Source organism: Glycine soja, chromosome 11 (genome assembly GCF_004193775.1).
Source record: "Glycine soja cultivar W05 chromosome 11, ASM419377v2, whole genome shotgun sequence".
Lineage (NCBI taxonomy): Eukaryota > Viridiplantae > Streptophyta > Magnoliopsida > Fabales > Fabaceae > Glycine > Glycine soja.
Genome location: NC_041012.1, coordinates 13,591,160 through 13,663,248, shown reverse-complemented (window position 1 = coordinate 13,663,248; position 72,089 = coordinate 13,591,160). Strand labels below are relative to the sequence as shown.

Here is a 72,089-nt window from a genome sequence, read left to right as displayed (position 1 = left end):
GAGGAAGCTTGCCTCAAAGAGGTCCAGGAAGGATAAGGCGGCCGAAGGAACTAGTTCCATTCCTGAGTATGACAGTCACCGCTTTAGGAGCGTTGTACATCAGCAGCGCTTCGAGGCCATCAAGGGATGGTCATTTCTCCGGGAGCGACGCGTCCAGCTCAGGGATGACGAGTATACTGATTTCCAGGAGGAGATAGGTCGCCGGCGGTGGGCATCACTGGTTACCCCCATGGCCAAGTTCGATCCAGAAGTAGTCCTTGAGTTTTATGCCAATGCTTGGCCAACAGAGGAGGGCGTGCGTGACATGAGGTCCTGGGTGAGGGGTCAGTGGATCCCGTTTGATGCAGATGCTATCGGCCAGCTCCTGGGATATCCGTTGGTGCTGGAAGAGGGCCAGGAGTGCGAGTATGGCCAGAGGAGGAACCGGTCTGATTGGTTCGATGAGGAGGCCATCGCCCAGTTGCTATGTATACCGGGGCAAGATTTTGCCCGGACTGCTGCCGGGAGACGGGTGCGGATCATGCGCACCAACATGACCACCCTGACTCAGATATGGATGACTTTGCTGCTCAGCAACATCTTGCCCACCGACCATAATTCCGACCTCCCCCTGCCGAAGTGTCAGCTAGTGTACGCCATCCTGACGCGGATGAGCATCCATGTGGCTCAGTTAATCGCTGATGCCATCTATATTTTTGCAGGTATGGCGCCTACCAGGCACCCTTTTGGATCCAGATAAGTCAAACCGGGCCCTGGGATTTCCCGCACTGATCACAGGACTCTGCCAGTCGTTTGGAGTCCCCGTTGCACCCACCAAGGTGATTCGGCTGCCCATCACCCGGGCTTTTATTGAGAAGTACTGCACCCAGAGACAGGCTCAGGGTGATGCTCCACAGGCCGTAGGCGCGCCACCACCACCTCATCAGGCTGGCCAGGCTGGGTCATTTGACATGGAGCAGTATTTACGGCATTTGGTTCGCCAGCAGGCGGCCAACCACCGGGCACATGTACAGACCCATGATTGTCTGTACCAGCTGAGCCTCAGCATGCAGAGCTAGGGCTTCGCTTCTTTTTCATGCCCTACTCCAGACCAGTTCAGGGCAGAGGTCGCATGGCCCGGGGATTGGCCCGAGGCCCAAGCAGGAGAGGCGCCCTCAGAAGCTCCCGGCGATGGAGAGGAGGCCCACGAGGACGAGGAGATGGCCGATTTGCTTGACTTCTTGGGAGGGAGTGGAGCTACATGACTGGGAGATCCCCAGATTCATGTTTTCTTTCATATTTCTTTTATCATTTTTTATGTTATGTTTTGACTTGAGAGGTTAATGTTTGTTTTTTTTGTTTCGATTGTCATTTGTACAACGCATACATTTTTGTTTGGATTGTTGCGTTAGTGTTTATATCATTACTATCAATGATGTTTGAAATTCTGGAACCGTGTAGAGTTCTTCGTTTAGGAACATCGTCCAAAAAAAAATAATAATAAAACAAACAAAAATCATGATAAAAATAAAAATAAATGTGAAAAAGAGAGCAAATAAGAAAAGAAGAGAGCAAGTAAGGGAAAAAGAGAGCAAGTAAGAAAAAGGAGAGGAAAAAGAAAAGAAAAATAAGTTGTTTAGCTAAAAAACCGACATGCTTTTGAAAAGAGATGACTTCCAACTTTTCTTTGAAAAAATCACTGATCATAACTAGTTTTTGAAAAAATGTGTATACACCTGAGGGGAGAATGCTATGAAAATTTTCTCGGACGCCCAAAGTGGACTCGGATGAATGTACAAATTGATAAAAGAACATATTTTGGAAACATTGGGTTGACTAAAAATAGAGGAAATGAATCCTGAGCCCTAGCATCACATGACCATAAAAATTTGACACTTGAGTGTCCGCATAGGTGCATGCATGACCAGTTTTGCATAAAATTTCCAAATCATCATTTTTGCATTTGTGTCATGGAAATAATGTGGGGCATCCCTTTTATCCTTGAACCAAACCAAACCCTGACATGTATCATGTCTAGCCATTCTACAAGTCTTGAGCCAAAATCTTGACTCACCATAATCCTTGACCCAGGGTGAGAATGTCAATCCTTACCCTCGGAAGCAAAAAAAGAAAAGAAGGAAAATTCCCAATCAAAGAGTGGGAGAAAGCAAAAAGAAAAGAAAGGAAATTCCTAATCAAAGAATGGGAGAAAAAAAAAAGATAGAAGAAGAAGGAAAGAAAGCTCCTGATCAAGGATCGAAAGAAAACATAAGAAATGTGCAGAAAGGTCTTTGGACCGGACAATATCTGAACAATACAGAATTGTCACCAAATGAACGAAAAGAAGGAAAGGAAACCATGACCTAAAGTGGTCTTCTCCCTTTAGTTGCCAACCAAAATCTTGTGTGCTAGCGACTTTTTCGCCCCGCACTAAACCAAAACAGAAAAGGAAAAAAGCCAAAAAAGGGCCAAAAAAAAAGAAGAGGTCAAAAGCCGAAAAACTCACCAAAAGAACCCATTCCCAAGGGAAGTCCTATTGATCCATGATCACGCATGTAATTTTTGATTCGATAGGAAATAATTTGCAAAGTCAAGTCATGACATATCTATGGTTTGGAATTAGGATGAAACACTTACCTGTGCGAGATTGATACACTTTGAGTGATTTTCTTCTATTTTTGTCAAACCCAGTGTTTCCTCTAAATGGTCATTTAGAAACGAAATGCTGACATCCAAAATCTCATTTATGGTTATGGGGGGGTTTCATCAGCAGACTCTCCTTCCCCGGTAAACACATTGTTTTTCACTCAAAAAAGCATATGCTGCTCTAATCAGTTGGAATATTTGTCTCTTTACTAAAGCATGTTTGCATTTTTGTGAAGAAAACACCGAGACTTTTTCAAGTCTCACAAGTTATCAAGAACTACGTAGGTCTGAGTTCCTCATTAGAGGATACGTAGGAGCAAGAGCCTCGCTTTTGTCGACCACACCGCTTTTTGTTACCATGACCCAAGAGCTAGTAGCCCGCAGAGACGCCTTACGGTTATCCGCACCTCGTCATTCAATGACCCCAAGTGTGATTGATGAGCAGAGGCCAATGTGGTCATCTGCGCCCTTTCCGGAGATGTCAGCATCTTCCGGTGGAGACTTTTTCAAGTCTCACAAGTTATCTAGAACTACGTAGGTCTGAGTTCCTCATTGGAGGATACGTAGGAGCAAGAGCCTTGCTTTTGTCGGCCGCCCCACAATCTCTGTCATACTGACCCTGAGGTCATGTGACATGCGGAGACAAATTATGGTCATTCCGCACACCTTTTTGCCATTCAGACACTGTCGTGTCCGATGGCACGCAGAGACAAATTATGGTCATTCTGCGCCCTTTTATCATCCAGAGGCGGCGGGCCCGATGACATGCGGAGACAAATTATGGTCATTCCGCGCACCTTTTTCCATTCAGACACAGTTGTGTCCGATGGCACGCAGAGACAAATTATGGTCATTCTGCGCCCTTTTGTCATCTAGAGGCGGCGGGCCCGATGACATGCGGAGACAAATTATGGTCATTCCGCACACCTTTTTTCCATTCAGACACAGTTGTGTCCGATGGCACGCAGAGACAAATTATGGTCATTTTGCGCCCTTCGTCAATCACGGCCGACAAGCCCGTTGACACGCGGAGATTTACATCATCTTCCGCGCTCACAAGATCTGTCATACTGACTTTTGAGTCACGCTGACGGGCGGAAATACCCGAGTGGTTATCCGTATAAACATTCTTTTGCTATCTGTAAGACAGAACGCTTGATAGCATGCAGAGACTGACATCGTCTTCTGCACCTTTTGTTCCCCCGGGAACAACAAGTCATTTGCATGCGGAGATTTTATGGTCACCCGCGACTCTCGTCAACCGAGAGGAACGAAATTAGTGTCTTATCTTTACTTTCCTTTTATCTCCAATAAAAGACAAGTAAAGAGGGGCAACTGCCATACCCTAATTTCGTCCGGGGACCTTTGCTTGATGACATGCAACTTTTGTTTGGTCCTTGTGAGGTGCTTGGCACCCATCATTAGGCAATTTGTGAAGTTCCGGGACATGCCGGAAATCAAAAGAAAATACTGATGCACTATCCGTAAGGTTCTGTGACACACCGGAAATCAAATGGAAGCATCGTTGCATAATTAGTGAGGTTCCATAACATTCCGTAAGTCAAAAGAGGGGATGATTATGTAATCCGCAAGGTTCCGTAACATTATGGAAATAAAACAAGTATCGTTACGAGATTCGTAAGTTTCCGTAACTTTACGAAAAAAGAATCACCAAAAAAGGTAAGGGGGGTGAACTTATCAAGATAGGGGTGTAAATAGCAATTCAAATCTAGGCCCTTTCGGAACATTTTGGAAGTTGGGTTGCTTAAGGAGGAAGCAACTGGGCGGCAAGCTCCTCCACGTTTTTGAAAAATGGTTTCCGGGACTTCCGCGGTTTCCGTAATACTTCCGTAAAATTTTCGAAAACCTTGGGTAAGCATATTCCACTTAACATTGGTGAAAGGGAAGAGAAAAAAGATGAAAATCAAATTTGAAAACACTTCCGTAAGGCTTCCGTAACTTTTCCGTAAACTACGAAAAGGGGGGTGAACTTAGTAATTCGGGTGTGCTTAGAAATCTTCTTCATTAAGTCTTTGGGCGGCAAGCACCTCCCTTTTTTTCTATAAATAGGGGAGGGGGGAGCTGTTTCAAAATGTTCAAGACCCCTTTGGCTATGCATTTCGGCTATTTTGGGCAAAAAACACGTTTTCGTGAAGAAAAATCAAGTCGAAGTGCTTCTGTAACGCTTCCGTAAGCGATTCTGTGGAAATTCTTCATCGTTCTTCGTCGTTCTTCATCGTTCTTCATCCGTTCTTCGTGCGTTCTTCGTTCTTCAACGGGTAAGTTTTCGAATCCGAGACTTTCAATTCATTTCTTGTTTTGTGTACTTTCACTTTAATTTCGTTTACTTTCAGTTTTCTTTTCTTCCCTTTTGACGTGCTTAAGCCATTTATTTAAGTCATTTCTCGCTTAATCTAAAAATAAAATAAATTTCCACCGATCGTTTGAATTGTATCATCCGTTAATTTCGTTTAAAATGAATTCCGACCGTTCGGTCGTGCCGTAACCACGTTGGAAATAAAAAAGAGGTAAAATAATAATATAATAATCAAAAAAATATTTTTTAGTAAAGTAAAGCGAAAAATCAATCGGACGTTTTCTCTTTGGGATTTCTCATTCTTAATCGAATTGACTAATAACTAAGGTGAAACTAAGGCTAAAATCAACTCGCCAAGTCAAGCTCGTCCACAAAAATAGGTTTTTGAAAGTTTATCACTTCAATTTCTTATTAAGTAAAATGGGTCATTTTTAAGGTCCAACGCCTTAAAATGACCACCTTTCAAGTAAAAAGAATCACTTGATTCACGCATAAGAAAGAACTACGTAGGTCTGATTTTCTCATCCCAATTGAGGAATACGTAGGAGCAAAGGGAAACACCCTTGTCGACCACAAAAAGAGAAAAAATATAAAAAGGGTATAAAGGATATAAGGACATAAAAGGGAACGTAAAAATCAAAGTCATGTTTGCACATTCGATTAAAGGTTGTCGTCCCTTGTGACGGACGTGTGGGGTGCTAATACCTTCCCCGCGCGTAAATACAACTCCCGAGCCTTTCACTTAAAAGTTCGTAGATCGCGTCTTTTCCGGTTTTTCCGACGTTTTCCTCAAATAAACGTTGGTGGCGACTCTGCGCGTATTCCTTTCGTGGAACACGCATCCCGCGAGTCACGCGTCGCCCTCCCGCCGAAGGGTAGGTTGCGACAACCTCCAAGGAGCCTTCTAACCATTAAGAGGTCACCTCCTTCATGGGGGTAGACTTCCTCACTAGACTCTTTACCCCTTACTTCATCTTCACTTCCACTAGAGGAAGGGAAAGAAGTAGTTTCCTCTTGACTACTATAAATGTCTTGACCCCTCATAATCATGGTTTTCTTTGTGGAGGCATTGAGAGGCAATGTGACCTCTCCCAAGACATTTGAAGCATTTAATGTTGCTAGTCCTTTCTTGGGAACCAGTCTTAGGGGTGTATTTCTCTATGGTATTACCCTTATCTTCCTTCGGTTTTGAAGGTGCAGCTCCAAAAATTCCTTGGGCTTGGTCCTTCCTTGGATAAGAGTGAAAGTTATAAGATTTTGAAGAAGGCTTTCTTTTTAGTTGTTGTTCCACTCTTATACAAAGTTGGACTAGTTCATCTAGGTCCCTATATGAAAGGAGTTCAACCTAGTCCCTTACTTCCATATTAAGCCCATTATGGAACCAAACTATGCTTGTTCTTTCCTCCTTCCTAAGTCCAACTCTTAAAAAGAGTAGTTCCATTTGTTGTCTATATTGTTCAACACTCATACTCCCTTGTTTAAGCCTTTGGAGCTTGTCCATAAGCTCCCTTTCAAAGTAGAAGGGAATGTGCCTCTTCCTAAAGGCACTCTTAAGATCATTCCAATACTCTACTAGAGGATCCCCATGAATCCTTTGTTCCCTAACAAGGGAAGTCCACCAATAGAGGGCATACTCTTGAAAGCTAAGGGTAGCCAATGAAACTTTTCTCTCTTCGCTAATATGATGGCAAGCAAAGAGTTGTTCAACCTTCGTTTCCCCATCTAAGTAGGCCTCAACATTATCTTTTCCATGGAAATATGGAAGACTAATGTTCATCTCTTGAGGCCTTCTATCCTTTTCTCTTCTTTGGGAGTGATGTTTAGCATGTGAACTATGATGCCATCTATAATAGTCGCTAAGTTCTTCACTTAAACTCTTGCAAGAGTCATGACTACTATAGGAGGCATGTTTTTCTCTTTTCATTTCTTTCATTATTTTTCTTCTTTCTTACTCTCTTATTTTTTCCCTTTCATCTTGACTTATTTCTTCCACTCCTTTTTTTCCTTTTTCTTTTCTCTCTTGTTTTTCTTTCCATAACTTGAGGGAACTCAACTCATCTAAGATTCTAGATAGAGGGTCCTTATGACTAGTACCCTCACCATTAACACTAATTGAATGATGACTCATGTTGGTTCCTAAGTTGTGGCTCTTTCTTGTTGGGGGTTTGAAAACAAAAGGTAAAAGAAACTATCGTTGAAACTAGCCAAAATAAACACTTAAGGAGGTGTAAAAGATAAGGTAAAAGCTAATTGGTAAAATGTAAACTATCTAGGCTGTTTGACAATGAAAGGTAAAGGAAATAAGCTATGAAAGTAAGCAATAAATGTAAACTAGGCGAATCCTAAGAGTGTTTGGATGACCACATTTAAGGTTCCCAACAAAACACTCACAATCCTAAGGGAAAATTGCCTAAAATTATTACACACAAAGGGAAGTAGGGTGACCTATTGGAGGCTCCCAACTTACTTCCAATGAAAGGCCTTTTTGTTACAAAATTTGAAAGCAATGAAAGTAAGTAAATTGTCAATTACAAAATTGCAAAAATGTCGTCAATTTTGGTGGTTTTGATCTCTTTGATGATTCACTCAATTTGAAGTGCTTCTTAGTCCAATAACTCTTAAGGTGGTTGGCCCCTTGCTTCTTGATCCAAATTCTTCAAGGGATGACACCAATCCTCCTTTCCAATTCCCCTATATGGCAACTCACAAACAAGGAAACAAAGAGACAAGCAATAACCAAAGACAAAAAAAATGAAATGAAAGCTAAACCAATGGAGTTTTAACAAGACAATTTTTCAAGGATTATTCAATAATTAAAGCAATGAAAAGGACATAGAAGCAAGCTAGGACTCAAAGAGAAACTTAGAATGGCTCGAAAGTAGAGTAAAAAAAATGAAAAAAAAGACTTAACAAACCTCTATCTTTGGCACTTGTTTTCACACTAATTTTCAACTGAAATTTAGGAACTAAGATTGGTATAAAATAGGCACCAATTATAGAATAAATTTTGAGCCAAAACAACAAGCACACTTCCCTTTCACTTTTTTTTTTCTGGATACTGATTTTTCTGCAACCTTGTGTGATTTTTAGTATTTTTTCCCTTTAGCATGGAATACTGATTGCCTTGGGCTTACTTTCAACCTTCCTATGTATGTTGAACTCACTAGGCTTGTTTACCACAGTTTTAGGAGTTCAATATTCACTTAGAATCAAAATTTCAGCCAGCATTTCATTCACCGAAACTCAAATTCACAATAGACACCATCATAAGGAAACCTAAAAGTTCAAGAAAAGGATCACAATCAAAGACTCTCTAAGAATTTTGCATGAACATGTTAAGGACTAATTAACATGCAAAGATTTGACTCAAATCAAATAATATGCTAAAAGAATTTCATACACTCATGAACAAATGAGTTAGACAAAGAAACAAGAAAAATAAAATTCAGCACAACATAAGAAATCTTATATGACAAGTTTCATGACTAGACATGACTTCTATGACAAAACTACAATAGGTGAACAAGTCACTCTAGATTTTTGAGGTTTTCTTCTACTTTAATTTTTTTGTAAGAATTTTATGGTTTAGGTTTCAGCCACAAAAAATAACAAGACAAAAACTCAAAGGAACCTAAACTCAACACAATTCATGGTTCAAGAACTAGAATAGGAAATTTGAACCATAGAAAATCAAATCTAGCTTCTATAGCAAGCTTAATCGGTGGAAACTCTAAAGAATCATTGTTAAAAACATTTAGCACAAGACATGTGAGGAGATACATGGAGAAAAATGAAGAAACAACAATGGAAGAGAAGGTAAAGCAAAAAATTAATGGAGGTTTAAGGAGCACCTACTTGAAGCTCTTGTGCTCTGATTACCACTTGATGGAAGCTTGCTTGTGGAGCTTCTATGGAGGCTGGATCTTTGAGATTCAATGAGGTCCTTCAATGGTGATTTTCTACCATGGAGATGCAATGGAAGGCAAAGGAGAAGAGGGGAGGGGAGGCACCATCCACTAGGGAATAAGCCATGGAAGAAGGAGCTTCACCACCAAGGATGTGCCTTTGATAAGAAGCTTGAAGAGGATGCTTTAATGGAGGAAAAGAAAGAGAGAAGGGGGGAGCACGAAATTGATGGAATAAAAGAGGGAGAGAAGTAGAACTTTAAAGTGTGTCTCATAAGACTTTCATTCATCAAAGTTACAACAAGTGTTACACATGCTTCTATTTATAGACTAGGTAGCTTCCTTGAGAAGCTTTCTTGAGAAAACTTCCTTGAGAAGCTTCTTTGAGAAAACTTCCTTGAGAAGCTAGAGCTTAGCTACACACACCCCTCTAATAACTAAGCTCACCTCCTTGAGAAGCTTCCTTGAGAAGATTCCTAAAGAAGCTAGAGCTTAGCTACACACACATCTCTAATAGCTAAGCTCACCCCCATTCCAAAAATACATGAAAATACAAGAAAAAGGTCCCTACTACAAAGACCTAGAACCTATACTACTAGAATGGGCAAAATACAAGGCCTAGAACTCGTGCATGAGCCTCAAGCGAACCTAGGGGCAGATCAGAAGTTCTTACCCGGTAGGCCGAGAACCCGAAAGGGCGACCTAGGAAAAAATTAGGGTAATAAAAAAAAATCAGGGGTGTGTTATTAAGGTTTTGTCCCAAAATCCAAACTACAAAAGGATCCAAGTAAAGATTTGAGATGACACATGGCCATGTTTCAACATCCCAAACACTAGTTTATCCTTTGCTACCCCCTCCGAGCCAAAGCATATTTGTTTTCTAAAAAACAACAATAAAAAACCGAAAAAGCAAAATAGAAACCCTAAGTGGGAACCACCGCTAAACCGGCGGGAAGAGCAATACAAAGAACACATGCATGAAGTTGGGTAACAATAAAAAAAAGAGAAAATAAAACCAACCAAAGGCGAGTGAAGAAAAAGAGAGACAAAAGACCTCCGAATTTTACAAGAAAGGCACAAAAGTGCAATGATAGATTAATGTACAAGACAAAAGGAGTAGAACCCAACTCAAAAGTTAAAATGAATAAAATACAAGCATTGCTCTTGAGGTTCTTACTCAATATAACCCTCAAACACTCTTTGAGCCTCTCTAATCATTTCCTTCATAGCCCTCTTACCCTTGACCGCATTACAAGCCCAATAAAGCCCATGTGGATCAAAGAATGACTAATTTTGCTTTTAAGTTGGGATTTTGGAATGAAACCTGCACACACTTGTGATTGCTAAAAAAAAATATATACATATAAAAAGAAAGAAAAACCCCTGAGGTTCGCACTTGCACATTTGAGAAGAAAACTCATTTGAACAGGAGCTCGTGGAAGATGCCCAAAGACAATTGTGATAGTAGGGTACATATGATGTTAGTCTCTCATGCAAACTCTTTGGGATTTCTTTCAAATCCAAGGGTAGCTTCATTATATAAATTCTTTCATGATCAGCCCATGTCATCAAGTTTCAGCAGGGTCGACAGACCCTTGGCATCATTTAAATCAAGAAAGTTTCACTTGGTCATATACCAAAGTCTAACAAGCCATTGCCATCCTTCAATGGTGCATGTGATTGGTCCTAAACCCTTATGTTTTTCTTGCTGTGCAGAATAATCGACGTTTTTAAAAAAGGGGAAAGGGGAAAAGCCCTAGGACCAATATTTTAGTTGATTGATTAAATGTCAAGTGGCTCCACTGCCGTCACCCAAAATTGTCAAGTGATCAAACAAAACCTACACTCTGAGGGAGTCCCCGAAGAGATTTGCAAAAAAAATAAATAGAATGAGGTTGCATGAATTATCACGCCTTTTAGAAAGAGACAGTCAATCTGTGTTTTCCACAAAAGGAAAAAAAGGAAAAAAAAATCAAATCAAAATAATAAAAAATAGGAAAAATGTCATGAGCATTACACAATTTTCATGGTTCAAAACCATCTTGCATTACTAGCATTTCAAGATGAAGGTTGCATGCATCTGCATCCCAAAAATCATGTTCGTAAGTGCATAGACTTCTCTATATATACCAATTTCCCAAATCTAATGCCCTATCTTTTGAGGACGAGAGGCCCTCTCAAAGAGTCAACCTCTTGCTTTCTCATAAGGTTGAGCCCCTTGGTACTAGTACCTATTGGCTTGTTTCACAGGACTCAAAGTCCTTGCTTTTATCATTCATAGGACTCAAATTCCTCGCCTTTATCTTTCATAGGACTCAAAGTCCTCGCTTTTATCTTTCATAGGACTCAAATTTCTCATCTTTTATCTTTTAGGGGACTCAAAGTTCTCGCAATTATCATTTCAAAGACTATCATAGTCTTTTGTCTTGTAGAGACAATCAAGGTCATCTGCTCCTTTACTTTTCAAAGACTATCAAAGTCTTTTGTCTTGCAGAGACTATCAATGTTATCCGCCTTTACTTTTCAAAGACTATCATAGTCTTTTGTCTTGCAGAGATAATTAAGGTCATCTGCTCCTTTACTTTTCAAAGACTATCAGAGTCTTTTGTCTTGTGGAGACTATCAATGTCATCCGTCTTTACTTTTCAAAGACTATCATAGTCTTTTGTCTTGCAGAGACAATCAAGGTCATCTGCTCCTTTAATTTTCAAAGACTATCAGAGTTCTTTGTCTTGCGAAGACTATCAATGTCATCCGCCTTTACTTTTCAAAGACTATCACAGTCTTTTATCTTGCAGAGACAATCAAGGTCATCTGCTCCTTTACATTTCAAAGACTTCAATGTCTTTCGTCAAGGCTATCACATTCTTCTTTACATTTCTAAAGACTTCAATGTCTTTTGTCAAGACGACAATGTCTTTATTTACATTTCAAAGACTTCAATGTCTTTCGTCAAGACTATCATAGTCTTCTTTACATTCTAAAGACTTCAATGTCTTTTGTCAAGACGACAATGTCTTCATTTACATTTCAAAAGACTTCAATGTCTTCAGTCATTTATGCTTTCAAAAGACGACAATGTCTTCATTTAAATTTCAAAAGACTTCAATGTCTTTAGTCATTTATGCTTTCAAAAGACAACAATGTCTTCATTTACATTTCAAAAGACTTCAATGTCTTCAGTCATTTATGCTCCCAAAAGACGACAATGTCTTCACTTATATTTCAAAAGACTTCAATGTCTTCAGTCATTTATGCTTCCAAAAGACGACAATGTCTTCACTTACATTTCAAAAGACTTCAATGTCTTCATTTGCATTTCAAAAGACTTCAATGTCTTCATTTACATTTCAAAGACTTCAACATCTTTTGTCTTTTATAGGACTTAACGTCCTTGTCTTTGTGCTTCGTAGGACTCAACGTCCTCTGCTTCTATGCTTTGAAAAAAGCATATGAAGAAAAAAGAAAAAAAAGAGAAGAACTTCAATGTCCTCATGTTTTCTCGGTTTGACTTCCTTGGTTGCCCTGTCGAATAACAAGATTGCTCGAACGAAATTAGTGTCCTTATCTTTACTTCCCTTTTATTTCCAATAAAAGATAAGTAAAGAAGGGCAACTGTCATACCCTAATTTCGTCTGGGGACTATCATTTGCTAACATTTTGATTCTTGCTAGCCAAATTGAGTCGCTTAACACCACTTGTCGTGCAATTCAAAAGGTTTTTTGATGTTTTGGAAAAGAATACGGAAAATACCCAAAAGGGAGGGCAAAAGGGTCATTTGGAGGCTTTTTTAGACCCCTGGCTCGCCCAGGCTAGCCTCTAGATCGTCTGGGCCACTAAAATAATGTCATGGTGAAGTAACAAGCTTGCCTGGGCGAGCTGTCATGACCCTAAATGCCTTGTTTTGCTATAAATATGATGTAGCTCCATTGGAGCTTGTAGGCCTAGGATCTTCTTCATCAATGGATTCCTTTGCTTCTCTAAAGATGAATGGCAGTGGAATGGAGAAGGAAGAGAGAGAGGAGACGCCACTTCAAGGAGAAAATGAGTCTAGAAGAAGCTTACCACCATAGGAGGCCATGGATAAGAGCTTGGAGGAAGAAGGAGATGAATGAAGGGAGAGCAAGAGAAGAGCACGAAATTTTGTGCACACACATGACCTCTATTTATAGCCTAAGTGTCACACAAAATTGGAGGGAGATTTGAATTTCACTTGAATTTGAAATTGAATTTGTGGAGCCAAACTTTGGAGCCAAAATTTCACTAATTATGAGTAGTGAATTTTAGTTATGGTTCAGCCCACTAATCCAAGATCAATTCCAAGATTCTCCACTAAGTGTGCTTAGGTGTCATGAGGCATGTAAAGCATGAAGGACATGCACAAAGTGTGACTATATGATGTGACAATGGGGTGTAGTAAGCAAATGCTCACCTCCCCCTCTAAAATTTAATTGGATTGGGCTTCTACCAATTCAATTAAATTTATTTCCCAACACACACATCAAATATTCACTTAGTGCATGTGAAATTACAAAACTAACCCTAATACAAAAACTAGTCTAGGTGCCCTAAAATACAAGGGCTGGAATATCCTATATTTCTAGGGTACCCTACCTACATTATGGAGCCCTAAATACAAGGACCAAATATAATGACATCCTAGTCTAATATGTACAAAGATAATTGGACCCAACCTTGGCCTATGGGCTTAGAAATCTACCTTGAGGTTCATGAGAATCCTAGGGCCTTCTTCAGCAGCTCTAGCGCAATCCTCTTGGAGCCTCTTGCTCATGGCTCTAGTGACTGGTCCCTTCCTAGGGAGGATTGCATCATCCCATCCCCCTTGAAGAGGATTTGACCTCAAAATTGTTAGTTCCTCCTTCTCAATATCAGCTCCACCTGCAAAAGGAATTAAATCAGAAATGTTAAAAGTGGTGCTGACTCCATACTCTTCTAGAAGGTCCAACCTATAGGCATTGTTATTGATCCTCTCCAAGACCTGAAAAGGTCCATCCCTTCTAGGGATATGCTTGGATTTCCTTTTAGTAGGGAATCTATCCTTCCTAAGATGGAGCCAAACCCAGTCACCGTCATTAAGAACTAGCTCTTTTCTTCCTCTATTGCCTTTAGTTGAATACATCTTTGTTTGGTTCTCTATTTGGTTCTTAACCCTCTCATGAAACTTCTTTACAAACTATGACCTAGATTCCCCTTCTTTATGTATAAAAGAAGTGTCCAGTGGGAGGGGAATGAGGTCTAACAGTGCTAGGAGATTAAACCCATAGACAACCTCAAAAGGGGACTGCTTAGTGGTTTTATGAACCCATCTGTTGTAGGAAAATTCTACATGAGGAAGATACTCATGCCAAGACTTGCGGTTGCCTTTCAGAAGAGCCCTTAAAAGGGTGGATAAAGACCTATTCACTACCTCTGTTTGCCCATCAGTTTGTGGATGACAAGTGGTAGAGAAAAGAAGTTTAGTTCCTAGCTTAGCCCATAAGGTTTTCCAGAAGTGGCTAAGGAAATTAGCATCTCTATCTGACACAATGGTCCTAGGAAAACCATGGAGTCTCATAACTTCCCTGAAAAAGAGTTTTGAGACGTGGGAAGCATCATCCACCTTATGGCATGGTATAAAGTGTGCCATCTTGCTAAACCTATCCACCACCATAAAGATAGAGTCTAGACCTCTTTGGTTTCTAGGAAGCCCAAGGACAAAGTCCATACTAATGTCTACCCAAGGTGTCGAGGGGATGGGTAAGGGTGTGTATAGCCCATGAGGCATCACCCTAGACTTGGCTCGTAAACAAGCCACAGACCTAGTGCAATGCTTATGGACATCTTTCTTCATATGGGGCCAATAAAACTTTTCTTTGAGTAAGACAAGGGTCTTGTCTATCCCAAAGTGGCCCATGAGCCCACCCTCATGGCTCTCTTTCACAAGTAATTTCCTAATGGATCCTTGGGCTATGCAAAGCTTTCCCTCTCTGAACAAATACTTCTCAGCCAAATAGAATCCATCTTGGGCCTTTTTCCCAAAACTCTCGTAAATGGGAGTGAAATGTTCATCTAAAGCATACAAGTCCCTAATATTATCAAATCCTAAAATTTGAGCTCCTAGGGAGCCAAACAATGTGTCTCCTAGAGAGGGCATCAACTACCACATTTGTTTTTCCCTTTTTATATTTGATAACATATGGAAATTGCTCTGGGTACTCTACCCATTTTGCATGCCTTTTGTTTAACTTGCTTTGCCCTCTAATGTACATAAGTGATTGATGATCACTATGAATGACAAATTCTTTGGAAACAAGGTAATGTTCCCAAGTTTGGAGGGCTCTTATTAAGGCATAAAGCTCTTTATCATAGGTGGGGTAGTTGAGGGTGGCACTATGAAGTTTTTGACTAAAATAAGCAATAGGGTGCCCACCATGTAACAATACAACTCCAACTCCCACTTGAGAGGCATCACATTCAAGCTCAAAAGTTTTAGAAAAGTCAGGAAGAGCTAGAACAGGTGCCTTAGTAAGCTTTTCTTTGAGCAAAGCAAAGGCTTGCTTTTGTTTTTCACCCCAGGTAAATGCCACATTCTTCTTCACCAGCTTATTGAGAGGTGATGCAATTGTAGAGAAATTAGGAACGAACCTTCTATAAAAGCTTGCTAACCGATGGAAGCTCCTAATATCTCCCACACTTTTTGGGGTGGGCCATTCTTGGATGGCCTTTATTTTCTCAGGGTCCACTTGGACCCCATTTCTACCAACTACAAACCCTAAGAAAACTATATTATCTACACAAAAAGTACACTTCTCTATATTTGAATAGAGGGTGTTTTTCCTAAGGGCTGAAAGAACTTGCTTGAGATGTCCTAAGTGATCATCTAGGCTCCTACTGTACACTAAAATATCATCAAAATAAACAACTACAAATCTACCTATGAAATCCCTTAAGACATGATGCATAAGCCTCATAAAGTTTCTTGGTGCATTAGTGAGGCCAAAAGGCATCACTAGCCATTCATACAAACCAAACTTGGTCCTGAAAGCGGTTTTCCACTCATCACCCTTTTTCATCCTGATTTGGTGATAACCACTTTTAAGATCAATTTTTGAAAAGATATTGGCACCATTCAACTCATCAAGCAAATCATCAAGTCTAGGAATGGGGTGCCTATACTTTACAATGATGTTGTTGATGGCCCTGCAATCTGTACACATTCTCCACGTACCATCCTTTTTGGGCACCCACAACATTGGCAATACACATGGGCTTATGCTCTTTAGGACCCAACCCTTCTCCAATAATTCTTTAACCTGAGACTCTATCTCCTTAGTCTCTTGAGGGTTAGTCCTATAGGCTGGCCTATTAGGAAGGCTTGCTCCTGGGACTAAATCTATTAGGTGTTCTATTCCCCTTAAAGGAGGTAGCCCAGGGGGTATCTCTTTGGGAAATATATCACCAAATTCATGTAAGAGTTCTTGGACCTTTGGAGGCAAGGTCTCAAATGTAGGAATTGTGGCAGTGTTAAGGAATGTTTCCCTTGATAGGAGAAGGTAGAAAGATTGTTTAAGAAGGAGTGCTCTTTTAATATCACCTTTTGTTGCAAAATGATTTTCCTTCTTGCCGCAACCTACCCTTCGGTGGAAGGGCGACGCGAGGCTCATGGGTGCGTCTTCCAAGGGAGAAAAATGTGAGGAGTCACCACCAACAATTATTTGAGGAAAACGTTGGAAAAACCAGAAAGGTGTGGTTTATGAATTTTAATTGTAAAAGGTTCGGGAGTTATTTTTACACACGGGGAAGGTATTAGCACCCCACGCGTCCCTCACAAGGGACAACAGCCTTTAATCAAGAGTGCAAATATGACTTCAAAATGTTTTATTTTCCCTTTTTTTAGGTCTTTTTGTGTTTTTATGCTTTTTATGTTTTTAATTTTGGTGTGGTCGGCAAGGGTGTTTCCCTCGCACCTAGGTATCCTCAATTGCGATGAGGAAATCAGACCTACGTAGTTCTTTCTAAAGCGGTAAAGTTATGAGTTTGATTTTATGCTTTTGAACGGTCTATGTTAACCGATAAAAGCAAAAGAGGACCGTTTAAGGCGTTGGACCTTAAAATGGTTTCAAGTGATTTTTGCGAACAAAGCTTGATTTGTGAGTTGATTTTAGCCTTAGTTTCACTTTGATTATTAGTTAATTCATTCAAGGAAACTTCCAAAGAAAAAAAAAACATCCAATTGATTTTTTTTATTATTTTATTCAAAGATATTTTGATTATTTTATTATTTATTTTGCCCCATTTTTGGTTTAACCGAGGTTACAACGTGAACGATCGGTTGGATTTTATTTTAACAGTGATTAAACAAGATTACAATGCAAATGATCGGTTGAAATTCATTTTATCATTTAGTAGGCGAGATAACGACTTAAATAAATGGTTAAAGCACGTTAAAAAGGGTACGAAAAATAAATGTAATGAAAGTAAAAGTACACAAAACAAGTAGAGACCACTAAGGGTGCATAGAATGAATTGAAAGACTCGATTTCGGGAACTTACCGGTTGAAGACCGAAGAACGACGAAGAACGAATGAAGAACGATGAAGAACGGTGAAGAATCTCCACGAAATCGCTTACGGAAACGTCTCAAAAGTGTTACGGAAGCACCTCGGCTTTGATTTTTTTAACGGAAACATTTTTTCACACTAATTTCGAGAAATTTCTCAATACCAGAAGGACTGAACATTTTTGCTCTGCCCTCTTTCCCCTATTTATAGGAGAAAAGAGGGAGGTGGTTGCCGCCCAGCTCGCCCAGGCGAGTAGGGTTGCTTCCACCTGAAGGCACCGCTTTCTTTTGGAATCCTCAGGAAGGCCCAAGTGGGTCTGGTTGCTATTTGCACCCCCTTTTCACTAAATACACCCCCTTTTGTGTTTTTTTATTGATTTATTTCTGAAACGTTGAGGAACTTTACGGATTACGTAACGACACTTATTTTCTTTTCGGAATGTTGCGAAACCTTACGGATTACGTAACAATGCTTGTTTACTTCCGAAATGTTGCGAAACTTTATAGATTACGCAATGATGCTCGTTTGGAGGGTTCTGAAGGGAGAAAACAAGGTTCAAGGACCGACCGCAAGTACTCCCGGATGAAATTAGGGTATGACACTTCTTAACAATCTTCTTGGAGGAATCCTTTTCCTCTGTTTCCTTCCCCTTGGCCTTTGAAGACAAGGCCTTACTATCCTTTTTTTTCTTCCTCATCCCTCTTATCTTTCATAGTTAGTTGATCTTTGACCACCTGTGAAGGTGTTTGAGGATGCAACACAAATTTAGCGCCAAGATGGGTGAAGGTAATCTCATTAGTTAGGCCATTGTAAATGATTTTCCTATCAAATTGCCACGGCTTTGCTAAAAGAATATGTCCTGCCTCCATGGGAACTATATCACAATTAACTTCATCCTTATATGTCCCAATGGAGAAAGGTACCTTCACTTGTTGGTTAACTATCATTTCCACTTGCTCATTGAGCCATTGAAGTTTATAAGGTTTTGGGTGGGGAATGATAGTGAGGTTCAACTTGGAAACTAATCTTGTGCTACAACAATTGCAACAAGATCCACTATCTACAATGAGAGAACAAGTTTTATCTAAAATTTTGCATCTTGTGTGAAAGATGTTCTCTCTTTGGGATTGAGATAGATCACAAGATTGACCTCCAAGGAGCCTTCTAACCATTAAGAGGTCACCTTCTTCATTGGGATACACTTCCTCACTAGACTCTTCACCCCTTACTTCATCTTCACTTCCACTAGAGGAAGGGCAAGAAGTAGTCTCCTCTTAACTACTATAAATGTCTTGACCCCTCATGATCATGGTTTTGTTTGTGGGGCATAGAGAGGCAATGTGACCTCTCCCAAGACATTTGAAGCATTTAATGGTTCTAGTCCTTTCTTGGGAACTAGTCTTAGGGGTGTATTTCTCTATGGTCTTACCCTTATCTTCCTTCGGTTTTGAAGGTGCAGCCCCCAAAATTCCTTGGGCTTGGTCCTTCCTTGGATAAGAGTGAGAGCCATAAGATTTTGAAGAAGGCTTTCTTTTAAGTTGTTGCTCCACTCTTATACAAAGTTGGACTAGCTCATCTAGGTCCCTATAGGGGAAGAGTTCAACCTTGTCCCTCACTTCCATATTAAGCCCACAAAGGAACCTAGCTATGCTTGTTCTTTCCTCCTCTCTAAGTCCAACTCTTAAAAAGAGTAGTTCCATTTGTTGTCAATATTCTTCAACACTCATACTCCCTTGTCTAAGCCTTTGGAGCTTGTCCATAAGCTCCCTTTCATAGTAGGAGGGAATGTGCCTCTTCTTAAGGGCACTCTTAAGATCATTCCAATACTCTATTGGAGGATCCCCGTGAATCCTTCGTTCCCTAACAAGGGAAGTCCACCAATAGAGCGCATACCCTTGAAAGCTAAGCGTAGCCAATGGAACTTTTCTCTCTTTGCTAATATGATGGCAAGCAAAGAGTTGTTCAACCTTGATTTCCCAATCTAAGTAGGCCTTAACATTATCTTTTCCATGGAAATATGCGAGGCTAATGTTAACCTCTTGAGGCCTTCTATCCTTTTCTTTTCTTTGGAAGTGATGTTTAGTATGTGAACTATGGCGCCCTCTATAATATTCGCTAAGTTCTTCATTTAATCTCTTGCAAGAGTCATGACTATGATAGGAGGCATGTTTTTTTCTTTTCATTTCTTTCATTATTTTTCTTCTTTCTTCCTCTCTTATTTTCTCTCTTTCATCTTGACTTATTTCTTCCACTCTTTTTTTTTTATCTTTTTCTTTTCTCTCTTGTTTTTCTTTCCACAACTTAAGGGATCTCAACTCATCTAATATCTTATACAAGGGGTCCTTAGGAGTAGAACCCTCACCATTAACACTAGATGAAGAATGAAGACTCATGTTGGTTCCTAAGTTATGGTTCTTTCTTGTTGGGGGTTTGAAAACAAAAGGTAAAAGAAACTATGGTTGAAACTAGCCAAAATAAACATTAAAAGAGGTGTGAAAGATAAGGTAAAAACTAATTGGTAAAAGGCAAGCTATCTAGGTGGTTTGACAATGGAAGGTAAAGGAAATAAGCTATGAAAGTAAGCAAGAAATGTAAACAAGGTGAATCCTAAGAGTGTTTGGATGACCACATTTGAGGTTCCCAACAAAACACTCACAATCCTAAGGGAAAATTGCCTAAAATTATTACACACAAATGGAAGTAGGGTGACCTATTGGAGGCTCCTAACTTACTTCCAATGAAAGGCCTTTTTGTTACAAAATTTGAAAGTAATGAAAGTAAGTAAATTGTCAATTACAAAATTACAACAAGGTCCTCAATTTTGGTGGTTGTTATCTCTTTGGTGATTCACTCAATTTGGAGTGCTTCTTAGTCCAATAGCTCTTAAGGTGGTTTTCCCCTTGCTTCGTGACTCAAATTCTTCAAGGGATGGCACCAATCCTTCTTTGCAATTCCCTATATGGCAACTCACCAACTAGGAAACAAAGAGAGAAGCAATAACCAAAGACCAAAAAAATGAAATGAAAGCTAAACCAATAGAGTTTTAACAAGACAAATTTTCAAGGATTATTCAACAATTAAAGCAAAGAAAAGCACAGAAAAGCAAGCTAGGACTCAAACATAAACCTAGAATGGCTCTAGAGTAGAGTAGAAAGACTAAAAAAAAAGACTCAAGAAACCTCTAGTTTTCGCATTTTTTTTTCACACTAATTTTCAATTGAAATTTCAGAACCAGGATTGGTATAAAATAGGCACCAATTATAGAACAAATTTTGAGCCAAAACAACATGCAAACTTTCCTTTCACTTTTTTTTTTCCTAGACACTGATTTTTCTGCCAACTTGTGTTATTTTTATTGTTTTTTCCTTTAATCCAAATCGCTTGGTTACTTTTTCATAATTTTGGTACAGATGTCTAGAAAATTCAGTAAAAATTTCATCTCAAAAAATGTAGTGACCAATTCCCAGTAATTTATACAACTTCGTATGTTCAAGCTGCCAGCACCATCAATTTCAACCTAGGAATCAAGAGTGGTGTTTATGTTGCTTAAGGCTTGGATAGTTACAATTTGTGTTTGCTTATGCTTAATTATCTTGAATAAAGCAATTCAAGAGAGCTTAAGACTTATTTGATTCACAAATCCAGCCACAACTCAGCACCACAACTCAACTTCATCATAGGCATCATGTAGGAAACTTAGAAAACAAAAAAAAAAGAGTTCAACAACAAGACTACTTCTAGGAATTGATTTAGAACATGTTATGAACTAAATAACATGCATGAATTAGACTCAAAATTCAAAAGATAGGCTAAGAATGACAAGAATACATGAACAAATGTATCTAGAATTCAATCAACAAAATCAAAATTCAACACAAACTTAGAACTTAATGTGACAATTATTATGACTAAACATGACTCTAAGACAACATGGATTAAGTGATTTACACTTAGATTATGAATGAAATATGATAGAACCTAAAATCAACACAAAAACATGATTTAAGAGTAGATCTATAAAATTTGAACCATAGAAATGCAAGAACAAGTGTAGATCTAAGATTTAATCAGTTAATTTTTTTGAATCTACTCTAAACAGCACCAAACCACAAGACAATGGAGGATATACATGGAGAATAAGATGTGTAGAAGCAAGCTTCATGATGAATCATGATTGATTCAAAGAGTTTTGATGATGACAAAAATGATGACAAAAAGCTCAAAAGTCAAGAACACTTCATGATAACAAAGATGATGATCTCAAAGAATCAAAGAATGAGTTCAAGATTGAATCAAGTACACTTCAAGGATCAAGAGGAAAGTTGAATTCAAGAATCAAGAATCAAGTTTCAAGATTCAAGTTTCAAGAATCAAGATCAAGATTCAAGAATCAAGAGAAGACTCGATGAAGATAAGTATTAAAAAGTTTTTTCAAAAACTGAGTAGCAGATGAATTTTTCTCAAAACCTTTTACTAAAGAGTTTTTACTCTCTGGTAATTGATTACCAGATTATTGTAATCGATTACCAGTAGCAAAATGGTTTTCAAAAAACTTTCAAACTGAATTTACAACGTTCCAATTAATTTCAAAATGTTGTAATCGATTACAAGTATTTGGTAATCGATTACCATTGTGTTTGAACGTTGAAATTCAAATTTAATTGTGAAGAGTCACATCCTTTCACAAAAAAGCTTTGTGTAATCGATTACACTAATTTGATAATCGATTACCAGTGATAGTTTCTTAAAAAAATCAAAAGATATAACTCTTCCAATAGTTTTCAAGTTTTTCTAAAAGTTATAACTTTTCCAAATGGTTTTTAAGTTTTTCTAAAGGTTATAACTCTTCTAATAGTCTCTTGACTAGACTTGAAGAGTCTATAAAAACAAGGCTTTGATTTGCATTTTAAAACATTCATTCTTTTGACAACAAACTTTTGCCAATTGATTTCTGAATCTCTTTGAACTCCTTCTTCTTCTTCCTTTGCCAAAAGCTTTCTAAAGTTTTCTGGTTTTCCAAACCTTGAAAACAAAACTTGTGCTATTCATCTTTTTCATTCCCTTCTCCCTTTGCCAAAAAGAATTCGCCAAGGACTAACCGCCTAAATTCTTTTTGTGTCTCTCTTCTCTCTTTTCCAAAAGAACGAAGGACGAACCGCCTGAATTCTTTTGTCTCCCTTCTCCCTTGTCAAAGAATTCAAAATGACAAAGTCTGAGAATTCTTTTGATTCTTTCCTTTCCCATATACAAAAGATTTCAAAGGACTAACCGCCTAAGAATTCTTTTGTATCCCCATTCACAAAGTTTCAAAGGTTTAACCGCCTGAGAACTTTGTCTTAACACATTGGAGGGTACATCCTTTGTGGTACAAGTAGAGGGTACATCTACTTGGGTTGTTGACTGAGAACAAGAGAGGGTACATCTCTTGTGGATCAGTTCTAGTGGAGGGTACATCCACTAGGTTGTTCAAAAAGAACAAGGGAGGGTACATCCCTTGTGAATCTTTGCTTGTAAAAGGATTTTTACAAGGTTGAAAAGAAATCTCAAGGATCGCAAGTCGCTTGGGGACTGGATGTAGGCACGGGTTGTTGCCGAACCAGTATAAAACTCTTGTGTGTTTGTCTCCTTCTTTCCTACTCTTTTAATTTCTGTTGTGCACTTTAATTCCCGCTTTTACTTTTGGTTAAGTTTCTTTTCTATCCTTCTTTTACTTAACAACATAGTAAAAGCCATAGAAGAGTAAATTTTTAATTAGTAAAGGTTTAGGAATAATTAATTCAACCCCCCTTCTTAATTATTCTGAGGCCACTGGATCCAACAAGATGAAGAACAAGGAATTACAGAGAATTCACCGAACAAAAAGATAGAGGATGCAAAAGAACCTCACCTAGATGAAGATGCTCTTGATACCACATGATGTAGCTCCATTGGATCTTATAGGCCTAGGATCTTCTTCATCAATGGATTCCTTTGCTTCTTGGAAGATGAATGGCAGTGGAATGGAGAAGGGAGAGAGGAGATGCCACTTCAAGGAGAAGATGAGTGTAGAAGAAGCTCACCACCATAGGAGGCCATGGATAAGAGCTTGGAAGAAGATGGAGATGAATAAAGGGAGAGGAAGAGAAGAGCATGAAATTTTGTGCATTAAAAGAGCTCTAAAATCTGAAGTTTAGTTTTCAAATGATCAAAGTTCCAAAAAATGCACACACATGACCTCTATTTATAGCCTAAGTGTCACACAAAATTGGGCGAGCTGTCATGACCCCAAATGCCTTGTTTTGCTATAAATAGGTGTGAAGAGGGGCTAAGAGAGAGGTTCTAAGGTCCAGAAGTCCAGAATTGAGAAGAAAGAAGAGAAAAGAAGAAGGAAGAAGAGAAAAAAAACTAAATCACCGTCGAATCGCGACTGCAATCGATTTCTACATCGTTCTTCGTTCGTTCTTCATTCTTCGTCCAGTTTGTTTTCGCTTTTAAGAATTTGAACATGATTCATGGACCCCTAGGGGTCCTCTTTATTTTTTTGTGCATCTTTATCTCCTTCTCTTATCATCGGTAATTGCTTTTTGATGTGCCATCATTTTCTTCTATTTTCTAAACCCTTTTTGCACCATTTTTATTACTGATTGGTCTTAATTGTCAATTAATTAGGCAGTTTTATTATTTGGGCTCATTTAGCTAATTTGATGTTTTTAATCTAATTTCAGGAATTAATGAAACATTGGGCTTAATCTGGATTTTGGTAGTGGACTTGAAGAGGGCAATTAAAGCAACGCTTACCTTAGTTAATTTCTAATTAGGAAATTTCGCAATTTTATTTTATGTGGTTCAGTGTTTATTTCGTTTTGGGTCAGAGTATTGTAATAGGGCCCAGTGATTTTGAGTGACTCTTTTTAAATAGCAGCCTTGGGATTCGTGCTGGGCTATTCTGTTATGCCATTCATTATTCAGAGCTTTGTTTAGGGTTTTACGTTTTTTCTGCTTGGATGCTACTGTTCACATAATGCAATTTTCCATTTCCTGCTTCTAATTACAATTTCGTTCTTGTTTCTTCTTCTACTTTCATTTACGTTTCTGTTTTCATTTTTGTTTCTATCTCATTTACGTTTCTGTTTATTTACGTTTCTGCTTCATGCTTCATTTACGTTTTCTGTTTGAATCTATGGAAGGCTAAATATTCTGGTGTTGTTTCCTTCTGAGGACGAAGCCCAACTCTCTTTGAGGTTTCGGTTATAATGTGGTTCCCTGGCAGTTTTCCCTTCACTAGTTAACCCAAATTCGTGAACATTAATCAGTGCATGTTTCGTGTTCGATTAATTGCCTCTGAGCCTAACTTGCATTCATGCTTAATGGACGAAGGGCTAACTGGTGTATGTGGTGCCTAATCACGTATTGATAATCCTAAGTTGATTTTCACTTGGTAAATTGAAATAGGGTTGGATTAAGTGGTTAACTGTTAGGGACGAATTCTCCATAACCCATGATAAGAGAATGGCTTCTGAATCAGAGGAAACAACCCATTTTTAATATTATTAGTTTCGTATTCCAGTTTACTTGTTCTGCTCCTTAAATCACAAAACAAACAAACCCCCCCAATCGTTATTGTTACTGCAAGTATATTATGAACATTTGGTTTATCATTGCTCGTTGGGAAACGACCTAGGATCACTTCCTAGTTACTGCATTTTCATGTTTATTTGATTTGGGTACGGCCTCGATCAAATTTGGCACCGTTGCCGGGGAGCAGTGTCCAAAGGTTCATAATAACTAGCTAGTATTGTGTGTTTAATTCTTTCGTGTTTTAAGTTTAATTGTTAGTATTGTGTTAGTATGTGTGTTAGTGTTGTTTAGTGTCCTAGTATTTTGTTTAGTGTGTGTTCTGTTTCAGCTTTCCTATTAAGCGTTTCTCCTGTTTCAGTTTTGGGTGTTTTGCTGTGAATAGTGTTTTGCAACGGACTTAGCGACCACTTTTGCTTGCGGCAAAACAGAGTAGTAGTAGAAATCAAGTAGAGATGGATTTTAGCGACCACCCATGCTGAATTATTTGAGATTTTTTGTTTTAGTAGCTAGGGTTGTTATTTTTGGCTGAAGTTTTTTGTGGTAACTTCTTTTAATATATATTTTGTGGGAAAAATAGCTAGAGCCTTTAGTTTGGTCAGATTTGAAAGTTCCAAAAAAGTAGCAAATTTTGTGTTTGTCGAAACTTCAAACGGCCATAACTTTTGCTCCGGTTATCAGAATCGCAATTATTATATATGTATTTGGGGTAGAAAAAAATTTCCTACACCATGGCAGCCGACCATAGGGGGCCGGCTGAGGTCTCCATCATCCAAAAATAGTGATTCTGTCAAAAAATTTTTATTTTTCAAGTTTTATTCACTTATTTTTCTTAACCTACCATTTTTAGCTTCCATAGTTAGACTTGGAATTTTTGCCTGAAATTTTTTGTGCTATCTTCTCATCATTTTATAAGGTTGCTCAGAAAATTTCAAGTCATTTGGATATCATTTGAGGGCAGCTGTAGTTCAAACCTGCACCTTTATTTACATGACAAGGCAACTAGTTGTGCATGCTGAATGTAGTGTATGACTAGAGGCAATCCATCTGACTTACAACCCTTTGATCCTGAGATAGATAGGACATTTCATAGATTAGTTAGGCATCATTTTATACCTTTTGATCATCCTGAGCATTCCATTACTAGTGAATTTGTGCATTCTGTTATTGGTGATTTTGAACATCTTGATTTTGAGCATTCTGATTTTGAACATTCTGAGAACATGGCACAACCTCCACCCCGTGAGAGGACTCTAAGGGAAATGGCTGCACCTAATTTCACCTACGAAAGCTTGTGCATCCAATACCCTGATGAGGATGTCCCATATGTTCTTAAAACTGGACTGATTCATTTGCTTCCAAAGTTTCATGGCCTTGTAGGTGAAGACCCGCACAAACATTTGAAGGAATTTCATATTGTTTGCTCCACCATGAAACCCCCAGATGTCCAAGAGGATCATATATTTCTGAAGGCTTTTCCTCATTCTTTAGAAGGAGTGGCAAAGGACTGGTTGTATTACCTTGCTCCACGGTCCATCACGAGCTGGGATGACCTTAAGAGAGTATTCTTAGAAAAAAAATTTCCCTGCCTCTAGGACCACAACCATCAGGAAGGATATCTCAGGTATTAGACAACTCAGTGGAGAGAGCCTGTATGAGTACTGGGAGAGATTTAAAAAACTATGTGCCAGTTGCCCTCACCATCAGATTTCAGAGCAGCTTCTCCCATATTTTTATGAAGGACTCAGTAATATGGAGAGAAGTATGATAGATGTTGCCAATGGTGTAGCCCTTGGAGACATGACTCCTGCCGAAGCTAGAAATTTAATAGAGAAGATGGCTTCCAACTCCCAGCAGTTTAGCGCTAGAAATGATGCTATGGTCATTAGAGGAGTGCATGAGGTAGCTACAAACTCAGCTGCATCATCTGAAACTAAGAAGCTTGAAGGCAAACTGGATGCATTGGTTAACTTGGTAACCCAGCAGGCCTTGAACCAGAAATCTGTACCTGTTGCAAGGGTCTGTGGTTTGTGCTCCTCTGCTGACCACCATACAGACCTTTGCCCTTCCATGCAGCAACCTGGAGCAATTGAGCAGCCCGAAGCTTATGTTGCAAACATTTACAATAGACCTCCTCAACCTCAGCAGCAAAATCAACCACAACAGAACAATTACAACCTCTCCAGCAACAGATACAACCCTGGATGGAGGAATCACCCTAATCTCAGATGGTCTAGCCCTCAGCAACAACAACAGCAGCCTGCTCCTTCCTTCCAAAATGCTGCTGGCCCAAGCAGACCATACATTCCTCCACCAATCCAACAACAACAACAGCCCCAGAAACAGCCAACAGTTGAGGCTCCTCCACAACCTTCCCTCAAAGAACTTGTGAGGCAAATGACTATGCAGAACATGCAGTTTCAACAAGAGACCAAAGCCTTCATTCAGAGCTTAACCAATCAGATGGGACAATTGGCTACACAATTGAATCAACAACAGTCCCAGAATTCTGACAAGCTGCCTTCCCAAGCTGTCCAAAATCCCAAAAATGTTAGTGCCATTTCATTGAGGTCGGGAAAGCAGTGTCAAGGACCTCAACCCGTAGCACCTTCCTCATCTGCAAATGAAAATGCCAAACTTCACTCTACTTCAGAAAAAGGTGATAACAAAAATTTACCTAACAATTTCTGTGCAGGTGAATCTTCCACTGGTAATTCTGATTTACAGAAGCAACACATCCCTCCTCTTCCATTCCCTCCAAGAGCAATTTCCAACAAAAAAAATGGAAGAGGCAGAGAAAGAGATCTTCGAAACATTCAGAAAAGTAGAGGTAAACATACCTCTGCTGGATGCAATAAAGAAAATTCCAAGATATGTCAAATTCTTGAAGGAGCTGTGCACTAATAAGAGGAAGCTTAAAGGAAGTGAACGAATTAGCATAGGCAGAAATGTCTCCGCATTGATTGGTAAATTTGTTCCCCAAATTCCTGAAAAATGTAAAGATCCAGGTACATTTAGCATACCTTGCATTATAGGGAATAGTAAGTTCGACAATGCCATGCTAGATTTAGGAGCTTCTGTTAGTGTTATGCCTCTGTCTATTTTTAATTCTCTATCTCTAGGTCCCTTGCAGTCAACTGATGTGGTAATTCATTTAGCTAATAGAAGTGTTGCCTATCCTGTTGGTTTCATAGAAGATGTCTTAGTTAGAGTTGGTGAACTGATTTTCCCTGTTGATTTTTATATTTTGAATATGGAGGATGGATTTTCTCAAGGATCAGTTCCTATCATTCTAGGCAGACCCTTTATGAAAACTGCTAGAACTAAGATAGATGTTTATGCAGGCACACTATCCATGGAGTTTGGTGATATAACTATTCATTTTAATATTATGGATGCTATGAAATACCCATATGAAGATCTTTCTGTATTTCGTGCTGAAATAATTGACCATGTTATTGATGAATACATGATTGATCTTTACTCTAATCTGCATGCTTCTCACTCTTCATGCATTGAGTCTGAAATTGTACTTTATCATATGTCTGAATTTGATGCTGAAAGTGATATTGATTGCATGTCTGGTGGTGGTGTTTTACCTCTTGAGATTGATTTTATAGAGTCAGATAGGACTAACCATGTTTCAGGAAGTACACATACCTCTGACTTTCTTTATGAGGTACAGGCTGAGAAACCATCTCCTTCTACCACTATCCAGCCGACCACACCTGAATTGAAGCCTCTGCCATCAAATTTAAAATACGCTTACTTGGATGATAGCAAAAGTTTTCCAGTGATTATATTTGCCTCCCTTGCTAATGAGCAAGAGGAGAAGTTGTTGTCTGCTCTCAAGAAGCATAAGAAGGCTATAGGCTGGACCCTGGCGGACATTCCTGGTATTAGCCCATCCACATGTATGCATCGAATAAATTTAGAGGATGGAGCTAAACCAGTAAGATAGCCACAGAGAAGACTCAACTCGATGATTCTTGATGTAGTGAAGAAGGAGATAACTAAGCTTTTGCAAGCTGGAATCATTTATCCTATCTCTGACAGCCAATGGGTGAGTCCCGTTCAGGTAGTCCCGAAGAAGACCGGCCTCACAGTGATAAAAAATGAGAAGGAGGAGCTGATTCCTACTCGGGTGCAGAACAGTTGGAGAGTCTGCATTGACTATAGGAGGCTAAACCAGGTTACCAAAAAGGACCATTTTCCCCTGCCATTCATTGACCAGATGCTTGAACGCCGGGCAGGTAAATCTCACTACTGTTTCCTTGATGGTTTTTCTGGTTATATGCAAATTACTATTGCTCCTGAGGATCAGGAAAAGACCACATTCACCTGCCCCTTCGGCACTTTTGCCTATAGGAGGATGCCTTTCGGCCTGTGCAATGCCCCTGGTACCTTCCAACGGTGCATGATTAGTATTTTCAGTGATTTCACAGAAAATTGCATAGAGGTGTTTATGGATGATTTCACTGTGTATGGATCCTCTTTTGATGGTTGTTTGGATAGTTTGGAAAATGTTTTGAATAGATGCATTGAAACTAACCTTGTTCTAAATTTTGAAAAATGTCATTTTATGGTTGAGCAAGGTATAGTTATAGGCCACATTATTTCCAATAAAGGTATTTAAGTAGATTCTGCAAAAATTTTCGTTATTTCACAATTGCCTTACCCGTCTTGTGTGCGAGAGGTGCGATCTTTTCTTGGTCATGCAGCATTCTACAGGCGCTTTATAAAGGATTTTAGCAAAGTAGCCCTTCCACTATCCAACTTTTTGCAAAAGGAGGTGGAGTTTGACTTTAATGACAGATGCAAAGAGGCTTTTGATCGCCTCAAAAGAGCACTGACTACCACCCCCATCATCCAGGCACCCGATTGGACAGCCCCTTTTGAGCTTATGTGTGATGCATCAAATTATGCATTGGGGGCTGTCCTTGCTCAGAAAATTGATAAATTGCTCAGGGTGATATACTATGCTTCTAGGACTTTAGATGCTGCCCAAGCGAATTATACTACTACTGAGAAGGAGCTTCTAGCCATAGTTTTTGCTCTTAAAAAATTTCGATCTTATTTGCTTGGTACCCACATTATTGTTTATACTGACCATGCAGCTCTAAAGTACTTGATGAAGAAGGCTGATTCTAAGCCTAGATTGATCCGATGGATGCTCTGGCTTTAAGAATTTGACTTGGAGATCCGTGATAGGAGCGGAGCACAAAATTTAGTTGCTGATCATTTGAGTCGGATCGAACGTGTATCGGATGCGAATTCACCCATTCGGGATGATTTCCCGGATGATCATTTGTATATACTGTATAGTATTTCTAACTCTCTTTCTACTCCCTGGTTTGCTAACATTGTCAATTATTTAGTTGCTTCTATTTTTCCTCCCTTAGCATCTAAAGCCCAAAAAGATAAAATTAAAAGTGATGCTAAGCATTTTATTTGGGATGACCCCCACTTGTGAAAATTGTGTAGTGATCAGGTCATTAGACGATGCATTCCAGATCATGAGACTGACTTAGTCCTGCAGTTCTGTCATTCTTCCGCACCGGCAGGTCATCTAGGTGTTCAAAGGACAGCTCACAACATGCTTGATTGTGGTTTTTATTGGCCCACCATCTTTAAAGATGCGTGGAAGATCTGCAGCACTTGTGAGCAGTGTCAGAGAGCAGGAAATACACTTACATGGCGACAACAAATGCCTCAGAAACCTATGCTATTCTATGAGGTGTTTGATGTCTGGGGTATAGATTTCATGGGCCCTTTTCCTGTCTCTTTTGGTTATGTTTACATTCTCCTTGCAGTTGACTGTGTTTCAAAATGGGTGGAAGCCAAGCCCACTAGAACTAATGATGCTAAAGTTGTTGCAGATTTTGTCAGGTCTAATCTGTTTTGCAGGTTTGGAGTACCTAAAGCAATTGTTAGTGATCAAGGAACCCATTTTTGCAACAGAACAATGCATGCCCTGCTTAAAAAGTATGGGGTGGTACACAGGGTATCCACACCATACCACCCCCAGACCAATGGACAGGTAGAAATTTCTAACAGGGAGATCAAGAGAATTTTAGAGAAGATTGTGCAGCCAAGCAGGAAAGATTGGAGTACCAGGCTTGATGATGATCGGACTTCCTACAAAGCACCCATAGGAATGTCTCCTTATCGGGCTGTCTTTGGAAAGGCATGTCATCTTCCAGTGGAAATTGAGCACAAAGCATATTGGGCAGTGAAGACTTGCAACTTCTCTATGGATCAAGCTGGTGAGGAAAGAAAGTTGCAACTGAGTGAGTTAGATGAAACCCGCCTAGAAGCCTACGAGAATGCCAAGTTCTACAAAGAAAAGACCAAGAAGTTCCATGATAGCATGATAGTTAAGAAGGACTTCATGGTTGGGCAAAAAGTGCTATTGTATAATTCTAGGCTTGGACTCATGAGTGGTAAGTTGAGGTCTAAGTGGATTGGTGCTTTTGTTGTTACTAATGTTTTTCCTTATTGATGCAAGCTCCATTGGAGCTTGTAGCCCTAGGATCTTCTTCATCAATGGATTCCTTTGCTTCTTGGAAGATGAATGGCAGCGGAATGGAGAAAGGGAAAGAGAGAGGAGACGCCACTTCAAGGAGAAGATGAGTCTAGAAGAAGCTCACCACCATAGGAGGCCATGGATAAGAGCTTGGAGGAAGAAGGAGATGAATGAAGGGAGAGGGAGAGAAGAGCACGAAATTTTGTGCTCTAAATGAGCTTTGAAATCTGAAGTTTAATATTCAAATCATCAAAGTTGAAAAAAATGCACACACATGACCTCTATTTATAGCCTAAGTGTCACACAAAATTGGAGGGAAATTCAAATTTCACTTGAATTTGAAATTGAATTTGTGGAGCCAAACTTTGGAGCCAAAATTTCACTAATTATGATTAGTGAATTTTAGTTATGGCTCAGCCCACTAATCCAAGATCAATTCCAAGATTCTCCACTAAGTGTGCTTAGGTGTCATGAGGCATGAAAAGCATGAAGGACATGCACAAAGTGTGACTATATGATGTGGCAATGGGGTGTAGTAAGCAAATGCTCACCTCCCCCTCTAAAATTTAATTGGATTGGGCTTCTACCAATTCAATTAAATTTATTTCCAACCACACACATCAAATATCCACTTAGTGCATGTAAAATTACAAAACTACCCCTAATACAAAAACTAGTCTAGGTGCCCTAAAATACAAGGGCTGAAAAATCCTATATTTCTAGGGTACCCTACCTACATTATGGAGCCCTAAATACAAGGCCCAAAAATAATGAAACCTTAATCTAATATTTACAAAGATAAGTGGGCTCGTACTTAGCCCATGGGCCCAAAATCTACCCTAAGGCTCATAAGAACCCTAGGGCCTTCTCTTGCATCTCTGGCCCAATCTACTTGGAGTTTTATATCCAATGCCCTTGCGGGGTAGGATTGCATCATGTGGGACTTAACATTTTTCATGATCAAGTGACCTACTCGGGAGCTGATTTTGATGGAAGGTGCTTTTGGTTTCAAAGATGTAAGGATGAATTTTAAATTTTCCAGCAAGCTTTCCAATGACTGAAACAATACATCAAACAGACAATTATAACTCAAGATATGACGTGATTTTTCTAGGGTTTTCGTCTTAAAACTAACACTAAACTTAGATAATTTTTGAAGCATTCTAATTATAAATAGTTGATTTAACACTCCTCTAACACCAAATATAATAGGTATAAGACTAACATAATTGTATAACAACAACAAGAATTTACAGAAAATATAACAATTTTATAAGAATTGAATTTATCTTCTTTATACAATAAATTATAATCTTTAGCTTGCCTTTTACATAAATCAACATGTTTAACACTTAAAAAATCAAAATAAATGTAATATTTACTACAATATAACAAATTTATAATAATAATAATAATAATAATAATAATAATAATAATAATAATAATATATCTATTTTTTAAAATAGGCTGACCTATTAGGTTAAAAGACTTTCTGAGTCACTACAAGAAAAATGACCTATGCTTATGAACACCTTTTTCCTAGAGACATGAATTAGTGTAGGTAAATCTCAAAAGTACTTCTACCTACAAATGACTAATGTAGGTAAAACTCAACCACTTGTACCAACCATTATTTGGTGTAGGTAAATTCATTAAAACTAAAAAAAAGACTTCTACCTACAACTACATTGTGTAGGTAAAACTCCAAAAAACTTGTGCCTATGGTTGATTAGTGTAGGTAAAACTCAAAAGGATTACTACCTACAAAAGCACAGTTTAGGAAAAATTCTAAAAAACTTATACCTACAACTACGAGATGTAGATAAAACTTCATAAAACTTGTGCCTATAATTGGTTGGTGTAGGTATACCCTCAAAAGTCTTATACCTATGATTGTTGGTATAGGTAAAACTCTTTAAGACTATTTGAATTTGAATACTAGTCTCTTGTTTTTTTTTTCTCAATATCAAAAAATAACCATTCAATTTAAATTAATTTTTAGTTAATAATTGTTCAAAATTTTAAAGATAAAATATATTAATTAATAATATTAAATTTTAATTTAGATTAACATTATTTTATGGATTAATTTAATTTATTATGAATTGTTTACTCAATAGAGGAGAAAATATTTACCAAATGATTAAAATGAAAAAATATGAAAAAAAACAATTTATTTGTGCTTTACAAAGCCTCTCTTCCATTACGCTTACTTGTTAAACCTCTCTACAATTGTGAATTGGCTGAACAATGGCATTAAGAGCTTTTCTACTCCAAGTTTTTTCCATAACTCTTTACTTTTATTGTGATTTGTTTTTTGATTTTGAAATTTCGTGTTCTTCTACTCATGGTTTCATTTTTTATTTACTCCATTGTGATTTGCTTCTCGATTTGAACTCTAGTGTTCTTTTACTCGCAACTTGTTTTCCACTCTCAAAATTTTCTTTTCAATTTGATGTCGTACAAACTTTTGTGTTCTTCTACTCGTAATTTTTTTTCCACTCTCGTTCTTTGCTGCTCCATCTTATGATCTCTCGGTCCAACCCTCATTTTCTCCATCTTGCAGGATTTCAATTCCGCATAGTCACGTGATTTTTAATTTCGTGCAGTCACGTGATTTTTGTAAGGTATATCAATTTGTTTTTTTTTTCTCTCAATTTTTTTATACTCACTTTCTCTTTCATACTCACTTGACTTGTTTCAACCCTTTTAGGTTAGTTGCTGCACATTTTTTAGTTGAGAGTTGAGACATTGAATTGATATTTTTTGTTACACGTCCTAATGGAATCGTTTTACTTTGCCTTTTGGTTCAAAATTGTTTTTATTTGGTTATGAATTTGCCTACTTCATGCATGTAATGCTAATAAATATTGTTGCTTCTCCTAGTTGGAATTCATTCTTATGGGCATGTGGATATGTTAGGTGAGAGTGTTTATGCTTGTAAATTTGTAGGTATAGATCTATTTTAGTGATTTTGACTTGTCATTTTTGTTGAATTGTCATTCAGAATGGTATTTGATTTTGGAGTGTCACTTGGTAATTGGTATAACTTCTCGGATTTTCTTTCACATATTTATTCCATTTTGTGGTTGCAACTTTGGGTTGATGACTGAGTAGTTAAAAACTGGTCATTGTTATGAAATGGTATTGGAATCGCGAAAATATGATTAGTGATGGAAGCTTGCTTGTGAAGCTTCTATGGAGGCTGGATCTTTGAGCTTCAATGGTGATTTTCCACCATGGAGATGCAGCGGAAGGCAGAGGAGAAGAGGAGAGGGGAGGCACCATCCACAAGGGAATAAGCCATGGAAGAAGGAGCTTCACCACCAAGAATGTGCCTTGGATAAGAAGCTTGAAGAGGATGCTTTAATGGAGGAAAAGAAAGAGAGAAAGGGGGAGCACGAAATTGAAGGAATAAAAGAGGGAGAGAAGTGGAACTTTGAAGTGTGTCTCATAAGACTTTCATTCATCAAAGTTACAACAAGTGTTACACATGCTTCTATTTATAGACTAGGTAGCTTCCTTGAGAAGCTTTCTTGAGAAAACATCCTTGAGAAGCTTCTTTGAGAAAACTTCCTTGAGAAGCTAAAGCTTAGCTACACACACCCCTCTAATAACTAAGCTCACCTTCTTGAGAAGCTTCCTTGAGAAGATTCCTAAAGAAGCTACAGCTTAGCTACACACACCCCCTATAATAGATAAGCTCACCCCCATGCCAAAATACATGAAAATATAAAAATAGTCCCTACTACAAAGACTACTCAAAATGCCCTGAAATACAAGGCTAAAACCCTATACTACTAGAATGGCCAAAATACAAGGCCCAAAAGAAGGAAAAACCTATTCTAATATTTACAAAGAAGAGAGGACCCAACCTTGGTCCAGGGGTTCATGAGAACCCCAAGGCCTTCTTTAGCAGCTCTAGCCCAATCCTCTTGGAGTCTTCTATCCAATACCCTTGGGGGGTAGGATTGCATCAATTAGTATGTATTTGGTCATGGATGACACTATAGTTAAGTGGGTTATGATAATACTCAAAGAAGTTTGATGATGATTAATTTGAATCAAATACTTACTCGAAATTCAGTTTCTTTTAGATTTTTCTAGAAAGTTTGGTCTTGTTCTGAAGGATCATGAGTGGCTAAAATTATGAATTAGAGTCTCTCAGCCTTATTTCTTATCATGAAAGATTGTTATATGCTCTTATCAGTTTCAAATAGGCAAAAAGTGTACCTCACAAGTTTCCAAATAAGTTTCTTTTTTCAAGTGCATGTGCGAGTAAGTTGACAGGGCAATTGCTAGTTGCTAGCCTACAACTTATAGATAAGTCAGTATAGTAGGCAGTGGAGCTGCAACTTTCAGGTTGTCTTGCTACCACTCTTGTTGTCTCTCTCGATTTTTTTATGCTCACTTTCTCTTTTGTAAGTTTCCAAGGCTTAACCATGTTGTTCCTTGTTGATTACTGATAATTAGAATGGAGTTTTCATACCTTTTGGGATTTCATTTTTTTTAGTTCAGAGTTTGATATTATCATTTTCTGCAAACATTCTTCAATCTTGCTAAAGTAATCTGATGCGATTTCAAAAGTGAGGACTCTTATGCTGAATTAACTTTGATTTGGCAAAAGTTGAGGATGCATGAAGTCGTTATTTTGTTATTTATTTGAGAAAGCGAATGGTGTTTTTCAATATAAAAAAATAATATCATCTCTGATCTCATTCTAAGAATTCTTAAGGTGTTCTTCATTGGCAGTGGCTTGCAAATTTGACAGGCACTTCAATTGCAGCTAGAAGTTCGAGGCATCTTCATGAAAAGCTAGTGGTATATTTGTTATATTTTATAACCTCTTGGCTACTATATCAGTATATCCTCATGTTCAGCAAACCTTGCAGGTTCATATTTCATACTTCATAGTTATGTTCTCTAAACAATGTTCCCTAATTTCAAATTGTCTTTCTATTTGAGACTTAACCTTGTGTACAAAATCAACATATAGAGTTTTCTCATGTACATGGCTTTCATAACTAGAATCATGTTAAGTGCAATCTCTTTGATATCAATGCCATGGTTAGATTTTACAAGAATATCCAAAATCTCTTTTTCTTCTGTAAAGCCAGACTGGGAATCCCTTAACTTTTTTCCCATAAGGAGTTCTACCTTGCTGCAGAATAAGAAAGGTGAAATAAAGATAACAACACCTGAAGTGAAATTATGACTAAAAAAGAAAGAAAAGAAGATAGAAACAAATTAATACCTCTTTTGAAGATACAATGTGATAAGCAACTGATTTAGCTTGCATTCTGTGAGCTGCATTTCCTTGAACCTTATCCACCATTCTTAATACAGGCATTGGATTCAAAAGGCAGAATCGAGGAAATAGACCCCAAGTCATAGTTGTGTAGTTTGCATATTCACTGCAATTATCACTTATCCACCATTCTTAATCCATGCATATTGCATTCATACCACTGAGTTCAGCCTTGTCCTTCTCAACCATTTTCAAGTGGATAATATATGGTTTGAGATCTCTCCCCTCCGTATTTTGACAACATATTTAATTGCCACAATTCTAAAAATAAATTATTTGTACAAGATAATTAATTGTTGCACACTTAAAAATAATAAAAATAAACCTGTTGTGGTCTCTCTCTCTCTGTATACAGAGAGGGGGGATGGATATAGCATAGGATTTATATAAATTATGATAGAAAGCAAAATCATTTCTCATTCCCTCAAGTTTTTCCTCTTGCAACAATAAATGCATATTTTTATTATTTAAAAATAGATAAATGTAAAAGTCGTAATAAAAAGCATAAATATTTATCTGTTATAATTTTATTATATAATTTATTTAGAAATATATAATTTAGAAATATATGAAACGAATTAACCGTGCATGAAACAAAGGATGGAAAAATTTTATGCCCTTGTACCAAATGTGGCAATTGCAAGTGGTGCTCTCGGATGGATGTTTATGAACACATCATTAGTAATGGGTTTCTAAAAGGATATGTTACTTAGATCTTTCATGGTGAACAAGTTGGCACATCTAGTTCTTTGGGTACATCTCAAGTAGAAGGGGAGTTTGATCATGATATGGATACATTGGTTCATGATGCATTCATAATGCATGCAACTAATGAGAGTGATGATACATATATAAATATGAAGGATGGAGATTCTAGAGCATTCATGAATGGGCCTAGTGCTCAACAATCTGAAGACAACAATAGTTCAAATAAGTTCTATTAGCTGTTAAGGGAGACAGAGAAAAGTCTTATATAGGTTGTAAGAAGTTTACAAAATTGTCATTCCTTGTACATTTGTATCACTTAAAGTGTCTAAATGGGTGGACCGATAAAATTTTTTGATGTTGTTAGAGTTGTTAAGTGATGCATTACTAGAAGAAAATACTTTGCCCAAATCATTTTATGATACAAAGAAGATTATTTCAAGGTTGGGTCTATCTTATGAAAAAATTCATGTTTGTCCCAACGAATGCATATTGTATAGGAAGGATTTGGCTGATGCTGAAATTTTCCCTAAATGCAATTTGTCAAGATCGAAATGCAACTCTAATGATGTTGAATATAGAAAAAGATACCAGCAAAGATTCTTTGTTGGTTCCCTCCTATACCTAGACTGCAAAGAATTTTTGTATCACCAAAACTGCTTGTTCTATGATATGGCATGAGGTTGGTCGAACTAAAGATGGACTCTTGAGGCATCCAGCCGATTCATTTGCTTGGAAGGATTTTGATCATCAGTATCCTGATTTTGCTTGTGACGCTCGTAATGTTCGACTAGGTTTGGCTTTTGATGGCTTTAATCCTTTCAAAACTATGACAATTTCCCATAGCATTTGGCCTATTATCTTGATTCCGTACAATCTTCCTCCATGGATGTGTATGAAGCAACCTAATTTTATACTTTCATTGCTTATTCCTAGTCCAAAAGGTCCAGTTATGAACCTTGATGTTTATATACAGCCTCTTGTGGAAGAATTAAAGGAATTATGGGAAATTAGGGTAAAAACATTTGATGTATGTAAAAAAGAGTCATTCTAAATGCATGTTGTAATTATGTGGACTATTAATGATTTTCCTGCTTATGCAAATTTGTCTAGTTGGATCACTAAAGGCCAATATACTTGTCCATGTTGTGGTTTTGAGATTGGCTCAAAGTGGTTGCGTTATGATAGAAATTTTTGCTATATGTGTCATTGTCGTTGGTTAGAGCCCAATCATAAGTGGAGATACAATAAAAAAGATTTTGATGGAACCCAGGAGTTTAGAGCTCCACCTGATCTACCTAGTGAAGATTTTTCTTTGAGACAGATGGAATATCATGGAGTTGGGGATTGGTCACCATGGAAAAAGAGAAGTATTTTGTTCATACTGCCTTATTGGCAACATAGTGTGCTCCATCATAATCTTGATGTTATGCACATAGAAAAGAATGTGTGATAACATTATTGGGATGTCGTTATAATTAGAAGGTAAGTCAAAGGACAATGATAAGGCATGCTATGATCGTGTTGATATGAATATTAGAAGCCAATTACATCCAAAGATGCATCCAAGTAAAGGCAAACAATAATTTCCTAGAGCTTGTTACCAAATGACTTCAAAGGAGAAAGAAACATTTTTGGAAGTTCTCAAAAAAATAAAAGCTCTTGATGAATATTTGCCTAATGTTTCAAGATGTGTGCAAGTGAAGGAACACAAAATATTCGGTCTCAAAAGTTATGATTGTCATCTATTAATGCAAGAGTTTCTTCCTATAGCTATGAAAGGTTGTTTGCCGAACAAAGTGAGTTTAGCTATATCCTATCTTTGTTGTTTCTTCAAGGAGTTGTGTGGCAAGGTGCTTAATGAGCATAATTTAGAGCACTTAGAGCATCAAGTAAAACATTATGCCAATTGGAACAGATTTTTCCTCCATCTTTTTTCACCGTAATGGTACATTTGGTAATCCATTTGGCACATGAAGCAAGAGTTTGAGGTCCTGTACATTATCGATGGACGTATCCTATTAAATGGTATGAATACTTTTTAATAATTTTAAAACATTCTAGAGTTATAAAGTAAAATGATATTATCTTAATTTGTAACCAAAAATTTTCTTTTTAGGTTCCTTTTGACTCTAAAGTCATTTGTTTGTAATTGAGCACATCCAGAAGGATCTATTGCAAAAGGATATTTAGCTCATGAGTGCTTGATATTTTGTTCAAGATATCTATCTAGGGTGGAGACTCGTTTTAATCGATCTGCTCAAAATGATGATTCATGTTTTGTGGAAAATGCAAGTGTTTTAAATCCTAGAGGTAGACCATTGGGGAGAAAGAAGCAAGTTGGATTCAATGTGAAGAAGAGAAAAAGATCTTCTCAAATTTCTCTTGATAAGAAAGCATTGGTTCAAGCACACAGATATGTGCTTTTCAATAGCAACAATGTTGACCACTTTCGAAAATAATACAATTTTTTTCATGTTTATTTAATTATTGAAATTTTGTATAATATCTTTCTATGAATGATAATGCTTATTTTTTCTAACCTCTTTTACATAGAGCCCATATTGATCTTATCAAGAGACAAAATCGTCGATTATCTCCATATGAAGTTGACAAAATTCATAGTAAAGAATTTCCAGATTGGTTCCATTAACGAATAAGTTTAGGAAGCATCAATAATGTTAAATTTTGCATTCATTTAGAATTTTAGCCATTTGAAATAAAATTGTGATAGGTTGCTCGATTGGAAGAGCAAGACAACACTCTAGTGACAAATGATATCAAATGGTTAGCACGTGGTCCACTAGAAATAGTGAGAAGATATAGCAGGTACATTGTTAATGGAGTTAGATTTCATACAAAGACACATGAAAGGTGCTTGAAGACTCAAAATAGTGGCATTATTGTAACTGCTAAGACATTAAGTTATGCCAGCTCAAGAGATAAAAACCTAATGGAAGGAGAAATCCACTACTATGGTGCACTAACAGATATAATTCAACCGGATTATTCAGGAAAATATAAGGCTATACTTTTCAAGTGTGATTGGGTTGATATAAACAGGGGCTGCAAAATTGATAATTTTGGTATGACATTAGTGAATTTCAATTATTTGCAACATACAGGGAATGATATATATGACCCATTTGTTTTTGTGTCTCAAGCTAAGAAAGTATTCTATGTGGAGAATAAAACACGAAATGATTGGCTTGTTGTTGTGCATGCTAAAATCAGGGATGTATACGATATGGGTGATGAGCAATCCAATGACATAGATCAAGGGAATGAACAAGTCTTACAAGAGATAAATCATAATGATTTGATCAGACCAGAAGCCGATGTTAGTGATGATATCATTGAAGTTACAATACCTATGGAGAACATTTTACCACATGACAAAGATAATAATTATATAGATGATGATGAGAGTGATGCAGACTTCTTTTGATTTGTTTTTGTTTGTTCTATTTGAACATTTGGTTATATCTTTAGTATACATGTATTGAACATTTTATCACATTTATATACTCTTATTGCTTTCTTTAGTTTTTTGTTATTATTATTCATTACTCTTGTGTTTATTTTTTGTTATATATAAAAATCACTCAAAATATAATGATGTTATCAGTTTTCTATCAAAAAAAACTTGGTTGTTTCCTTAATAGTTTGATTCTTGGTGATTGGAGATTGATGAAAAAAAGAGCTTACAAGCAATTTAAATTCGTATTTTAGTTAATTACATTCACACCATTTGTTACTACTTTATTCTTGTTTTATTTTTTGGCATGGTGTTTAAAAAAATCATAGTCAATAATGTAGCTATATCTAATTTTTATTTTATTTTATTTTTTGGATTGGTTTATTCAGCATACTATGGGAAAGCTTAGAAAGTTGAATATCATTCAGACAGATGGTCTATCACAAGCAAAAGAGCAATCAATTGAAAGCTCTACTGAAGCGAACCAAAATAACAACTCTATACTTGAAGAAAATGCACAATTTGAAGGAGGTATAAAGATTTTATTAACTTAATTTCTTTATTTTATATTAAATTATTTATAACACAATTGTTTATTAACTAAATCAACAATCACAAACAGAAAAACACATACAAGAAGAAAGTCATGTTCAGTCTCATACTTCTCTTGAAAGTACAAGTGAAAGTTCAACTAAAGGTAATTATACACATATGCTAGATGTGTGGGACTTAAAGTAACTCCAAAATAAATAAGCCCAGGAATGTGTGTGTGTACAACCAAGGAAATTAATCATATGAATACATCTCAACTTTGTGTGTGTGTATGTGTACAATTCTGGCTTTTTGTGTGAGAGGAACTACACTCTCGTAGGATGCACTTGTGCCCCTCCGTTTAAGTACTTCTTACCCCAATTCCACCCTCTCATCACTGCTCTCACATTCCCTGAGTGACTCAAACTCCACTCACTGCACCAATCTATTTTTTCTTATTATCAACAAAACTAGATTTTAAGACTCTCTGTGATGCTTTTTGAATTGGATGAATACTGGTGTGACTTGTGTTCATGCACAAATTATTACCTTCTGGATCTTTCTTTTGCTTACAAATTTTTCTCAATTTCCTTTTCAAGAGTCATATTTATAATAATGAATTAAACTTGGATTGGACCTTTTCTCTTGTCATTCAAGGTTGTAAAATATTTATAGAAAGAAAGCCAGTTATTGGTGTGTTTATCTCATCCTACAAGAAATTGGATTATGCTTTTTGACATTCTTGTGCTCGGGAAGCTTATAGATATTTTCCTGATTCGTCCTTCAGTTTGTGACATTTTCATACATCCAAAGTTGAACTTCCATGCTATTCGAGTAATAGATGAGATGAAGACATTTACATCTCTAGAACGATATTTGCAGCCAAAAAATAGATATGATGATCAAAAGTGAAACTTCCATGCTTTTTTGAGTTAGAATTATATGTACAATTCTGTTTGAGTTGAATATCTTTTAGAATATGATAAGATTAAATTTGCTAGTGAGTTTCTTTTTTCCATATAGTTCAAATCTATGTGTGTGTGTGTGTATTTGATAAATGTCATATCCATGAATGATTTAGGTAAAAAGAGAACCAGAGGTTATACACATATGCTAGATGTGTGGGACTTGCTAGATGGAGAATTCATACTTGTTGAAGTAGATCATTGGAGCAATCCTATGGGTTGGGAAGGGAAAACTCTACTGAATGTAATTGGGAGCTTGGTAAGGAGACACCAATGTGCTCCTATCAATTTTCTTAGCTGGAAAGACATGCCTGAGGACTATATTATTGACATGGTTGAATTAATTCAGGTATAGTATAAAACTTTATAAGTGTTGTTTCATCTTGCTTCTTGTAAAATTTTATGTCTTGTAATGTCTAACAAAATGATCTTTTTTGTTTGTTAATGATACTCATAATAGAGTAAGTTTCAATTTGTTCCTGAATTAATTAAACAAACAAAGGAAATATTGATTGATGACATGAGTTTGAAATGGAGACAATTTAAATATCAACTGAAATCAATAGGATATGATGAGAGCAAAACTAAGGAGGAAATGGTTGCTCAAATCCCAAATCCAAGGGTTGATCCTCCTCAATATTGTGATTTAGTACATTATTGGTGTTCTGAGAAGGGATAGGTATACATGACAATGTCACCAACCTTTTGCTAACATAAAAATTATATATTATATGCTTATTTTTATTATTGACTTTTTATATTTGTTGCTTATAGAAAATAAGCAACATTAACAACAAAAGGAACCGCTCAAAATATGAGGACTTGCATTGCATGGGAACCAAGAATCTTCCAAGATGGATTCATGAGATGGTTTGTCATTTTATATTTTTTTTAATATTAAATTGCTTAATACAAATAGGATGATTGATTTTTTTAACTAATGTCAGACAACAAAGGCTAAGGGAGTGCAACCTTCTAGGGTAGAAATTTATTTTGACACTCGAACTCAAAAAGATGGAAGTGTTGTTATTGAAAAGGCTACTATTGTAATTGTAAGAATTTTAATTTTTATTTCAATACTTTTTTTTGTTTTGCTCAATTTTATAATAGAAGGTTATGGTGTGAGGAGGAGTAACTAATGTGGAGATGAGTTTTGTTTAGTGACATTGAAGTATTGAGGATATTGATGTATGGTAATAATTTATAAGGTGTATTTATGTAGGATGAACTAAAAAAGAAAATAGTTGAAGTAGAGAGCTCACAAAATTTACAAAGCACCCAAGATTCTACTAATTGGACAAATGATATATATTGAAAAGTCAAAGGACCTGAAAAAAGAGGACGTGTGCATTGTCTTGGCAAGCTTCCACATCAAGCAAGTTCATCTCAAAGCTCTTATGCAAACAATAGAATTCAAAAGTTGGAGAATTTGCTTGAAAACCTTGTTGTTGTGCTTAAAGTGCGATTTGCAGAAGATCCACAAATTAATCAAGTCTTAGAAACTATAGATCAGGAGGTATGAATTTATAATTCAACTTATTCAACGATTTAACTATGATATGATACTTTACAAAGAAAAAACATTCTTTTAATTTAGGTACCTACAAATGGTTCTACTAGTAAAAATCATCAAACTACAAACAATCTCAACTAGAGGTGAGTTGAAATTTAATAATTAATATGTTGACAATACCATTTTTGTTAGCATATGGTATAACTTGTAGTGTATCCGTACTATCTATGTATGTAGTAAGTTGACATTTAATAATTAATATGTTGAAATTTTTGTTATTTGAGGAACATGATTTAGATGGTAATGAAGATGTGAGAATGCTTTGATTGGAAAAACATTGATATTCTAAATCTCTTCCGTGGTTGTTAATTAAATTATAAATTGTACATATGATTGTCATTACCCATTGACTTGTGAAATTCAAATACACAAAATTCAAACAAAAGATATAGGAAATAATGTTTTAAGTTTCAACTTTCAAGTGTATAAATTGTTGGTGGTTCCTTCTATTTCAAGTTTCAACAATCCTTCTTTCAATTATATTATCTTTTTCAAAGAAAAAAATAAAATATATTTAATTAAAAATTATAATCAACAAAGAGTGTAATTAAGAACTATTTTTATTATTATTATATAGCATTTACCTACAGAAAATCGTAAGTACAAGTAAATTGACTTTTACCTATAGTTAGAGATTGTAGGTATAAATTAATATCTTTTACCTACACATTTGAAATTGTAAGTGTTACCTATAGTGATAGTCAAATTTGACTGTAGGTAAAAATATATCCATAGGTAAAGCCTATGGTGATAGACTATTAGTTATCACTGTATACCTCCTCAAAGTTGACGTCTAAAACATCCGTAAGACAAAGTCCTTTATACATCTACTTACAAATTTTGGACTTCTAGTGACAATTTTTATCTATAAGTATAAGTCATTTTCCTTGTAGTGAGTAGTCTAGGTTTGACCTTTTTAACTAAACAAGTTTTAATAAAAATCTTGGTTTGGTTTATTTTGTTAAAAAAAGTTTAGCACGAACTTGGACATGAGTCTCATGCAAGCTAGTTGTTGTTAACTTTGAAAAATATGAAATTCTCAAAGAGAAAGAATTGAACTCACATTTGTTTTTTAACCTTTGAAAACTAATTTCATAACTATGAAAGTATAAGAATATTTACCATGTTTGACCGATATTTTTTTTCGCTGAATTAGTATAAGGATAGAAATCAAAAGCACATTTTTAGTTATAATATATTATATTCCCAGTTTTTTAATATTTTAAGGAAAAATGATATATATATATATATATATATATATATATATATATATATATATATATATATATATATATATATATATATCTTGCAAATTTTGTTTAACGCAAGAAAAATCAAATACATCTAGAAAGGAGGAAGAATTTGCCTTCCATTTTCTTTCTCCAATTGCATCACGTCACGCACTTCCAATTCTCTCGTCCAAATTTCCACGATCTTCCAATTTTCTTGATTCTTTATTGACATTCAATTTTTTAAATCCTTATTGATGTTCAATTTCTCATCAATCAATTAACCAAATGATGATGAGTGATGATCCCATTATATAGCGGTTAACTACAATTTGATGCACGTGGGTTAGGGAATTGCGAGGATGTCGAATTTGTACGGGGATTATAACCAAAAGATTGATTACGTGTTCAAGGTGGTGTTGATTGGGGACTCCGCAGTTGGCAAAACTCAATTGCTTGCACGCTTTGCTAGGAACGAATTCAGTCTTGATTCCAAGGCAACCATTGGGGTTGAGTTTCAGACTAAAACTCTCATCATTGATAACAAGATCATCAAGGCTCAAATATGGGACACCGCTGGCCAAGAAAGGTATACATAAAACTTTTTCCAACAAAATCAATTTATCCATTTTTAATTTTTGTTTTGCATGTGATGTAAATGATTGAATATGATCAATTCATGATTCTAGAAATCGTTTGTAGAATTATATTATTTTCCAGTGTATGATCATGTATATGATATGATGCACAAATAGTTCCTACATAAAAAAAAAGTAAATAAAAAAATTTGGACTATTATCCAAGTCCTTCAGCATGTCAAATTCATTTCTTGAAATTCAACCAAAGAAAGTGTAGCTTAACCCTCTGGATGAAGCAATTTAATAGGGAAATTTATTTTTTTAAGGAATTTAAAATTATTGATGATAAAATATCTTATTTGGATAGAGTATTTGAAAGAAGATTTAATTTTTGGTATTTTTATGAATCATTTTTATTGAACTAAAATAGTGGGATTTCAAATTCTCTCAAAAAATATAGAATTTGAAATTCTTTTTTCGGAGATGCTCACTCTAACTCGTGTTCTTGCTTGCGACTTTTTTTCGCTCAACACTCACAACTACGAGGGAGCAAAGTTTTTACGGCCGATATCGACATAAGTTATTTTTCACTAACGTTGGCTGAGGTTTTTTCCGTCAGAATTTTTTTTGTATGATGTCAACCAAAGCTACTTTTTGCCGATATCCGCTAATGTCACTCATGGGAAATTTTTGCTAATGTTGGCCAAGGATTTTTTTGGCCGTTGTCATCCAGGTTTTTTTAGTTAATGTTGACCAATGATTTTTTTGACCAACGTTGGCTAGATTTTTTCTACTAACATCGGTCATGACCAACTTTTGAGTAAATACATGTTAGGGTTTTTCAGCTAACGTCAGCTAGGTTTTTCCAACCAACATCAGCCAAAGCTATTTTTAGCCAATATCAGTTAAGGTTATTTTTTAGCCAATGTTAGCTAGGTTGTTTTGGCTGATGTCAACTAGATTTTCTTAGCCGATGTCGGTTACGATTTTTTTGTTGACATCGACTAGGGTTTTCTGGCTGACATTAGCCAAAGCTATTTCTTAACCACATTAACTAGGTTTTTTGGTTGATGTTGACTAGAGTTTTTTCTGCTAACACCAGCTAGGTATTTTTTACCAACATCGGGCATGAATATTTTTAGTTAACATCGACTAGGTTCTTATAGTCGACATCCACTAGAGCTTTTTCGGTCGGCATCAGTCAGAGCAATTTTTTAGCCAACATCAGCCAAGGCTATTTTATAGTCGATGTTGGGTAGGATTTTTTGTTTGACATTGGTTAGGGCCCTTTTTTTAGCCAACTTCGACTAGGGATTTTTCGGCCAATGTTGACCAATGATGTTTTTCGGCCGACATCAGGTAAGTTCTATCGGTCAGCATCGACAAACTATTTTTTAGCTGATATTGGATAGATTTTTTGTCAACGCCTGCTAGGATTTTTTAGGCCGACGTTGACTAAAAATAGCCTTGGTCAATGTCGTTAAAAAAAACCCTAGCTGGTGTCGGCCAAAAAAACCCTAGCCAACATTGGTTAAAAAAATCTAGTCAACATCGACTGAAAAATAAACTCAACCAACGTTAGCCAAAAAATAGCCACGACTAACGTTAGCTGACAAATATTCCCGGCATACTTTGACAAAAAAAAATTCTATTTGATGTCGACCGAAAAATAGCCTTGGTTGATGTCAGTTTAAAAACATCACTGATTGTGGTCAGACAAAATAACCCTAGTTAAAATTATTAATATTTTATATTTATAAATTATTAAAAATTGAAAATATTTTTTAATTAATATTTCAAAATTAGATTGTGTTTATTTTCTATAAAGTTTAATATTAAAATTTCATCTATTTAAAATATAAAATTAAAATTTTGCATATGGAGAAAATTGAATTGCCATATCCAAACAAAGAATTTAAAATGGAAGAAATTTGAATTGATTTATCCAAACAAAAACATTTGAAAAATGAAAGAAATTAAAATCAAAGCAATTTAAATTCTTGGTATTTCAAATTCCTTAAAATTTTGAAATTCCTAATCCAAACACAAGAAGGATATTTCTGTGAGAAACTATGTGGATCATTTCAACTTTAAGCATAAAGAAAGGTCATTTTTTTGGCTTCACATTTATGAAACTTAACCATGACTAATAGTTGGTTTAGGAATGCCATATAAATTCATGGTCGAATGGTTGAGTTCATTGCAAGACATAAAACATTCTTCAACCTTCTTCCTTTCCCCAATCCTATTTCTTAAGTTACGTGAGTCTTGCAACTTGGGAAATTCCCTGCCAGCAACCGATGAAGCCTCATACATATTATTAGTCTAACAGTAGATTAAAGGATCTTGAGAAAATTGCACCATAAAGATAAGATTGAGACATTCAAAATATTTGAATGATTGTGGTCGTCTGAATCTCATTTTTTAAACCCTTTTTTATTTAGCTAGAATTAAAGTTCCCTTGATGTCATGTGAGCATATTTGTGAACAAAATTTCTATATTAGGTTGTTTTCAAAAGAAAGGAATCAGTAGCTTGACCTATGGTATTGTACTGTCTTCTTGAACAGATTAATAAAATTATTAGCTGGATCTTGCAATCAAGACATGCATTAATGAAGTAGTTACTACTAATTTTGACCTCCTATGCTAACTGCCTTGTGGGGTTTTGTTCATAGTTCTTCTTTTTCTATGCCCTGTGATATAAGTAATCAAAGTGTGACTACTTTTGGTTTGGCTTGGATACATATTCTGTTCTCACATCTTTGATCATTGTTGGATTCCTCTTGAATGGTTAAATTTCACATTTCATTAAAATCCTATTAGCACAAGACTAACAAATTTGAATCCCTTATTTGGTATTTTAGTTTTAGCCAATTGACTCCACTTTCTCCCTTTCAGGTACAGGGCAGTTACAAGTGCCTACTATAGAGGTGCTGTTGGGGCAATGTTAGTGTATGACATGACTAAGCGCCAATCGTTTGATCACATGGTAAAGTGGTTGGAAGAGTTGCGAGGCCATGCTGACCAAAACATTGTGATAATGCTAATTGGTAACAAGTGTGATTTGGGGAGCCTAAGAGCAGTGCCAATGGAAGATGCAGAGGAGCTTGCACAAAGAGAGAACCTTTTCTTTATGGAGACATCTGCACTTGAGTCCACAAATGTTGAAACTTGCTTTTTGACCATTTTAACTGAGATATATCGAATCCATGCCAAGAAATCACTCACTACCAGTGATGATGATATTGGGGGTTCGGGGCTTCTCAAGGGAAGCAGAATAATTGTTCCCAATCAAGAGATATATAATGGTGGAAAAAAGGGTGGTTGTTGTTTTGCCTCCTAGCTTTTTGTGTATTTTTAGTTCTTAGGAGGCATATTGCTGACTCAAGTTTTTCCTATTTATGGGTGTTTGTAGAGAGGCTAATTACTTTTCTTGGTGATGCCACGTTTAGGGTATGTGTATTTAAATTTGTAAATACAATCATATATTCTCTCTTCTTCTACAAGATGGTGAAGATGAATGGAACTTACAATTTCAAAAGGGATTTATTTAGAATTTAAAGAACAATTATTATAATATAAAGTAGTACATCTTCCAATCTCAAGGGATAAATTATCTTTGAGAGTGATATTTTGTATTATTTTGAAAAAAAAATAAAACTTAAGCAAAATAAAAAGAAAAAAATATGACATGACAACGTAAATCTATTTTAGTTTGTCTTAATCAACCAACTCTAAGTTAAGATTTCGTTTAAAAAATGTTGACAATTTATAAATACAAAATGCTCTTTTTTTTTTTTTTATCCAGGATTACAAAACATTGTAGAAGAAAACTGGAATCCCAACTAGGTCGATACCCAGTAACCACTTATCATCTACTCCACATCTTGATATTATTAAAGAAAATTAACGGAAAAAAGAGATAAATTACAAAAAACTTTGTGGGGGCTATACCCATGATGAGTAAAATAAAACACTAACTAAAGTGAAAGTTAGGAGTTAGGACGTTGACAACATTATCAAAGCCATTCTTGTTTCTATGATGCCAAATATACCCTAACAAAAAAATGATGGCAGCAAGAGCAACATCCCAAACCTGGGAGCTCAAAGAGAAAGTACAAGACCACATTAAAGTTATAGGGGAAGCTAAATCCAACTGACGTGCAAGCTTAGATTGAATCCAAAGCTAGATTGATAAGGCAAAAGGACACTCAAAGAAGATGCTGAGAGTAGTGTTTTAAAACCCAAACCGAACCGATAGGTCAGATTGGTCCAAGATAAAGCCTTTCGATTGTAGCTTATCACCAGAAAGAATTTTCCAGTAATAATTTCTAGAGAAGAAAAGAAGGAGAAGGTGGAATGGCTTGGTTCCAATTCTTCATCCCAAGGAACCTTATCATCACAAGGATAATAGGTATGACTTAATTCCGAATCTCCAAAAACATATCAGGAAACCAAGCTTCAAGAGATGCTGGAAGAGACTAAGAATTTCCTGAGATAAAATCTTCTACCTTAGCTTCCAACAAGCTACGTAATTGATATGGAATATTACAAAGATTCACAACAAAATCACTATTAGAAAATAATGTTTTAACATCAGTTATTAAGGACTTTCAACATCAGTTATTGACATTGAAAGTAATACTGTTAACATCGGTTTTCCAAAACCGATGTTATCATAAAATGACAACATCGGTTTTTTAAATAACCAATGTTAGATATTAAGAATTATATAAAAAAAAGTCATATATCTTCATATCAACATCGGTTTTTACCAAAACCGATGTTAACTTATTCATACAACATCGGTTTTTAAATAAAACCGATGTTAATATATACATACAACATTGATTTTTACTAAAAACCGATGTTGTTTTTTGGTTTTTTTTAATGTGTTGTCTGTTTTTTTAATAACTCCAAATTAACTTGTAAATTTAAAAGCAGAACTACAACAGATAATTTTTATTCTGTTTTCAAATACTTTTTAGCAGAAATTCCCTAAAAAATTGATTAATTACTATGAATTAAAAGAATATTTAATATGCATCTAACATGAATTGTAAAAAATGTAAATTAACTAAACTACAATTCCAAAATTGCTTAAATGCTAATTGTTTCATTTTTAACTTTGAAATAATAGGTTGCCCACTGGATGTGAAATGCCTTCAATCTCTCTGGTTCCAATGGTCTAGCATAATTGAAATACTGCATGATATAATAAAACATAAGTTAGTAATATATAATACCAATTATAAAAAAGTGAAATACGTTTGGATTAAACAATTACCATTTTCCAATTATTCTTGAAACATCCTAAGATTATAGTTGACATCCAGTGCATGACGTAATACCCACACTCAGTGCTTCCTTTTTGTCCATTACACTAAATACATTATGAAATTTAGATATTCAATGTTAAGTACAAATCAGTCTACACAGTATTAAAATATAACTAGAGGCATTGTTTAAATGACTTTATCTTAGGTGGATTTACTTTGTGGAGTATCGTCAAATCCTTTCAAAGCACTGTCCAATACAAACATGGATGCGTATTGTACAATTAAAATATTGATGTTCCCGACTAATGCTAATGCAAATGTATTGAAAAATAGAACTGACTTGTTAATAATTCCTTTGAGGTAGTTGTTTGGCCTATTATGCAACGAACAAAACCAGATGACAACATTTTCCTTAGGCAAAATGATGACCATTTGCCAATGTGCACTGTAGTGGAGAAAAATATAAGTTATTATACTATTTTACATTATTTAAATTCATTTGTTCAGTTTAACTTACCCATTAAAGTAGGCTCCTAGGTACACATCCCTTATTTGTCCAGATCTCTGTATGGACTATGGCTAGAGGAATCCATACACATCGATATTCCCTGCTCGCATACTTGTCTCAGTCATATGCCTATTGTTGTTAAAATAAAGTAAATTATGTATGAATTTAAAACAATTAGTTGGGTAGTAAACAATAATGTAAACTGACTTACAGAATCTACAATTATATAACAGAGATACTGAGACATTGACCACCATGTGCTATTTCAGACAGATCTTCATGCTTTATGTACAAGGGGAAGTTGTCATTAAACACCCGAAACATGGTAGCATCCCACATAATCTGCAACGACTTAAGAAAAATTTGTGGGATGGTCAATGTCATCAGATATAGGGAATCATTGACATTATGATCAGACCTATCTGCAAGTTTCGCCAGTCCCACAGCTCCCTATTTATCCAACACTGTTAATTAACATGATTTAATTATAGTGAACACTTTAATTGGACAGATTGAATCATGCAACAGACCAAGCTGTTCTTTTAAACTATATGGTAAATTCATCTTCCACTACATATTCAAGAATCACAAAGAAAAAGAAAGTAAAAGACAAACCAAACGAAAAAAAATTAGAAGTCCTAATGCACACTAGGGAACTTGGCAAGTTTTTAAGTTTCACTTATCCTATTAGTATTTCCCTCAGTCGGTTTATTAGTATTATTACAGAAAAATACATTCATGTTTGCCTCTGAATTTCATAAACCTTATCCAAATTAGAATTGAAAGAGTTTGCTAGTGCTAACTAGACCATAGATGTGCTTTGAGGATTCACCCCCAACAACAATGTTCAATGGGTAGTGCACCTAATTCATTTAAGATTTAATTTGATAGAAAAAAAAAATTGAGATGGAGTACAAGAAGAAAGGGTTAATATAAACTCTTGGGCTGGGGAAGAAAGGGCTATTCAGTCGATGTTCAAATATTATAACCAAATTATAACCCAAAATCTTATATTTAAAAAAAAAACAAACTAATGGTGTTTGTTGTATTGCTTCCAATTAATATCTAAATAATTCATCACTAAAATTTTCCTCCATTACCAATTAACTTAACCACTAGAAAACATGTGATTGTGAATCTAACTTGATATATATTGTAGGATTTGTTTCGAAATTATGGAGATTTTGTTGCTAGCAGAACTTAGTGTAGAATTAGGCCATCTAAAGAACTGGTCTAAGCCAAGAACAGGTTGCTACAACATTAGAGAAGGGTTGTTCTCTACTACTGGTGTGTTTCCAGTAGCCACAGTTTTCTTGGCTGCTGGTTTGTACCTAACATCACTATGTGCACAAAGAATGTTAGAGGAGCACGCAATATTTAGTGAACACAACTGTATTTTTATGAAAAAGAAATAGCAGTTGGTAAAAGGAGTTGGATATGAAAACAAACATTGAAGTAGTATTTTTATGATCACATAATAGAAGGCAAAATAAAAATTCAGTCCTTAAGCTTTTATTGTATCTCCAAGTAGACACTAATCTAGTAAAAGATTCATTTCTTATTAATGTTGAAAATGATACATCACACCCAAACCATGAAGTAACATCTAACTCAAGCAAGTTCATACCTTCAATTGAACGCAATAGATTATATGTTGCCTCATAGAGCAAAATTTTTCAACACTAGCTAAGCACCAAATTTTGTTTAGCACTGTAAAGTACTAGATTAACATACAACAAAATTCTATATTATATACTGCACAGTCTTTCATTAATAGATTTTTCCAAACAAAAGAAAAGTTGGTCAAATAATGAATTGTCTTTTATAAAAGACACATGAGATTTCAAATCCTGATAGTCACCCAACCCAACCTAAAGAGAAACAAGTTAGCTTATTAGTTAACTGTGACTAATTATGTTACTTGAGCTCTTATCATCATACAACTACTAGTGTGCTTCAAATTCAGTCATAGAGAGAGATTATGATAAGCTTTACTCATGTACAGTACACCAACTGAGATATTTCATCGGGGTTCATTCAGGAACCCAAAGACCAACCTTCGAATGAAGAGTTGCTAAGTCCTGCACAAATACAGATAAACAAACTAGAGTAAGCATATGTTTGATTTGATGGTAGATCAAGAGAAACCAGGAACAATCTTCAAATGGAACTAGATTTACTTTGAGTACAGAGATAAATAATTCACAAATTTGTTTAGTGATAAGCAATCATGGTCTTAATAAATGTTTCAAGGCCATTGTGCTTTGGTTATTATTTGCTTTAATTGAAAACATAAGTAGGGATACTCTGGCTTGTCGGTTTGCACTTTGTGGTGAATATGTTGCTTCATGGTCAATGCTATCCGACTATCTCACAAATGCACATTCCCAAACAAAAGGGTGACATAAGTAACTAAGTAACAATATTTCATTTTCCATCATATTACTTAAGCAGAATATTAGTGTTTAATTAAGGAAAGCTATAGCCCCACACCCACAAACCAAACCGAACCACAACACCACCGCAGTTCATACCCATCTCTCTCAAATTGTATGTTATGGGGTTCTGCTGTGCACAAAGACAAATTCAAGCTACTTAAAAGTATGATGCAAAGACACCACCCATTGTCTACACAAAGATCTTGAATGCAACAAATAAGTCCTTGAAGCTGAAAATGAGAGAATTGGTTTTATTTATCAAGAACAAAACATGAGTGGAATCAGAAAAGTAGAATCACATTCCAAAATCCCATCTCCCAAACCAGCTGAAGACCTTTGAAAATACCCATTAGTTTAGCTTGAACTACCTCATCTCCATGAATATGACCAACAAATCCACGAGGCTAATTACCTAAACAATCACGTATAAGACAACCAAATCAAACTCTTTTAAGATCACCACAAACACTCTCATACACATTTATAGCCACTGAACCCTGAATAGGAGGTCTCCAACAAACTAAATGCTAAGAATGAGAATTAGGAAGGCCAATATGAGCAGCAACATCGGATTTACTTTGTAGCAATTTTCCATAGTATAAGTTCTCAAACTATTATGAGAACTTGGAAGTTGAAAGCTCAGTTTAAGGAGATAAAAAACTTGTTTCAAACCTAGACATAATAGCAAGCAATGAATCACATCGTCTTGGTGCAGTAAGCGTCTCGGTTCAGCTCAGAAAGGACATGTAAAATCACAACAAAATCTTACCTTGCGATTGCGAGTACAAAGAAGAGCAAAGATTGCCCAAAAAACAAAGTCGATAAGCCCTATGAGAAAGATGCTTTGTTACCAGTGGAATGGCTGCAAGGAAAGTAACGAACGTCATTCAGACCCCTAAACCAATCACTTAAGCAATGCATTTAAGAAAAGAAAAGAAACCATGACTTGAGACACATAAAGCTCCCCTTGTGGTTACCAACCAAATCTTTGTGCTCGTGTCACTTTCGCGCCGTACTAAACACGAAAAAAAATTGGAAAGGAAAAGGCCGAAACACCCAAAGCCAAAACTCCCCAGCAAAGCCAAACTTCCCACCAAACTCACCATTCCCGAAAAGGTCCTATTATTCCATGATTGCATATGTTATATTTGGTTTGATAGGAAATGATTTGCAAAGTCAAGTCGTGACACATCTATGGCTTGGAATTAGGATGAAACACTGGCCTGTGTGAGATTTATACACCTTGAGCGGTTTCCCTCTATTTCAATTGGACCCAGTGTTTCTTCTAGGTGGTTGTTTAGAAACGAAATGCTAGTATCCTAAATCTCATTTGTGGTTATGAGAAAATTTTTTCAGCATGCTTCCCTTCCCCAATAGACGCATTGTTTTTTTTTTCAAAAAATACATGTTGCTCTGACCGGTTTGAAGGTTTGTTTCTTTGCTAAATGTGTTTGTATTTTAGTGAAAGAAAACCGAGACTGTTAAAGTCTCCTTTTCATCATCCAGAGACAATAAAGTCCGATGACATGCAGAGGCCAATGTGGCCGTCTGCTCATTTTGTCGAAGACGTGATGTCTATTGACCGAAACTACTTTAGTCTCCCCCTCGTCAACTAGAGGCAAGCAAGCCTGTTGACACGTGGAGACAAATGGTAGTCTCTCCTTTTCATCATCTAGAGACAATCAAGTCCGATGATGCACAGAGACCAATGTGGTCATCTACTCTTTTCATCGAAGACTGAACGTCTATCGACCGAGACTACTTTAGTCTCCATTTTCGCTATCCAGAGACAATCGAGTCTGATAGCACGCGGAGACGAATATGGTCATCTGCCCCTTTTTGTCGAAGACTCAATGTCTTTCGACCGAGACCGTTATAGTCCCCTTATCATCCAAAGACAAGCAGGTCCGATGGTATGCAGGGACAATGATGGTCATTTGTTTCTAATTGTTTGTTGAGATTGTTGTAGTTCCCTTTGCTATCCGGAGATCATCAAGTCCGATGGCATTCAGAGACAAACATGGTCATCTGCTTCCCTTGTCAAGAGACTCAATGTCTGTTGACCAAAGCTACCGCAGCCCCCCTGCTATCCCTAGACAAGCGAGTTCGATAGCATGCAAAGACCATCACGGTCATCTATTTTTATCGCTTTCAAGGCACCAAGGATTTTGCTGATGCACCTGATGTCTTTTATGCTCTTTCTTTTGATAGGTTTCGCTGATTGAGCAGATCGTCAGTCGAGGGGGAATTCAGCTCGAACGAAATTAGTGTATTATCTTTACTTCCCTTTTATCTCCAATAAAAAATAAGTCAAGGGGCGCAACTGTCATACCCTAATTTCGTCCGGGGGCAATTGTTTGTCAACATACAAATTTTTTCCAGGTCATGTTGAGCTGCTTAAAGCCAATTCCCGCACAATCCGTAAAGGTTTTGCGATGTTTCATAAGGAAATAAGCCAAAAAAGTCAAAATGGGGGTGAACTGATCAATTTAGGGGGTGTTCTTCAGCCTTGGGCCTATCTGGACCCATTAGGAATCTTATGGAGGAAGCAACAACTCGCCTGGGCAATCAGATTTCACTTAAAATTAGTGAGGAGAAGAAGAAAGGAGAAAATCAAGGTTGAGGCGCTTCCGTAACGCTTTCGTGATGTTTCCACGATCAATTATGTGAACGTTCTTCGTCGTTCTTCGCTGTTCTTCATTCATTCTTCGTCGTTCGTCGATCTTCAATCGGTTAGTTTTCGATTTTGGAGCTTTGAATTCATTCTTGCTTTGTATGTTTTCATCTTCATTTCGTCTATTTTCAGTATTCTTTTTCTTCATTTTAAGTGAGTTTCGCTTGATCGTTTAAGTCGTAATCTCACTTAATCAATGTTAAAATGAATTTCAACTGATCGTTTGTGTTGTAATCTCACTTAATCGCCTTTAAAATAAAATTCAACCAATTGTTTATGTTGTAACCTCGGTTAATCCTCAAAAAGGCAAGTTTCAACCGGAAATTTACTTTGAAAGTTCTCCTTAAATGAGCTGAGAAATAACCAAGTGAAACTAAGGCTAAAATCAACTCACAAATCAAGCTTTTGCCCGCAAAAAGGTCATTTGAAACCATTTTAAGGTCCAACGCCTTAACGATCCTTTTTTTTTTTACTTTTATCGATTAAAATGAACTATTTAAAAGTCTAAAATCAACACCCCGCATAACTTTCTTGCTTTCCAAAGAACTACGTAGGTCTGAGTTCCTCATCGCAATTGAGGATACGTAGGAGCAAAAGCCCCACTTTTGTCGACCCCAAAAAGGTAAAAACATAAAAAAGGGAAAATAAAATAAAATTGAAGTCATGATTTTGCACATTTGATTAAAGGTTGTTGTTCCTTGTAACAGACGCATGGGGTGCTAATACCTTCCCTGTGCGTAAACAACTCCTGAACCTTTTATTCTCAAAGTTTGTAGACCTGCTTTCAGTTTTTCTAACGTTTTCATTGAATAAATGTTGGTGGAGACTCTGCGTGTTTTCCTTCCTTGGAAGACGCACTCATGACCCTCGCGTCGGCCTCCCGCCAAAGGGTAAGTTGCGACAGCGAGGAGATGAAGACTGATTGGTCCTTGGTATACATAAAGTTCACTTTCGTTATTTGTTGATTATGACTTGTACTCAATTTTGTTATTTGCATTAGTAACTTTTAAATAATATAACTTGTAGTGGTTTGGTGATGAGACGCCGTTGGACACGGACACCATCACAAGAATTTGGAAGAAATAGGCAACTTATTTTTTTAAAGAATAGAGACATAGGGTGTAAAAAGGCTTAATCATTAGTTAGGAATAACGATTTTGGTGTATTTGATACAATTGTATAATTTTGTTATCAACACTTGTAGTATTTTTGACAATTAAGGGACAACAAATATATTACATTGTTGTCAAGTGCTTTTGTTTACATGTTGATGTTACATTCTGTCCAGTCATTTTAGTAACTGGGTGATACATGGTTATTTGACCCTATTGTCTGCCTTCATATTGGCCTATGTGTACCAGCAGTGGTCTTTATCATTATATTTTTTGATGATCTAGGTTGGTGTAACTATTATTGTTGTCATAGCAGGCTATGGATCTCTTGCAGGAATGATTGACAACCTTAGTAGATGTACAAGTTGGAAAACTAAGAAATACATCATGAAACAACTGTTCGAATGTGTACGTTAATGACATTTTATTACATATTGAATTTATTACATTCTCCTACTTGGTGACTATCATTTTGGACAAACGTGTTGTTTCCTTCCGACAAGTGCACCGGATCGCGCAAGTAGTATAAAACGGTAAGAACCGAGTATCGAACTCTCGAGGAACTTGTGTTACATGGCAAAGCTATTTCAGTGAATAAGTGTCTAGTGTGAAAAGAGATGTGTTTACTATGAACAGGTGTGTGAACTAACTATTAAAAGGGAAAAATCACGTGAGAAATGATGCGTAAAAACAAGTAGATGACTTGTTGGTCTTCCTAATAGGTACCTGATGCTAGAAGGATATTCTCTACTTAACAATGCCCATGTGTTCTATGGTGTCTCCTGAAATGCTAAACCTCGATTCATCATGATAGTCTAGCCTAATCCTGACCAAGCATTGTCTGCAAATTTCTCTTGTTAGACTTAACTCGGCCAGGACTGCATTAAGGCAAACATACAACCACTAGGTTACCGTACCCCGATTCTGCGTGAAAATACGACAAACTAGCCCTGTCCTATCAAGTTCTAAGAATCAGACCAGTTTCCACTGTTGAATGATCCTAAAAACACATGCATCTACATGATCAAGGCAAAAACATGGTATAATGAAGTTCTGATAACACAGTGAACACACAAAACATCATCAAATAGATAAAAAGATATTTACATCAAGTACTTACAAGGAAGATCCAACAGAGGATTTAGCTTTCCATAACTGGGAAGCTTCCTTTACAACAAAGAGAAGAGAATGAAAGATTGCAGAAATACAAGTAGTGGGGATGTCTCCTCCACCTCTAGGACCTCACAATCACTCACAAACTCATCTCAAGCTCTCAGGACGACTTCCTCTTCCAGCTCTGGTTTCTGCAGATCTTCACACAACAAAATCTCTCAAACTCTCTGGAACTTGGACCTTTCTCTCTCTAGAACTCTCTAGGCATGCAGAAGCTTTCAAGAAAAGGCCCAACTCCTCTCAGAAATCTAATTTCAGGCTTAAAAGGGTGGCTTTGTTCGTGCTCATGCGCTTAGCACAATTCTGAACTGCTTAGTGTGCATTAGTGAATTTCGGCTTAGCGCGGCTTTTCTCGCTCAGCGGATGGAGTAAAGCGGTGCGCTTAGTGGGATGACCCTTCGCTCAGTGAATATGCACGGCTCATCCTTCTTCTAGATTCTTCCTCGCGCTCAGCCGAGAAGTGTTGCGCTCAGTGGATGGCTTGCTAAGCCAGAAGATTGGCTTAGCGAGAGGGTGAAAATCAGCACTTCAAAACTTGCCTAATTAACCTGAAATTGAGAGAAAAATGATTATTAAACATACAAAATGGAAGTACTAAGTATTTATTACCTATCTTTAACAAAAAATAACTACAACACTACAAAATACCCATAAATTGGAGGAGTTTGATACAATTTACACAAGTTTTATACACAAAAGTTAGTCTTATTCACCGACTAACACGTGTATGGCAAGATTTTCAATAAAAGAATCTTAAGAGGCAACCCGACCTTGTCATATGGGGAGGGTTCTAATCAAAGGTATTGTTTTATATTGGTCTTTATGATTTATTACTTAGCTTTCTTAGACATGTTGTTGCATGGGTTCTTTTATTTCTATGCTATTCGAAGAAAGTGCGATGTGCATCTTTAAAATTTGTGTCAATCACTTACTTTTTTGCAGTTGATTTTATATTTGTTATTAGCGACCTACTTCGGCATGAAGGCGGATCTCTAAAGCATTTAGTAAAGGGCTTAGTATTTTTGTGAACTCCCAGATCTTTTCTTTTAAATGCTTGCATTTGGGAAATGAAGAATAAGTTTAAAAGTTACCCTCCCCACTTGTCCTCTTTTAGGAGTCATGAGCTTGTTCTGAGGTCTGATTAGCTTGCTAATTGGGTTGGAGAAATCATTGAGTTAAAAGAGAGAAATGGGAGCTATTGCTGGAGAAGAGCTGCTAAAATGGGAGAAGATGCAAGGAGTGAGTAGTCGCAAAGAGAAGATTCTGGTGTCAATAAGACTAAGGCCTTTGAATGAGAAGGAAATTGCTGCTAATGAATCAGCAAACTGGGAATGCATTAATGATACTACCATCTTCTGTATGTTCAAACTTTAAGGCAGGAGCTACTCTATATAACTATTCATGTGTAAAACTTGGAAGTTCCCCGGTGCTCCCATTCAAATCTTAGATGATGCTCTTGAGACTCCCTTCCCAATTTCCATTTTCTGTTGATTCTTTCTTCTAACCATATCAAAATAGAAAAAGTTCTATTGACATAATGTGAATGAATGTAGTAAGGGAAGACATGGGCACATCAATTACAGAGATTCCAAGTTGACACGCATACTGCAACCTTGTTTGGGTGGAAATGCTAGAACAACTATCATTTGCACTTTGAGCCCTGCACGTAGCCATAATGAGCAAACCAGAAACACACTTCTTTTTGCTTATTGTGAAAAAGAGGTGACCACTAAAGCACAGGTTAATGTCGAGATGTCTGATAAGGCATTGGTCAAGCATTTGTAAAACTCCTGGTCCTGCTACCTCCTGTCGCAACCTACCCTTCAGCAGGAGGGCGACGCGTGACTCGCGGGTGCGTGTTCCAAGAAAGGAATACGCGCGGAGTCACCACCAACGTTTATTTGAGGAAAACGTCAGAAAAACCGGAAAAGACGTGATCTACGAACTTTAAGTGAAAGGTTCGGGAGTTGTATTTACACACGGGGAAGGTATTAGCACCCCACGCGTCCGTCACAAGAGACGGCAGCCTTTAATTAAATGTGCAAACATGACTTCAATTTTTATGTTCCCTTTTACTTCTTTATTTCTTTTTGTACTTTTTATACTTTTTATCTTTTTGTGGTCGACGAGGGGGTTTCCCTTGCTCCTACGTATTCCTTAATTGCGATAAGGAAATCAAATCTACATAGTTCTCTGTGAACAAAGTGTTTGGTTAAGTTGTTTTTATCCTTTTTGCAAGATATGTTTTTGTTGAATGAAAGGTTATTTAAGGCGTTGAACCTTTGAAAATGGCTTTTTAGGCGATGACAAAAAGTTTGGTTTATGAATTGATTGTAGCCTTAGTTTCACTTTGGTTATTAGTTGATTCAATTAAGAAAGAGAAATCCCAAAGAGAAACATCCGATTGATTTTTTTGTTTTATTTTACTAAAAGATATTTTTTGATTATTATATTATTATTTTACCTCTTTTTGGTTCCCAACGTGGTTACGGCATGACCGAACGGTCGAATTTCATTTTAACAGAAATTAACGGATATTACAATTCAAATGATCGGTGAAAATTTATTTTATTTTTTATTAGAGAAGAAAATGACTTAAATAAATGACTGAAGCACGTCAAAAGGGGGTACGGAAAGTAAATGAAAAAGGGAATAAAAGTTCATGAAACAAATGGGGACCACCACGGGTACATAGAATGAATTGAAAAGCTCGGTTTGGGAATAAAAGTTCATGAAACAAATGGGGACCTCCAGAAGCAATCCAGCTTCAAAAAATCATTCTGGAAGGCCCAATTCAAAATTTCGAAATTGCTATTTGCACCCCCCAATTTTGATAAGTTCACCCCATTCTTTCGTAATTTTCGGAAAATTTACGAAAGCCTTACGGAAGCATATAGGACATGATTTTCTTCTTTTTTTCTCTTTCCTCTCACCCGTATTAAGTGAAATATGCTTATTTAGGGTTATGCGAATTTTACGGAAGCATTACGGGTGTCCCGAAATCCCATTTTTTAACAAAACTGGGGAGGTGGTTGCCACCTAGCTCGCCCAGGCGAGTTAGGTTGCTTCCACCTTAAGCAAGACATTGCCCAGAAACCTCTAGAAGGGCCCAGATTCAAAAATTACTATTTGCACGCCCCATTTTACTAAATACACCCCCTATGCCCTTTTTTTGCTGATTCTTTTTTTTCGTAACGTTACGAAACTTTACGAATTTCGTAACGACACTTATTTTCTTTCCGTAAGGTTACGGAACCTTGCGGATTACATAATCATCCCCTTTTTGACTTACGGAATGTTACGTAACCTCACGAATTGTGCAACGATGCTTCCTTTTGAGTTCCGGCATGTCACGGAACTTCACGAATTGCCTAACGATGGATGCCAAGTACCTCAAAATGGTCAAATGAAAGTTGCATGCCACCAAGCAAAGGTCCCCGGACGAAATTAGGGTATGACACCTCCAATTGTGATTATGCAGCATTGTTAAGAAAGAAAGATCTTCAGATAGAAAAAGGTCATATAATTTACTATTTGAATTTTTATGCTATTATGTTTGTATTGGTTGTGGACATGTCTATGTATGGAATTTCAAAGATATTTAGAACAATATTGTGTAGTAACCTCTCTTTTCTGGCTACTTGAGTTAGTGAACTGTACTACCCTTGTGAATTTATGTATCCTAATATTGAACAAGGGCTGCATCATGTTTGACTAGACCCCAAATAGACTGCTTGTTTACCCGTCTTTTTCTATATTTTTGGGTGGGGGCAGGGTTTTTCTTTAATATATATTACAGTTATTTAAGTTTTGTTGGTCATTAGAGATAGCCTTCAACATGTGTGCCGCACTCTCCTTGGAAACACTTGAATGTAGCAGCCATTTTATATATGTTTCTTGCTTTTTTTGGGTGAAATTGGATATCTTAGATGTAATAGTAGTGATGTTAATAACATTTTACATTTTTCTTACTCCTTAGATGTTTTCAATTATTCACATGGAGAAGGATATTAGGGAGCTAACTAAGCAACGTGACCTTGCTCAATCAAAGGTTGAGGATTTGCTTCACATGGTCGGAAAGGATCAGATATCTGGAAAAGTAGTTTCTATTTTGTAATTTCTTTTACATATTTGAGATCATGCCTCTAAATTGGGAATGTTTTTGTTTAGGCTAGTATTAATAATCATCTTAATCTGCAGGAAAGGGAAGATATCTAGGAAGATGATTGTTCAGTATCAGAGTCGTCCAGCATTTGTGGTCCTCATCGTCCTAATACACACATTAGAGACTTCAACAATCCTCATTATAATGGTAGAGATAGTGATCCTGATGGTAGGTCCTTACATATTTATGCTTGTAGTAGTTAGTTTGATAAAAATGATTATATTCTTTGGTGGAATTTTTAAGTTGTTGGACAAGTGGCCTCAGAAATATTAAGAAGGGGGGGTTGAATTAAGATTTCATTGACTATTCCTAATTGAAAATTTCCCTTTCTTAATTATTCCCTAGATTCAATTATTTCTTTGTTAACAAGTTACTCAAATAACAAATGAAGGAAAATAACTTGTGGAAATGTAAAGACAATAGAAAGTAAAAGAGATAAGGGAAGAGAGAATGCAAAACCAGATTTATCCTTGTTCGGCCGCAACCCGTGCCTACATCCAGTCCCCAAGCAACCCGCTTGAGATTTCCACTATCCTTGTAAAATCCTTGACAAGCCATGAACCACAAAGGAATTCCCTCCTTTGTGTTCAGTGATTACAACCAAGAAGTTATACCCACTTCTTGCAATGAACCCAAAAGCGGTTAGTCTTTTAAGTCCAGTGATAAAAACCAAGAAGTTATACTCACTTCTTGCAATGAACCCAAAAGCGGTTAGTCTTTTGAGTCTAGTGATCAACCAAGAAGCAAATCCGCTTCTTGAAATGAACCCAAAATCGGTTAATCTTTTGAGTCCAGTGTTTAACCAAGAAGACCTTCTCTTGAAAAACAGTCACCAAGAGTAGGTCTCTTGAAAAGCTTTTTGTAAGAATGGAGGAGGAAAGGAAAATAAAATAGCACACGTTTTTGCCCAATGAACTTTTCTTGACAAAGCAAGTATTGAACAAAAACTCTTAGAAAGATGTTGAGAATGAATGAATGAATGAAATCCGTTATTAAAATTCATGCCATGGTCACATATTTATAGCCATTTGATGGCTCTTGAAGAAACGATGTTAAAAGTTGTGATTTTTGGCAGTTTCTTCAAAACTAGTCACTTTAAGAGTTGTGACTTTCTTCAAAACTAGTCACTTTAAAAATTGAGACTCTCTTCAAAACTGATCACTTTAAAAGTTGTGACTCTTAGCAAATTCTTCAAAAAACTAGTCACCTTAAAAATTGTGACTCTTGGCAATTTATTTTTCAAAACCAGCCACCGGTAATTGATTACCATTATAGTGTAATCAATTACACATCAACAGTTGTGACTCTTCATGTTTAGATTTGAAAAACCAACGTTTAGAAATACTGGTAGTTGATTACAAATGTTGTGTAATCGATTACACAAGTTTGAAAATATTTTATCACAAGTTGTGACTCTTGAAATTTGAAACTCAACGTTCAAAAACATTGGTAATCGATTACATGCCCATGGTAATCGATTACTATTTTGTAAAACAGTTATAAAACTGTTTTGGGCTTTTGGTAATCGATTACCAGAGAGTAAAACCTCTGGTCAAAGTTTTTTCTTTGAAAAATTCTTTTGGACAAATTGTGCTATTATATCTTTCCTTTGAAAAATTCTTTTTATACTTATCTTGATGCTTTTCTTGAGGTTCTTGCATATCTTGAGTCATCTCTTGAATCTTCACTTGAATCTTTTTGATTTCTTTCATCTTATTTGAATAATCTTTGGCATCATCAAAATATTCTTGGAAGCTTTGCTTCTACATAAGTGAGATCACCAACTTAACAGAAGGTTCAACTTTAAGTGAGATCACCAATTTTGTTCATAGTTGACCTCAGCCAGCTGTTGCCTTTAGAGGCTTCATGAAAATATTTGGTTTCTATTGTTTGGTGAAGCCTGTCACTTATTGAATAGATTAGTTGTTGCCTTTAGGCTACCCACTCTAAATGCCATGTTTGACAATGTCTATTTAACAATTTACCAGAAGAATATCAATATGGCTTCTCATAAGTATTGGGAACAACTCTTGTTTTTCGAATTTTTTAGGCTAGTGGCAGCTTATAACATAGAAGTGGAAGGTTTATTCTAAATTTCTAAACACACATGTAGAGGAACCTTTCAGAATTGAACTTACATAGATCATAATAATCTATTATTTGTACCTTGTTAGCTGATTGGGTTCCCTTTGTGACATGGGTTTGACTTTATTATGGTAGCAGCAGAGCCATGTTGAGCTTTAAACCTAACAATACTATGCGACTAAAAATATTATGCATTATGGAGAGTTTGTGTGGTCACACTAGTTCAGTAGAATCAGTGAATGTGGAGCATGGTCAGGGGTAATAAATCTTTGGGATTTGGAAGAAGCAAAGAGTAAGTGAATTAGTATATTCTGAAGTCATGGACTGTATAATATATAATGATGTTATTTATATGGCTTTAGACTTTTATGCTAGAGAAGAAGTGCAAACTTGCTGATCATAAACAGACAATTAGTTGATTTAAGAATTGAGTTAAGCTTACATGCGTGAGATTATAAGGGCATCTTAGAGAACTATTAAAAATCCAAGTTAATCAATCTTTTTGAATTACCAGTTAAATGTAAGGTTCATGCATTTTCCAATACACCACTAATGTGTGTGTAATTGTTCTTGAAGTATAGTGGTTCATACTTTTACCGGACACAGATTCAATTGCACTACTGTTGAGTTTCATCGATTTGGTAATTTCTGATTCCTTATAAAATTTTAGCTTGTGTGACTGTCTATAATTTCTGATTCCTTATAGTGGTTCATGCATTTCTGAAGTACTTCATTTGAATTCGTATATTGTTGTGGTAAAAATTTGGTAATTTCTGATTTTTGATTTAATGGTTTAACACAATTTTTGTGTCACAGGGAATGCATTCAAAGACGATTAATAAGAATACCCGTCGTTGAATGTAAGGATTTCTACGACGGTGTTTAAAAAAACACCTTCTTTAAATTGTCTCATTCAACGACGTTTGTTGATGGTGACCATTGTAGAAATGCTAACATTCAACGACGGGTATTAACGAAAACCCGTCGTTGTATGGAACTCTATTAAGTCAGGCTTTACAATTACACCAACTTAGAATGCCCCATAAACAACAACGATGTTAACATTAACATCAACGTAGAAATAAAGGCAATCAACGACGGGTAATATGGAAAACACTGTCATTGAATGAAATTATATTACGACTGTGATTGGAACAACACTGACATAGTCTTATCAACAAAAAAAGACGGGTCTTTTATGACTGTCGTAGAAGTTTTGGACCTTCAACGACACCATATTCAAAGTCGGTCTATGACCTGACGTAGAATATCGGTAATAACCGATGTAGAAGGTCCTTTTTTTGTAGTGTTCATGACGCTAGTGATCAAATAGAATCAAGCATTACGAGCAGAATGAAATTACCAATAATGAGTAGAAAAGATTAATACATATATAATATCAAAAGGGATACATAAAGGTACAAAAATTACATCCAATCCTTAAGAAAAACTAACCGATCATTGCGTAGAGCACAAGACTAACAAGAGAAATGGCGAAGGAAGTGATCCACGGTCACAACTCTACAGCCTCTCGGCTCCACTTTTCCTCTTCTCCTTCTTCTTCTACGTTTTCTTTGGTGTTCTAAGGCTGCTGGCTTCCTCTTCACTTCAACCATCCATGGCTATTTATAGAAAATAGCCAAGGTGATGCAATCCTACCCCCAAGGGTATTGGATAGAAGACTCCAAGAGGATTGGGCTAGAGTTGCTAAAGAATGCCCTAGGGTTCTCATGAACCTCAGGGTAGATTTATGAGCCCATGGCCCAAGGTTAGGTCCACTCTTCTTCGTAAATTTTAGAATAGGTTTTTCCTTCTTTTGGACCTTGTATTTTGGCCATTCTAGTAGTATAGGGTTTTAGCCTTGTATTTTAGGGCATTTTAAGTAGTCTTTGTAGTAGGGACTTTTTTGTATTTTCATGTATTTTGGCACGGGGGTGAGCTTAGCTATTATAAGGTGTGTGTGTAGCTAAGCTTTAGCTTCTCATCTCAAGGAGGTGAGCTTAGCTATTAGAGGGGTGTGTGTAGCTAAGCTCTAGCTTCTCTAGAAATCTTCTCAAGGGAGCTTCTCAAGGAGGTGAGCTTAGTTATTAGAGGGGTGTGTGTAGCTAAGCTCTAGCTTCTCAAGGAAGCTTTTCAAAGAAGCTTCTCAAGGAAGTTTCTCAAGGAAGCTACCTAGGCTATAAATAGAAACATGTGTAACACTTGTTGTAACTTTGATGAATGAGAGTCTTGTGAGACACAATTTAAATTTCAACTTCTCTCCCTCTTTTCCTCCTTCAATTTCGTGCTCCCCCTCCCCCCCTCTCTCTCTTTCTTTTCCTCCATTGAAGATACCTCTCTAAGCTTCTTATCCAAGGCACTCTCTTGGTGGTGAAGCTCCTTCTTCCATGGCTTATTCCCTAGTGGATGGCATCTCCTCTCACCCTTCTCCTTTATCTTTCGCTGCATCTCCATGGGTGGAAAATCACCATTGAAGGACCTCATTGAAGCTCAAAGATTTAGCCTCCATAGAAGCTTCACAAGCAAGCTTCCATCACAAGGAGTGCAGGGTAATTCGCCCAGGCGAGCTGTAGCTCGCTCATGCGAGTTTCTTGCTCAGGGTTGACATTACATTTTAGCCCAAGCCAGTTGGATGCTAGCCTAGGCAAATTTAGGGTCATAAAGCTTAAGGAAAAGACCATTTTGCCCTTTCTTTTGGCTTTGTTTCTAGATCTAACAAACAAGCATCAAAACCTATAAAATCATGGATGAATCTTTCATATTTAAACAAAAATATTAGTAAATGTACAATATATATAAACAACTAGATTTAAGGGTAGTTTATAAGAAAGCTATTACAATCAAAGGATAAGTGCTAACAATTTAATCCCAAAAAATCACTGAAATTTGATGATATAAACACTCACATTCCCTTCTGGATTGATAATATAAACACTAACAATATAAACACTCACATTCCCTTCTGGATTGATAATTGTCTGTGCGGGAATATTGCCAGAACCTTGTTGCTGCAACTGGTTGACAGTTGTAGCTAGCGGTTCAATCTGAGTCTGCAGGTCTTGGATGGTGGCACTCACATTTTATTGAAACTGAATGTTATTGGTGGCCATTTGCTTCATCAGCTCCTCCAAGGAAGGTCCAGAAATGCTATTCTACACAGGTTATGTAGGTGTAGGTGTAGACTGTTGGAATTACTATTGTCTAAATAGAGGCGTTTGGTATTTGCTGGTGAAGGGTTAAAACTGTTGCTATTTGACTGGTTGTTGTTATTGTGTCTGTTGCTGCTTGTTGGACAAGTGACCTCAATAACTTAAGAGAGCGGGGGGGGGGGGTGAATTAAGTTTCAAAATTTTCCCAGTTAAAAACTTTTAACCCACTTCTAAATGATAGGCTTAGAATGCAGAAGAAAAAGCAACAATCAATTTAATAATGTTTTTTAAACATGCAAGACAAAATTGATTACAATAACATAAATGAGATAAAGAAAGAGAGAAATGCAAACTCGATTTATACTGGTTCAGCCACTTCCCGTGCCTACGTCCAGTTCTCAAGCAACCCACTTGAGATTTTCCACTATCTCTATAAATCCTTTATAGACTTTGAACACACCTTGGGATCCCTCACCCTTGTGTTCAAATATTCTCCAAGAGACAACCTATTTCTTGATTACAATTCTCACAATCCAAGAGACAACCAGTCTCTTGATTACTACTGACTTTCTAAGATAAACAGAAATATTTCTCTCCTTTAGAGTGGATGATACAAATTGAAGTTCCTAGAGGAATTTCTCTCTTTTAGAGATGATAATACAATTGAAGTTCCTGGATGAATTCTCAATAGATTTGCAAGTGTTTGCCCAAGAGTTGTCGATAGAGCATTTGGCAATTAAGTTCTCCTAGAATATCTCCCTCTTACTTTTTGAAGTCAGACACACATATATATAGGCCTATTGTGCCTTTTCAAAATGGTTTGAAGAGATGTGTCTTTTCAAAAAGCTTTTTCTGACTTTTCATAGTGTTTTCTGAAGTGCCATTGCTGTTAATCTATTACAAACATCTGGTAATCGATTACATGATTCAAAATTCAAATTCGAAACCCTTTTTGAATGCTGTTTTTCAAAATTGTCTTCTGGTAATCGATTACACTGCTTGGTAATCGATTACCAGAGCCTTGATCTCTTGGAAACGTTTGTTTTGAGGCAAAAGCTTGATCTTAAATTAATCTTGAAACAATGCTTGTTTGTTGAAGCAACCTTGTATTAATCTTGAAGCAATGCTTAACCTTTGAATGTTTGTTGAAGTAATCTTGAAAGAAACCTTGTTTGATTATTCTTTGGCATCATCCAAACCATGCATTCATACATTCACACTATTGTGGATGAGGGCCATACCTCAAGTTTAGATGATTTCTCCAACCAGGATTATAGATGTTAGAGTAAGGATTATATTGTTGTTATGTTTCTTGGAGTGTGGAACATGCATTTGTTGGATGATCAGGAGCACAACAGATACCACCTAACCTTGGTTGATTGGCTGCCATTACATTCTGTTGTTGACCAATGGGTAGCTGCCTCACAATGGATGTCAACTCTGTAAGTTTATTCTCCAGCCTCTGATTATCAACAACCATAAAAACAAAAACTTCACTTGCAACAGCTCTGGATGAAGCAACAACTCTAGTACCAGATTGTTTGTAATTTGATGGCATGCAGGAAATCAGTTGTCTAGCAGCCCTTCATAAAAATACTGGATCAACAATTGCTCATAAATTTGACGGTGAAGACAAATAGCACACATCTTGTTGAATCTCTCCCAATACTCATATAATGTCTCTACAGGTTGCTGCCTTATGCCACAAATTTATTTCAGGATGGATGTTGTCCTAGATGCAGCGAAGAATTCCTCTAAAAATCTTCTCTTATAGGATTAACCTAGGTCGACTCAAAGATATAATTCAATTTGGTTTCTACTTTAACTCACTTACAAACAACAAGGGGAATTTCAATGAATAGTTGGTAGGCACTGGAAAGAAATGCAAAAACACAGAACATAAATGCAAAATCTAAACTGAAACAGTGTTTAGTTGCAAAACACAAACAAAATTGCACAAATTGGTTGTAAAATAGAATTGAAATCATCAATCCAATTTACCATACCAATGCAAACAAATTATCACAATTCTATAGAGAATGATCAAGTTAATAAATGTCATTAGAGTTAGTTCAATCAAATTAATCCCTAAATTCATTGAGATAACACATTAGGTTGGAATATCATCCAAAAAAACTGTTATTAAAGTCAAAATTAGGAAAGGAATCCCTAAACTAATTTATTTTAAATCCTAAGCATATTCATAATCATGAAAATCGAAAATAGGATTAAAGAAAAAGATAAACATTCACACAGATTAGAAATACTGAACCAGAACTCAAATTCAGCCTTGCTTGGAGTGGATCCTTGACTTGATTAAGTGTTTAGCCTTCCACGATCATCACTGTCGCAACCTATCCTTTTGCGGGCGAGCGAGGCGAGGCTCACGGGTGCGTCTTCCAAAGGAAGAAAATGCGCGGAGTCGCCACCAACGTTTATTTGTGGAAAACGTCAGAAAAACCGAAGGAAACCGATCATGAAGAATATTCCAGATTCGGGAATTGTATTTACGCATGGGGAAGGTATTAGCATCACACGCGTCCGTCACACGAGACAACAACCTTTAATCAAATGTGCAAATATGACTTCAATTTATATTTTTTTCCCTTTTTACGTTCTTATGTCTTTTTTATGCCTTTTTATGTTTTTACCTTTTTGTGGTCGACAAGGGCGTTTCCCTTTGCTCCTACGTATTCCTCAATTGTGATGAGAAAATCAGGCCTACGTAGTTCTTTCAAAAGGGGAAATCAAGCGATTCTTTTTACTTGGAAAGATGTCCTTTTAAGGCGTTGGATCTTAAAATGACCCATTTTTACTTGATGAGAAAAATTGAGGTATCGAACCTTAAAATCCTTTTTAGTGATTTTTTGCGGACGAGCTTGACTTTGCGAGTTGATTTTAGCCCTAGTTTCACTTTAGTTATTAGTCAATTCAATTAAGAAAGAGAAACCCCAGAGAGAAACGTCCGATTGATTTTTTTGATTTATTTTACTAAAAGATATTTTTTTATTATATTATTATTATTTTACCTCTTTTTGGTTTCCAACGTGGTTACGGCATGATCGAACGGTCGGATTTCATTTTAACAGAAATTAACGGATATTACAATTCAAATGATCGGTGGAAATTTATTTTATTTTTTGTTTAGGCGAGAAAATGACTTAAGTAAATGACTAAAGCACGTCAAAAGGGGGTACGAAAAGTAAATGAAACGAGAATAAAAGTACGCGAAACAAATGGGGACCACCAAGGGTACATAGAATGAATTGAAAAGTTTGATTTCGGGAACTTACCGGTTGAAGACCGAAGAACAACGAAGAACGAACGACGAACGACGAAGAACGGTTGAAAATCTTCGCGAAATCACCCACGAAAACGTTACGGAAGCGCCTCGGCTTGGATTTTCATCACGGAAACAATTTTCCTCACTAATTTTAAGTGATTACGAAGTACCGGAAGGGCTGAACCCCTTTCTCCTTCACTCCTCCCCCTATTTATAGGAAAATAGGGGAGGAGCTTGCCAGCCAGCTCGCCCAGGCGAGCCAGGTTGCTTCCTCCAGAAGCAACCGCCTTCTGGAGGAACATCCTGGAAGACCCAAGTGGGACTGGTTGCTATTTGCACCCCTTTTTTACTAAATACACCCCCTTTA

General features: G+C 36.6%; 1 protein-coding gene, 1 long non-coding RNA gene and 1 other non-coding gene across 3 annotated transcripts; 2 read left to right on the top strand and 1 right to left on the bottom strand.

The window, feature by feature from the left end:
- Window positions 1–26,564: 26,564 nt before the first annotated feature.
- LOC114377761 lies at window positions 26,565–26,671 on the bottom strand. The gene has a single exon (XR_003659197.1). It is a non-coding gene; the product is annotated as a small nucleolar RNA R71 (small nucleolar RNA).
- Window positions 26,672–45,437: 18,766 nt separating this feature from the next.
- LOC114375897 (ras-related protein RABA4d-like) lies at window positions 45,438–49,397 on the top strand. Its single transcript, XM_028333758.1, has 2 exons — window positions 45,438–45,866; window positions 48,755–49,397. The coding sequence occupies exons 1-2, from the start codon at window positions 45,640–45,642 to the stop codon at window positions 49,197–49,199; spliced, it is 672 nt and encodes a 223-aa protein (XP_028189559.1). The 5' UTR covers window positions 45,438–45,639; the 3' UTR covers window positions 49,200–49,397.
- A 2,938-nt stretch (window positions 49,398–52,335) lies between these two features.
- Window positions 52,336–60,285, top strand: LOC114374355. Its single transcript, XR_003658545.1, has 3 exons — window positions 52,336–52,345; window positions 55,258–55,261; window positions 60,155–60,285. It is a non-coding gene; the product is annotated as an uncharacterized LOC114374355 (long non-coding RNA).
- Window positions 60,286–72,089: the final 11,804 nt, after the last annotated feature.

Bases quoted from the DNA above. Each gene is read 5' to 3' on its own strand.
- LOC114375897 (XM_028333758.1), top strand. From the start codon at position 45,640: ATGTCGAATTTGTACGGGGATTATAACCAAAAGATTGATTACGTGTTC. The intron at 45,867-48,754 runs GTATACATAAAA...TCTCCCTTTCAG, and splicing joins GACACCGCTGGCCAAGAAAG to GTACAGGGCAGTTACAAGTG.